Source organism: Malus domestica, chromosome 11, assembly GCF_042453785.1.
Source record: "Malus domestica chromosome 11, GDT2T_hap1".
In the NCBI taxonomy this organism is placed as follows: domain Eukaryota; kingdom Viridiplantae; phylum Streptophyta; class Magnoliopsida; order Rosales; family Rosaceae; genus Malus; species Malus domestica.
The window spans coordinates 39906053-39968004 of NC_091671.1; the positions used below are offsets into that span (position 1 = coordinate 39906053).

General features: G+C 36.2%; 6 protein-coding genes and 2 non-coding genes across 15 annotated transcripts; 3 read left to right on the forward strand and 5 right to left on the reverse strand.

Annotated features, from left to right (window-relative positions):
• Positions 1-2360: 2360 nt before the first annotated feature.
• On the forward strand, positions 2361-11850 carry LOC103449130 (cysteine-tryptophan domain-containing zinc finger protein 3). Of its 2 annotated transcripts, none has more exons than XM_070808185.1 (14): positions 2361-2886; positions 3791-3863; positions 3966-4096; positions 4220-4618; positions 4711-5945; positions 6135-6592; positions 6673-8444; positions 8525-8676; positions 9239-9399; positions 9519-9679; positions 9892-10632; positions 10739-10895; positions 10987-11113; positions 11651-11850. In XM_070808185.1, exons 1-11 carry the CDS (start codon positions 2725-2727, stop codon positions 10084-10086), a joined length of 4899 nt encoding a protein of 1632 aa, XP_070664286.1. In that variant the 5' UTR covers positions 2361-2724; the 3' UTR covers positions 10087-10632; positions 10739-10895; positions 10987-11113; positions 11651-11850. The 2 variants fall into 2 exon arrangements, with proteins under 2 accessions (XP_070664286.1, XP_070664287.1); XM_070808186.1 differs by having other exon boundaries at positions 6685-8444.
• Positions 11851-12616: 766 nt separating this feature from the next.
• Positions 12617-19946, reverse strand: LOC103449129 (cullin-1-like). Of its 6 annotated transcripts, none has more exons than XM_070808190.1 (20): positions 19834-19946; positions 18864-19030; positions 18659-18758; positions 18341-18526; positions 18166-18213; positions 17875-18078; positions 17719-17796; positions 16844-16933; positions 16676-16756; positions 16530-16589; positions 15680-15709; positions 15513-15599; positions 15282-15431; positions 15102-15157; positions 14657-14777; positions 13962-14123; positions 13703-13846; positions 13378-13596; positions 13124-13291; positions 12617-12975 (listed from the first exon to the last, which is right to left on the reverse strand). In XM_070808190.1, exons 2-20 carry the CDS (start codon positions 18992-18994, stop codon positions 12874-12876), a joined length of 2217 nt encoding a protein of 738 aa, XP_070664291.1. In that variant the 5' UTR covers positions 18995-19030; positions 19834-19946; the 3' UTR covers positions 12617-12873. The 6 variants fall into 6 exon arrangements, with proteins under 6 accessions (XP_070664291.1, XP_008386636.1, XP_008386635.1 ...); XM_008388414.4 differs by having other exon boundaries at positions 19710-19911; XM_008388413.4 differs by having other exon boundaries at positions 19688-19863.
• Positions 19947-23878: 3932 nt separating this feature from the next.
• On the forward strand, positions 23879-30857 carry LOC103449131 (homeobox protein LUMINIDEPENDENS-like). 2 transcript variants are annotated; one of them, XM_008388418.4, is made up of 13 exons: positions 23879-24229; positions 24355-24382; positions 24580-24710; positions 24953-25302; positions 25387-25480; positions 25572-25665; positions 26035-26167; positions 26250-26301; positions 26388-26431; positions 26511-26599; positions 26851-27291; positions 28580-29151; positions 29792-30857. In XM_008388418.4, the coding sequence occupies exons 1-13, from the start codon at positions 24065-24067 to the stop codon at positions 30536-30538; spliced, it is 2940 nt and encodes a 979-aa protein (XP_008386640.1). In that variant the 5' UTR covers positions 23879-24064; the 3' UTR covers positions 30539-30857. The 2 variants fall into 2 exon arrangements, with proteins under 2 accessions (XP_008386640.1, XP_008386639.1); XM_008388417.4 differs by having other exon boundaries at positions 23908-24229; positions 24565-24710.
• Positions 30858-32746: 1889 nt separating this feature from the next.
• LOC114819891 (small nucleolar RNA Z155) lies at positions 32747-32821 on the reverse strand. Its single transcript, XR_003767189.1, has one exon. It is a non-coding gene; the product is annotated as a small nucleolar RNA Z155 (small nucleolar RNA).
• An 84-nt stretch (positions 32822-32905) lies between these two features.
• On the reverse strand, positions 32906-33002 carry LOC114819888 (small nucleolar RNA R41). Its single transcript, XR_003767186.1, has one exon. It is a non-coding gene; the product is annotated as a small nucleolar RNA R41 (small nucleolar RNA).
• Positions 33003-33795: 793 nt separating this feature from the next.
• On the reverse strand, positions 33796-37215 carry LOC103449254 (zinc finger protein GAI-ASSOCIATED FACTOR 1-like). The gene is made up of 3 exons (XM_070808547.1): positions 37002-37215; positions 36118-36514; positions 33796-35219 (listed from the first exon to the last, which is right to left on the reverse strand). The coding sequence occupies exons 1-3, from the start codon at positions 37213-37215 to the stop codon at positions 34019-34021; spliced, it is 1812 nt and encodes a 603-aa protein (XP_070664648.1). The 3' UTR covers positions 33796-34018.
• An 8988-nt stretch (positions 37216-46203) lies between these two features.
• LOC103423117 (nuclear transcription factor Y subunit B-4-like) lies at positions 46204-47076 on the forward strand. The gene has a single exon (XM_008361186.4). The coding sequence runs from the start codon at positions 46264-46266 to the stop codon at positions 46759-46761; it is 498 nt and encodes a 165-aa protein (XP_008359408.2). The 5' UTR covers positions 46204-46263; the 3' UTR covers positions 46762-47076.
• A 3910-nt stretch (positions 47077-50986) lies between these two features.
• LOC103449255 (potassium transporter 5-like) lies at positions 50987-58545 on the reverse strand. Its single transcript, XM_070808191.1, has 8 exons — positions 58116-58545; positions 56954-57179; positions 55654-55902; positions 54185-54235; positions 53617-53877; positions 52906-53073; positions 52459-52713; positions 50987-52262 (listed from the first exon to the last, which is right to left on the reverse strand). Exons 1-8 carry the CDS (start codon positions 58308-58310, stop codon positions 51271-51273), a joined length of 2397 nt encoding a protein of 798 aa, XP_070664292.1. The 5' UTR covers positions 58311-58545; the 3' UTR covers positions 50987-51270.
• Between the last annotated feature and the right edge of the window lie 3407 nt (positions 58546-61952).

A 61952-nucleotide genomic window follows, 5' to 3' on the forward strand; every position in this document is an offset into this window, starting at 1 on the left:
ACAACCCGTACTCTAATATCATTTGACAACTAGCCATTCATGCCACCAACCAGGTGATGAAATATAACCCGTACTCTAATATCATTTGGTAACTAGCCATTCATGCCACCAACTAGGTGATGAAATGTACAACTCGTACTCTCATTCATGCCACCAACTAGGTGATCAAAAGTACGCCCAGTACTCCAAATTATACATGAGCATTACTCATGTCATACATACATAAACATTCATGAACATCACTCATGACAATCATACATAAACATTCATGACCATCATTCATGTCAACATTCATGAGCATATCATGATAACATTCATGAGCATCACTCATGTCAATCAGCTTCAAAAGCTTCATTTACAGAGCTTTAGCTTCAAAAACTTCATTTACAAAAGCTCTAGCTTTAAAAGCTTCATTTACAGAGCTCCAGCTTCAAAGCTTCACTTGCAAAACTTCAACTACAAAGCTTCAGTGCAGGGTATACAAATACCGCCTCCGAACAACTGCCACTTCGGCCCATACATGGATTCAATTTGAAGTCTCCAGCCAACAAACTCTATTGACTGAAGACTTGGGAGACTACATTATGTACCATATATTGGGCCTCAACTAGGCCTCATGAAAATACTTGGAGGACTTAGCTCATTATCTATGTACTGAGGAGTGAGCCCTTATTCTATAAAATAGACTCTCTCACTTTCATTAGAGAGCACTCATGAAAAATACTTGGGGGACTTAACCCATTATCTATGTATTGAGGAGCGAGCCATTATTCTATAAAAATGACTCCCTCACTTTCATTAGAGAGCACTCATGAAAAATACTTGGGGGACTTAGCCCATCACTTATGTATTGAGGAGTGAGCCCTTATTTTATAAAAGGGACTCCCTCACCTTCGTTAGAGAGCATTGCCGCCAGCTGAGCAACTGTCTCGCCACGAGCATCACTCATAACCCATTATTCATGTACTGAGGAGCGAGCCCTTATTTTATAAAAGGGACTTCCTCACCTTCGTTAGAGAGCATCGCCGCCAGCTGAGCAACCGCCTCGCCGCGAGCATCACTCATAAGCCATCATTTATGTATTAAGGAACGAGCCCTTATTCTATAAATAGGACTCCCTTACCATCATTAAAGAGCATCAACTATAGCCCATCATTCATGTATTGAGAAGTAAGCCCTTATTCTATAAAAGAGACTCCCTCACCTTCAAACGCCACAAAGCTGAGCCAACCAAGGCAACATAAGCCACGAGCCAAGCAGCCTCGCAGTGTGTGCTACTTCTAGTTGAGCATCATCTCAGATTGAGCACTGCTTCATATCGAGCATCAGTTCAAGACAACATCTAGTTACTTCGGCCCACAAATGGACTGAATTTCAAGTCTCCAGCCAAAAGACTCTCTTGACTGAAGACTTGGGGGACTACTGTTTATACCATATTTAGGGCCTCGTATTTAGATCTTGTACAAATACTCGGGGACTTAAATGTAATTATGTGATAAAGAAAGGGCAAATATGTAATAAGTGAGGAGTTCTTATTCTATAAAAGGACCCTTCACCCTCACAATTAGGGGAGGCCAATTCTGGAGCCTTCTCACCCCTCTCACATCCCCTCTCATATTCAGATGTTCTCTCCCTCACCTCTCAGATAAATACATAATCAGTGTGGACATAGCCCAAACCTTGAGGTGAACCACGATACATCTTGTGTTATTTACATTACTTGCAGATTCACGGTCAGATTTATGTTGTTCCAAGACCCCTCCGGTTTTGTGCATCAACATAATCTATAATAAATAACCATCGTTACAAATTCAACCACCATTGTTGACTTATATAAAACATATTTCATAACGATATTTTTCGTGTACGTTTTAACCAATTAACAAACTTGTATAATATATTGTACAACATTCTTGCTATCACACTACTACAAGAATCACCTATACTTTACAATTTAGCATACAAGTTTTATTTGGTGAATTATTTATTTGTAACAAATTAATAATCTCTTGTATTTATGTTAGAACATATCACCTATAGAAACTACATTTTTGGTGAATTATTTATTTCTCAAAGGGCCAAAAAATGAAGAAGCAACCACGCGCATTCTTGCGTCTCAAACTATAAATTCTCAGTCTTTCACGACAGAGCCATTACATAAAAAAGAGGAAATATAGGGGCCAAAACGAAAATAAAAGGAAATATGCAAACGGTGTATGCTGGTTAGATCCTGGTTCTTTCCTAATTCTACGTGGACACATAAATTACATAAATTAATATTATTGCCAGAAAAATATGATTAATTAATTAATTTTTGCTTCGAGCGAAAGAAAATAAAAATAATTAGAAAAAGAAAAATCAGAAATTAAGAAACCGGCTGCTGTAAACACCAAAACCCAGAGAGAGAGAGAGAGAGAGAGAGAGAGAGAGAGAGAGGAGAGAGAGAGTCCTGCTGAATCAAATTTTCAGCTCAAAAGAATTTACACGCAGAAACTGTTGGCGAAATCGGAGCTTTTAGAAACCCAATTGGGTTTGTTTAATTTTAAAAATTCGTTTTTTAATTTGGGAAATTTTGGAAGATTTGAATTTTGGGATTTAGGGTTATTGATTTTTGAGGGTGTTTGTGTGATCGGGTGGGAATTTGATTGATGGGGATTTGGGGTTTTGTTGAATGGGTCGTGGTTTGATTAGTAGTTGAAGAATTTGAGAGAGAGAGATTTGTGGATGATTTCTGTAGGGACTAGGGATGCAAGGAAGGGGATGGAATTAGGGTTTGCTGGTAGGATAGAGATGGAGGATACTGAGCTTGAAGAAGGCGAAGCTTGCTCTTCCCACATCAATGAATACGATTCCAACATCGATGTCGATGTTGCTCTCTCTTACATCGTAAGCATATAGAAACACATATATGTATTTATACATGTAGATTTGGATATACATGTGTTTATGCTGCTTAAAAGTTTGATCCTTACATGAATATCGGTTTTGAATTGCTCGATTTTTTTTTGGGTTGACTTGTATGGTGGGTAGATCCAAGCTAATGGAGTTTGATTGAAATTGAATTTTACTTTGATTATGTTAAGAATTTAAGGGCACTTAATGGAACGTGAACTTTTTATTGAATTAAATTTGAGTAGAAATCTCTTACTTGAGCTTAAGAAGCTTAAAGACTTGATATTTGCTTTCAGGGAGCGGAGCTGTAGTTTAGGACTTTGTTACTTAGCTTATGATTGTTGTAATGTACTTACAGTGTTAACATATCTTATTCATCCACTTTGTAATGTAAGGATGTATCCGTCTTTGACTTATGGTCTGGCATGAAAATGCTGTTTTGAGGGGTTGAATCATGCGAGTAATTGGTTTTCGCGCTGAACTTACTGGTTATTATAACGGTTTAACGTGCCATATAATGTGCCTTGAAAACGATTCAGTTTTGGAATCCATAATGACTTACTGTGTAGTTATGAGTTATGTGGGATTGTAAAATCTGAATGTTAGAATCAAGTTTTGTAGAATTTATCTACGTTAGCTTCAAATGCGATGGGTGACCTTTTGGAATTTGAAACTGGGGTTTTGAGATTCTGATACTTGTTTAAGTGTTGTTGTAAGGTCATGAAGTGTGATTGCTTTAGGTAGTTAATATTTGGTAGCTCGACAATGTAAAATCTTAAATCATAAAGATGCCTAATCTTACGAAAAGCGTTATTGAAGTATAACTGTCTTGTTTACTTTGCGTCTCTTTAGACAAGCTTTGCATTTTAATGACACATACTGCTCTCTCTGGTATTAGGATGATAAAATTCAGGATGTTTTGGGACACTTCCAGAAAGAATTTGAAGGTGGAGTTTCTGCGGAGAATTTGGGTAAGTCAATAGAAGGGAATTACATTATCTCTTGTGCTTGAGAGATTCATTAATTTTAAGTTCTCTTTAAGTAACGAGTTGGCAATCAATACATTGCAACAGGGGCAAAGTGGGGTGGGTATGGCTCATTTTTACCTTCTTATCAGCGGTCTCCAGTGTCGTCTCATCCAAAGACTCCGCAAAAAGTTCAGAACTGCAGCTTACTCAAATCTCCCAACAATTTGAAACTTGAGGTATCAACTCTCAGTATGTCATTTCCTACTTATATCTAGTTCTGTAGACAAACCTTTGTCTCGTAGTGGTTTATTTGACAATTATCAGTGTACTTGAGCATCCCTCATTATTTTTCTACACAGGCTGGTCAACGTAACAATGCAGTTTGTTATAATACACCTCAGTCAGTGGGAGTTGGACCTGCTTCTACGGGTTCCACCTCGCTTGTTGCACCAAAGGCACCTTCAGCAAATGATCCAGTCAAACAAGAAGGAAGTGTGTCATTAATTCAAGCTGACCAGTACGCTCCTCGGCATGAATCTGCAAACAAGAAAGATATTAATTCATTGGACCAGAAAACACTGAAGGTGCGACTTAAAGTGGGATCGGATAACTTGTCGACACGAAAAAATGCTATCTACAGTGGGCTTGGTCTTGATGCCACATCATCTTCCTCAGTAGATGATAGCCCTTCAGAGAGTGAAGGGATATCTCATGAGCCTCAAGATGCCCCATTTGAATCTCCCACCTGTATTCTTCAGGTGAATCATCTCCCTGTAATATTCAGATGTTTTCTGTTTCTGAAATAGTGTGCTTAATCTAAAACATTTCTTTTGGTGGTGCTCTGGAGCAGATTATGACATCCTTTCCCGTGCATGAGGATATGATGTCACCTCTTCATGACGACCTCATTTACTTAATTGAAAAGGAAAAGCTCCTAAAAGAGGGTAGAGTGAATGGAAATCATACCATGGAGGGAGGTGGGAAAGTGTCAGGATCGAGGAAAACAAAATTGGTCGAAAGAAATGATTTGTCAGCTGAATCAAAGAGTGGGAAAAATAAGGATGGAACTGGGCTTCTGTCAAAGAAGGAACATGACATTGACATGTTTGCTTGTGAGGAGCTTGTTTCTAAAACCTTGAAGCTCCCACTTCTATCTAGTTCATTTTCTACTGTCAACGATGTGATAAAGAGCAAAGAAATGGATAAGAAAACTTTAGTGAGGGATAAGGTCTTCCCTGGTCAAGCAGAAGATGAACCAATGGAGCCAATTTCCACCCAAGAGGATGGCTGGGTTGAAAAGCGAAAAGCCAATTTGGCTGGAAAGGTTCAGGAAGATAGAAAAGTGAATGTGAGTGAGGACGTTTTGGTTCACCCAAAGAAAGAGGGCCATTGCAGGGTAGAGAAAACTTATGAATTGGTAAAAGGTGACTTAAATGTTTCCAAAGGGAGGAAATCTCTAAATACTGAAGTCATGGACCATTCAAAGCAGAAAGTCAATCAGAAGGCTACATCACATGAGGTAGATGATACAAGACTAATTTCTGGGAAGGAGTATCCAGTACCTGGGGAGAAAAACAAACCGAAGGAAAGTCACAGGACCACGGTTGCTGAGTTTCCAAAAGAAAGCTCAAGGGTTGGTTCTTCTTCAGCGCCCAAAATGAAGGGCACTCATGCAAATAGTTCTAATATTGATCAAAGCAGGGATACATATAGAGATTTGTTTGGGGATATAGATGAAAAGAACCAAATGAATTTATCTGAACTGCCAGTTGAAGATAAGCTTAAGGACTCTGATGCTGTTGCAAAAAGCACATCTGCAGTTAACAGTGCATCAAGGGAGAGACAAAGTGGCAATAAATTTGAAAAACCATCAATTACAGACTCATATCCTATGACGGCTTCAAATATAGCCCCACACTCTGGAAATGGGCCTGTGTCTGCTGTGCCTCCTGCTACGGGGGCTCCTGCACCGATAGCAGATAATTGGGTGTGTTGTGACAAGTGTCTGAAATGGCGGCTTCTTCCATATGGCACAAACCTGGAGAGCCTACCTGAGAAGTGGCTGTGTAGCATGCTTAATTGGCTGTAAGTTCCTTTGTCGTAGGCATTTTCTAACCTATCTATCACTACGTTCATTACGGTACATTGTATATCGCTGTATCTACAAAACCTGTAGTGGTATACTGATGTATGCCATTTTATAATTTGTGACTGTTCATTCCAATCTCTCTTGCTTTCTATCTCTCTAAAGCTCATCTCTTGATTCAAATGTAGGCCTGGAATGAATCGGTGTAATGTAAACGAGGAGGAAACAACAGAAAAGACGAAAGCTCTCATTGCACAGTACCAAGTTCCTGCCCCTGAGAGTCAAAATAATCTGCCCAGAAATCCTGGTTTACTGGAAGGAGTGGCATTGCCTAAGCCTCGAAACCCTGACCAAAACCTTGAAAATTTTGGTTTGCCTGCCATGCCTAGTGGTGGAAAGAAAAAAATTGGAGCAAAAGAATTGCCAAATGCAACTAATAAAGATGGTTCCATTCAGTTTCCAAACTCTATGAAGAAAACCATGCAGGCATCGGTGAAGAGTAGAAGCTTGAATGATGTGAATCAGTCTCCACTGCCAAGTGAACCTGATTTGCAGCAGCTAAGCAAATCCAGTGACATGGCAGTGGAGAAACGAAAACACAAGTACAGGGAGAAGCATAGAGATTTAGAGCGCTCTACTGGGGGAGGTACTGTATGAAACAGCATTTTTTTTTGTGCTTTTAAAACTTCCTTAACTAATGTGAATGCTATGTACGTACTAATACAGCATGTCAAACAGGTGACATCAAGAATTTAAAGATAAAGAATAGAAGAGACTCTGATCCAGATTCTTCTAGAGCTTCCAAGAAAATCAAGACTGAAGTTAAACATATCAATGATGAAGAATGGGCATCAGACTACAGTGGGGCAGTTGGGGAGGTAGGTATTAGCTCAAGTGGTGGTTTTCTGACTGCTGCTGCAGGGAAAGATCAAATCAAGAACAGGTCACACGCTGCTTCTATTACAAAAGCAAAAGATGAAGCTTTCTTAAATAGTCGATCCTTAGATGTGGGAAACATTGATTCTAAAGGTAGATCAAAAAAGAGAAAACTGAAGGAATCCTCCGATTCTCAAATTCACATGGGTTCCATTCCAGCTACAGGGCATTATGTTGAGGATCATTCAATCGCCGTGAAGGAGGAGTTTAGTGAGAACTACCGCAGGAAAGAAAAGAAGGCAAGGACTTCTAAATCCGAGGGGAAAGAGTCTAGTGCAAGCAAAGGAAGTGGTAGAACAGACAAAAAAATCAGCCATACAAAGAACCAACAACATAGAAAAGATATCAGTAGCAGCTTAACTCACCGGAGTAGGAATGATGTGGATTCCTTGAAAAAAGATTTGGGATCTGTACAGGTTCCTATGGCTGCAACTTCAAGCTCCTCCAAAATCTCTGGCTCCCAGAAAACGAAATCCAGCTTTCAGGAAGTTAAAGGTTCACCTGTAGAATCTGTCTCATCTTCACCTATGAGAATATTGAATCCTGATAAGCTTACATCAGTACGCAGGGACCTCATGGGAAAGGATGAATCACAAAATGCTGGTCATTTTGCCATAGGTAGCCCAAGAAGGTGCTCAGATGGCGAAGATGATGGTGGGAGTGATCGATCTGCAACAGCGAGGAAGGACAAAGTCTCCACTGTGGCTTATCATGGGGCCCGTGAGTCTTCTGTGCTTGATTTCCAGGACAGAGAGAATGGAAAGCATTATCACTCTAATGGGTCGCACCCAAGAAAGTCAGGGAAGGGATACTCTTCTTCACTGTCAAAGGACAAGAAAAGGAGCTTTGAATCTGATTTGGACATTGGTGAGGCCAAGAATTCTAATGTTCTCAGTGAACAGAAAGATCATTCACCCTCTCATGGAATAAAACCCGAGGATGGTAAAAACAAGTTGCAGGAGAAATTTGGGTCTAAATCTGGTGAAACTGAGAACAAATATGTCAGCAAGAAAGATGTTACCGGAAAATCTTCCATTGAGAGCAGTAAAAGGGAAGGTCAGTCGAATTTTGGGGGGCATGATGGCCCAGATGTTAAGCCAGAAACCATTTGCAAAAAAGATGCAATTTCTACTCCCAAGCAGAATTCACTGCAAGATTGTGATGGTGAAAAGTCATCAAAGATTCCTTCTGAAAAAACTGAACGAGTGGATGCAGGCTCAGTTAGGGGGAAGTCACTACCCTTGCCACCCTCTGGTGGATTTCAAAATGAGATTACGGGTCGTTGTCCCCGACCAGCTGTGGGTTCTCAAAAGGGTAATGGAGCAGATAGCTCACAAGTTGATGCCTCTGAAGGTAATGATGCTCTGAAGCAAATGCAAACCAGAAGGGTTGATAATCAGAATGGAGCTAAGCATATCAGTTCAAGGCATCTTGCACAGAATGGGCACAGGGCCAGGGATATTGATGCCCCTAGTCCAGTTAGAAGGGACTCCGGCAGCCAGGCTGGTACTAATGCTCTGAAAGAAGCTAAAGATCTAAAACATCTTGCTGATCGCGTCAAGGTTTTAACCATCATATTTTCATGATTAGATGTTGCTGTTCTCCTTTCTGTAATAATCATTTGTAATACTAATCCTTGCAGAACGCCGGGTCTTCCGAAAGTACGGGGCTTTACTTCCAAGCGGCTGTCAAATTTATTCATGCTGCATCTTTGTTGGAGAACACTGATAGTGCCAAGCATATTGACATGACTCAGTGCATGCAAATGTATAGTAGCACCGCGAAACTATGCGAGTAAGTCAAATTTGAGCCGTATTAATACTTCTTTTCTCGTGGCACATGCACTGGTTTTGGGTCTTAGTGATCATATCGACTTGTGCAACCTTGCTGTGAGTCCTGCTCTACCCTTTGTGGAACCCTGCATGTGCATTGGGACCCATAATATGGTTGTCTGCAATTTTAGGTGGTACTTTCAACTATATTTTTGTGGTTTTTACCATCGTGTATTTGGACTTGCATCGAAAGCCCTTTTGGATTGGTTGGGAGGGGTGACAGAGAAAGTGTACTTTTGGGGTACACATAGCATTAGCTCTTAAGATGTAGGGAGTGATCTTCTCATACTGTTGAAGCTGTCATCTGTCTTTTGCATGTGGGATGTGCTTTTGGGCCGTACTAGGTATTGATTGTGTCGTCTTTGGTCATTAGAATAGTTATTGTCATATACTGTAGTGGCACGTATAGTAGCCATTCCTATTGTTTTTTTAAGTATGTTCTTTGCAGGCTTTTATATTCTAATGGGTTCTGGAGCTTTCATGCCTTTTATGCTTTTCCTTGTTAATTAAAAATTATCTTATAGGTTTTGTGCACATGAATACGAGAAAGCCAAGGATATGGCTGCTGCGGCTTTGGCCTACAAATGCATGGAAGTGGCTTATATGAGGGTGATATACTCCTCACATGCCAGTGCAAGCAGAGATCGTCTTGAGTTGCAAACAGCTTTACAATTGGTTCCTCCTGGTAAATTGACCAGCATCCTAAGTGAGCTGTTAGTTGGTTCTAGAGGAGCTGCAAGGCTCTTAATAGCCTTGTTCTGAGTTGCTGCTAATTTGATAATTGTCTTGTTGCTTTTCTATCAGGTGAATCTCCTTCTTCCTCTGCCTCTGATGTTGATAACCTAAACAACCCCTCAACGTTAGACAAGGTTGCCTTACCCAAGGGCGTTAGCTCTCCCCAAGTTGCTGGAAACCATGTTATTGCTGCCCGAAACCGTCCCAATTTTCTCCGGATGCTCAATTTTGTAAGTTTATATAGATCCTATTCTGAAACTTCCCTCGTACTGTTGCACATTTTCATCAGAATTATTTTTCTAGATTTTTAGTACGTATAACGTGGTCAGAGAAGGGCATGAACAAGAATTGACTATCAATTTATTTAAGAATGGGTATTCTCTTTTCACAGTAGAGAAGTGTGGATGATGACCGAACATTTTGTAAATATGATTTCTTGCAGGCTCAGGATGTAAATTTTGCAATGGAAGCGTCGAGGAAATCGTGGCTTGCATTTGCAGCTGCTAATACAAACACGGGAGATGCTAAGCGTGCAGAAGGTATATCTGCCATTAAAAGGGCTCTTGACTTTCACTTCCAAGACGTAGAGGGATTACTACGTTTGGTACGGCTCGCGATGGAGGCTATCAGCCGTTAAAAAAGGCAAGTAGTTGTGTTATGATTCAACCCTAGCAAAAGGTCAATTGGTGAATCCTTGGGCTCATGCCTTAAGGAAGGAGGAAAACGAGTCTGGTCTTGATACTTCTGCTGAACTGCTTGGAACATCTGTTGAGCGACTGATTGTTTATCTTCATGTTTCAAATACAGCAAACTCCTAGTCATTTTATTTTATGTGGTCTCGAATCTGCTTTCTAGCACTGACAAATCATCGTCAAGTACGGCTCTAATGAAAAGATTCTGGAGCTGCTTCTGAAAGTGGATTTACTTCATCAAGAATGTGAGGGGAGATATAATAGTTGTATATAAGGACGAGAGAACGAGTTCTAAAATCAATAGGGGGTTTGTTTTGAGTTCAAAAACCAGAACTTACAGCTTTGGAGATTCTTAATTGTTCAGACTGTTAACTTATCTTGATAATTCGTTATGTTGAACTTTGTGGAGAAGACTGGCAGCTGCCACCTTGATTCAACAGTTGAGACCACACCGACGCTGTAGAAAAGGGTGGAAAAGATGGAAATCGTAGGTATGCTGTTTTTCTAATAGATAATCTGTATTTCCCCGTCAAACCTTTCAGTTACCATTTGCACTTTTTTGTCTGAATTTGATTTTGATATGTGTTACATGTGCAGGTTGTCTTCACTTTTGTTGTAGTTAGGATATCTTCTTTGCGTTAATAGAGACGAAATCAGATGAAAAAAAAAAAAATTACATTATCAGCGAATTATTATCACTGTTATGCATGTTAGCTCGAACCTGCTGCGCTTGCCTGAGTTTCTTTCCTCAAAGGTTTGTTAGCTGTAACTGTTGGTGAAAGTTTGATGCTTCATTCTGAGTGCATTCATCTCTAACTCTGTCTATTTTCACTTTATCTTGCCAGTGGCGACAATGTATATATCATATACTAATCATTGAATCGGGATCATTGAAGAATCTGCGCGTGTTTCCGTCTGTAAAGAGGAGGGGATCGGTTGTATATTATTAACTCGGTCCTTCAGATCTAACAGGTAAGGTTCTAATGATTTAGCAACGTCAATATTTTTTGTCGACTTCAGATAATTAAAGATATATTTGCATACATTAGAGGAGGGCAGGATTGAGCCGAATTACTCTTCTTCTGTACCCTTCCCTTTCGTCTTTACTCTTGATTCTCCTTTGATTTAAAGGAAAACTAATGAAAAGGGTTTGAAAACTTTGAGTTTTAATACTAAGGACAAAATAAAGGGTAAAGTGAATAGTACCAGTATTGATTTTTTAGTGTAAAAATGTGGTTTTTCATTAAAGTGAATAGTACCGGGAGCTTTTCGTTAAAGTTCCCTTGATTTAATTCAATCCAAGGGCTAGAGAAAGAGAGAGGAGTGTCAGGAAGTAGAAAATCACTTTCCCGTTTATGTGGCATGTATGAGAGATGTTCTAGGGTTTTAAGTAAAGAAAGCAACAAATCCAGAGACTTCTGACTGATCGATATTGTTACTGCAAGTCTTGTAGATTGAATTCGAGGAGCGTATAATGTTTTGCTAACCAAACAGGGTCTCTGCGTGCAGGTTGAGCAGCGGGGGTAGTTGCGATTTCTGCAGCTCTAGCGAGTAGACGTATGAATTCGGTGTGATATTCTCGTTTTGAATTTTGCCGGATGTGATGTGGATAGTATAGTTTCCGAACAGCTAGTGATTTAACGATTGTTTAGCGATGGAAATAACATTTGTTTAGGTTTACACAATAATGTTTAAAATGAGTTCAGCTAGCGATAGTTGTTATCCGGGTTTTAGAATTATTCATTGAAAAAAGCCGGAAATGTCAACGGGAGGTTTTGAGCGCTAGTACTACGATTTGGTGGTATTCTTTTTAGAAAAATACGTTTTGTAGATTTTTTAGGCCGCATCATCTCTAATTTCTTCCATGAATTTTATGGTGAAAAATTGTGACTATAACTCGTAATGTTTGGCTACCTGGTAAGCTAGTACCATTGTCTGGTGGTACTCTTCTTCACTACAAGTGAGAAGTTTTATGTTCAATTTTTTTAAGAGACAATTTTGAATCATATTATTGTTAGATCTCTTTCAATGTAGATAATATCGTTTGTTATAAAAAAAAAAAAAAAAACTCGTAATTTTGTGAAAATGGAAATTGTTGAGTTATTTTGTGTTTTTAATTACATGCTCACTTGGAGACGGCCGAATGCTTTTAAATTTTTAAAGTTTCAAACCCAACTGTTGAATTTGATATCATACAAAGAATGAACGAATGAGTTTTTAATGTTTTGAACCCAACTCTTAATATGACATCAAATCAATCTGTGAGTGATCATATATTCTTTAGTCGCTAGAAAAACATCAATTATGTGTTTCTTCCAAAAAGCAGTTTAAGTACTTTTCTAGAATTTACTTGCAATTTTATTGAGGATCGATTCTAAAAACATTTTCATCAAAAGCACTTTCAACATTTTAAAAACACTTTCAAACGAGCCCTTAGCCTTCTAAACGTCGTTAAGCAACAACGAAAACACTAAATAGCAGTACAAAAATCTTAATATTATTGCCAATAATAATATTTCCCCCTAAGTTAGAAAAACATATAGATAACGGGTCAGTTGCACAAAAATCTTCCACTCCTTTGAAAAATCCTAGCATTTCTAAAAGAGCTGCACACAATATACAGCAGATCTCTCGGGTCTCAAATCCGAAGACGAAGAAGAAGAAGAAACTGTGGCTCGAGCTTTTTCTGATTAGGGTTTTCAACCAGTGCCTCCTGTACCCAAGCAATCGAATCAGGCAAGATACTTGAACATGTTGGGGTTTTCCTTGTCCCTCTCCAGGTAGTCGCGAGTGATGAGGTCTTCAATTCGCTTCTTAATTGCTTTGATGTCGGGCTGCACATTTCAAGTCCGCCCATAACCGTTGTCAGAACGGATTAAATGGGAACAAAAGAGCACAGAATGTATAGATACAGATATGAGAGGCAAAATATCTATACGCGAACACCGAAAATTGCATCCAATGACAAACATAGTGTAGTACCTTGAACATTTTTCCCAGTTGCTCAACGCACTCCATGACTAATTGTTGATGACCCAAAACTTTCCGACTCTTCATAATCCTAACAATTGCAGCATCAATAGCATATCTCCGGTCTTTGTCAACATCTTCAATCACTTTCTTCCTTTCATCGACGGGTGGGAGAGGAATCTAAGGATAACAAAACAGCCATAGTTTATGAATTTTCAACTCTCAGAACAAGAATGAAGTGGAAAAAAAGTACAGGGATCTCAGACCTTGATTCTTCTCATTTTATCCGTGAACTTGTAGTTGAATTCAAAGCTGTCATTCGTTGAGATGGTCTTTGAATTTGGCTCCTTGATGAGAATCTTGTACTTGGCACACGAGAGCGAATGAAGCAATCTAACCAAGTCGTCATGAGTAAGGTTCAACTGAGTCAATATTTCTGAATAGCTCAATTTATCAGCGCTGTTGAAGAGGAGCAAGAGAGCAGCCTGTGAAAAATACAACACAACTTATAGTCCCCGTACTCGAATACTCTTGAAAAAGTGACATTCTGCCAATGGCCAAAATAAATTAAGCAAAATATTGTGGAATAACCTGATAGGTTGACACGATCAATTCAATGGGTCTGGTGTCAAACTTGCCAGTAACATTGCACGTGCCCAATGAGTAAATCCATGTAAGTTTCCGGTGTTTCGTTTTTGTTTCATAGAATCCCTTGAAAACTTCAACACATTTCACCTGAAATAGATATATACGCCAAATATCTAGGCATCAGGAATACCATATTTAGGAACGTGTATTTCCAAGCACAATCTATATTTGCAGTGGAAATCTTCCACAAACTTAATATTACCATCTCTTCAGGAAGGTTAAGATCAAACGATTTATAACTTGGCCAGTAACCAGTTGTAAGCACAGTGACTGTCAAGTCCATCCCAGGATTCACAGCAGGGTTATCGTGAAGATACTCCTCAAACCCTTTCTGGTGGTCCCGAGCTATTGTCAAATCAGTGACCTGAAAGATAATTGAAGAAATTCAATATAGGTCAAAAAAATAAGTTCATGAAACAATTTTCTACTTCATCTTAGGTCAATAACAATAATTTTCCTATCCACCTTAAGTCAATACCACTAGTTAAAATTTCTCTCAATTGACCCAATCCTAGTATTAAAAATACTTGGTGACGACAAAGACAAATTTCTGCAAAGGGATGAAGATATTGAAAGTACTTTGCAGGATGTGCATCAGATGGCTAGACGGTCGGAGTATATCTTTTTTTTTTACGCTTCACATAATTGTAATGGTGTGACCCGGTAGCTTACTTTGTAGACACTGGAAAGGGTGGTAGTCCAAGTTGGGGTTTGTTGTTCCCAATTGGGTTTTTAACTCTCTTGCTCGAGATGTAAACATTTCTATACGAGCTTGATAAATTGACCATCGTTTGACAGAAAAAAAAAAAGAAAAAAAAAAGAAAAAAAAGGAAAATATCTCTATTAACAGCGAAGTAACAGTCAGAGAGACGCTCAGGGAAAAACAGGTTGACTCACCATTCCCTCCATTTTTGACGTAAACTGTCCACCACATTGCTGCTTAAGCTTCGTCAGAATACTTCTTTCGTGGTCTTCGTTGGCACTCCGATCAAAAAGTAACCGACGGGCTAGTTTTTTCCTGTGCATAGAAAACAATTACTTAATTGTCTACTGAGCTGCACATGCACACAAACACGCACATATATATGTTGGGAGTACAAAGACACTGTTAGCTGTTAATGATCATTTACCATGTCATAAGCCGTTGGATGAAAACCCAATGGTTAATAGGACTCGTATCACTTATTTGACCCAAGACTTTGTACTATTAACCGTTGGATTTTCACATAGTAACTGGTAAGAGCCTTGTTAAAACACTAACCACCAAGTATCTGACAGGAACTTAACTGGTAAGTGACACGAAACCACATACGCTACACATTGATAGAAAAAAAGGATTTACCTGTAGAATTCTGCATAAAGGTCTTTGTCACTGATATAAGCAAGCAACTTAACAACCTGAAAACAGTTAGATGACAATCTTAAAATTAATCCAAAAGACCAAGTTCAACAAGAATTACCAAACACATCACCAACAATAAATGAAAATTCATGATAAGAAAAACCCTCAATAAAATAATACCTTCTCAAGCGTTTCTTCTATGGCCTCATCGCTCAACCTATCACTCCCACCCTTCTTGAGGATATTATCACAGAATCCCGCAAGTAATTCCGCACTTGAACTCCCAGAAACGGATTTATTGCAAAATACCTCAAAAGCCTCTTTCAATGCCTATTAAACACCCAACGGAAAAGGGCCTCTTAGAGAAAGTAAGAAGACAAGTGTAAATGACAAGAATTCTGTAACACTAACCTTGTGAAAGAGTGTGTGGTTCTGAAAGCTATCATCAACATATTTCATATACTTGTCATGCAGCTCAATTATGTTTTTGATAAGGACCTGAAAACCACAAAGATACGTCAACTACGGATCTCCAATCACTGCCAAAATTATCAAATAATAAGGATTAACGTAGTTACCTGTTCCTGTGTGCCAGCTCCACCTCGAGCCTGCAGAAGCAATTTTGATACAAATTAACACCATAACATAAAAAGCAAGATGCACACATATTTAGTTCACTCCTGAACGAATAGGATTCACCAGGCACACACAATACAAAATCAAATAATACTACTGATAAAGAACCCTTGGCACAACTTAGTCAACAAGCGTTCAAGGAAGGACAGCTTACTATCAGGCCATTATATTTCTAGCCAAAAAATGATAAAAGTCGACTTAAAACAATCACCTCATTCCTGAATCACTTTTTTCTCTTCTTTCTCAGTAGATTAGCACATATAATGCCATGATCCTTTTGAATTTAACAAGCATTCGAGTCAAAACTCCAGATTGAGTAATTAAATGTGCATCAAGCAACCGTGCAATAACCTCAACTCGGGCATCACTTACACAGATTGTAAGTTATAATTATATAATGAAAAACATGATAGTACAAAAGCATGTTTCATATATATAATTCATGTACACACCATGCAAACACCTAGTTAATATTCATAAATCATGCTTGCACCTAACTTTTTGAAGTAGCCAGAACATGGGACCAATGACTTCAAAGACATCCACAAGATACATCAAATAGAGAGGCAACACCCAGGAATTTTAGTGATTAGCAACTACACTCCAGCATGCATACATAGAATGATAAGCAGAATAAATTTAAATAGATCCGTAACAGAATACAAAACATATGCAGCAATTACACCTATACTTGAGTTCATATATAACTTTCAGGATAAATATATGGCAGCAATTACACCAAGACACTTGTTAATATGTCACTTTCAGCATAAACAGAACAAGGTACTGAACCTGGCTACTTGCAGCATCTTCAGCCTGTTGAACCAAGGCCGTACCTTCAGCAGTAATATGCTGCAAATCATTACATATTTTAGTACTGTTGCAATAAAGGAGCATCTGAAAGAGGTTGGAAGAACACGAACAAAAAACAAACAAACCTGTTTAAATACAAGACTAACAGGATCCAAGCCTTTAGGTATTTTGTTGTAAAGTCTAAATATCCTAGAAAGATCATCCACCTAGACACAAACAAGCAGGCATAGTCTTAGAAATACAATAGAAGACTGATTACAAACAGGATAATAAACTGCAAGGCAATAAGATACCTTGTCCAATCTCAGCATAGCACGACATCCAGAACCCTCCTTCTCAAGCAGTTGAGTTGAATAAACGATCAACAACTCATGTTGCACTTTCTACAGGCCAAGAATGCAAGTATAATTCAGATGAACTTGAAAGCAAATAATATCATGATACAATATAAATGAGATTAAAAATAATACAACAAAATCAAACCAGAACTGTTTACACCGCCTTTTCAATTATAGAAGCAGGGTCACAACATTAAGCAAATTACACCGTGTTCAATGTAACAGGTTGTTTTTAAACCTGTTATGCATGCCTAATGGATCAGTATGTTCCGTACCACATTCTATGTTGCACGATATTGATGGATTTTCTAGAATGGTACATCCCATAGATTCCTAAAACATTAACACACCTCTAAATGCTTCAAATATCAACAATTGGCCCACGGTTTTCATAAGATTCCTCTCAACAATTAATTTATTGCTAATATTCACGCAAGATCCTACTATAATATACACGAGCACCAACAACCCCACTAGTACAAAAATTATGAAACAAACTACAGACATATATTTATGTACATAACAGTCTATATATATTTGATGGAAAAACTTTATCAAATTACAGATACCACACAGCCACTAATAAATATACGTATACTATCCACCATCTGGATTCTTAAAATATATATTATACACAAGCACCAACGATCCCACTAGCACATAAGTTATGAAACATACTACAGACTCCCTGTCATACATTTAGTACATATGTAAATACACATATTATATCCAAACACTTTCTCAAATTACAGCTACCACACAACTACTGATATACAAACACATACTTTACTATCTGAATTCTCAAAATATAATGTTACACATTAACTAACCTCCACAAGCTTCTGTTCACTGCTTGAATGAAGGTAGTTGTTAACTCTCTCTTTCTCCCTTTTCAAGCATTCCTCTGCCTGTATAATTCCACAAGAGGTGTTAGACAAAAACAACACTGAAAAGCCACACACACTCTTAAGCACATGAAAACTTGCCTTCGACATGTACTCCGGACAAGTATCTGTCAAAATCCAATTTGCTGCTTTACGAGAATAGTATTCACCACTATCTACTAGCAAGTCTGCTTCAAAGTCCTGTTCATAAGACTCCATTTGACCCATTCCAATTTCAACAAATATATCTACCACATTCTTCAACAGTGCTCTATCAATCTGCTCTCCCTCGCGTTCTTTATTAATCTGGAGAAAAAGTATTGGTACAACATTCATCATGGCCAGGATACTTGTGCATAAAACATAGACTTGATCACTAAGCAATAAACTTACAAGATCAATAACAGCAATTCTGGCATTCGCATTGACCTCCCGATAAACCTGAGGTTGTATATTCAATACATTTGAGATCACTAAAGCCCCTTTCGACAAACAACAAAGCATATAAAAGGGAGTGGGTATTTTTGCATAAAGTACGTAGAAGATATAAAAGAGTCCAATAACTAACCAAATCACGAAAGCAGGTTAGTCCAACTTCATTCAGTGCAGGAAGTGACCTTCTTGCAATGAAGTAGCGATCAAGATAGTGAAAAAAGCGTGATAGCCATCTAACCATAAGTTTATGATTTGCCCATCTTTTTACAAGCTCCCTCAGCATAAACTCGTCATGCTTCTCTCTAAGTGCGGGCAGCACCTAATACATAAACAGCCAAATACAACTATGATTCTATGCAACTTCAGAAAATGATGAAAGAATGTCACTTTAGTAAATGATCAAAACAAAGAAACCATAAGCAAATATTTCAGAATGTTCCTCGATCCTCACTGTTGAAGTAATGTATTCCTCAAATGCTTCCCGGTATTTGTCATATAGCTGTTGAGAGTAATCATTGGGGGGCTTTTGAGTACACATGTTATAGATGGTTCTGTACTTAAAGTTAAGGAGAGGTTCACCTCGGAGAATGCACCAATAAGGAGAAAATAAAAGAAACACAGTATTTAAAAAGTACATATAAAACAACCAAGGATACGTGTAAAGCATCATATATTCTTCTGAGCTGAACTGAGGCTCCGGTAACCCCTCTAGGATCCTCTTCAGCTTCGTGATCCCCTTCTGCATATAGTCCCATCCTTGATCCAACTCAATAACTTTGCGCTCCATTTGTAACAAAAGATTTGCTACCCTCCCACTATAACTCTATCAACATAGAAAAAAACAAACAAAATGTTAACCATATTGCCTACTTGTATATTCGAGCACACATACTGTTGTGTGCAAGTATAGTCGTGTAATAATTTGGAAACAATTATAGATTAGCACTCAATAGTCAGACCAAATGCGTGGCAAATATATAACAATCATATATTCCATAACACCAACAGAAAAATATACGGCCATGCTCCACGTCACCCCACGTGTTAGGCTTGAAAATTCCATCACGTGTGAGGGGGTGTGTTGAGAGTAATCTCACATTGATGAGAGGAGGGACGTTGCATGTGCTTATAAGTAGTTGGGCTACTTGGTGGAACCCAACTTTCTTCGGAACAAACCATGGTAATCAAATAAGTAATAGCAATGCCATTAAAATCATGGATAAAAACCTAGATTAATCAAGAACAAACACCCTTAAATAGATGATGAACAAATGATGACATGGGAAATATTCCAAAATAAAAGCCTAAAAAATGGGGAAAACCCTAGATAGATCATAGACAAACAAAAATTGAAAATCATATATTCTGCATAGAACACATAAACATTGCTAACAAAAAAAACCTAACACACAGATCGCTGAATAAACAAAACCCATAATCTTCCATAACAGAGAAAAAAAAAACACGAAAGCAATATTACACAGCGAAGAACAAGGAAAAACCCTAATTGCAGAGAGGGGGGTCGATCGTGTGGAAAATCGATAGAGTTAGGGAAAATCCCCAAATTCCAATCCCTGGAAATCGCGGAGAGGAAAATAGTGGAGGACGAAAGAGTGAGAGACTAACTAGGGGTCAGGTTTTTCTCCTTTTTTATATAGAAAATAGCCAGGACGAAAATATTTAACAAAATATTAAGTCAGCATTACTCTGCGGAAAATAGTAGGAATTTTATTATTATAAGATTGTTAATTATAACATGATGCCTTCTTTTAATTTTGTAATGGACCTTTTTTTTTACCCTCATGTTTTATGGTTTTCAATATTTAGTACATCAAGTTTTTTTCGTCTCAGATTCATACCTAAAATGTAAATTTTGGGACAGTCTCATACATCCATTAGTAAAACTGTTACGTCTCTCGTTAACTGTTACGTGGCGCACTAACTGGGCACCATGTGTCATCCACTTTTTTTTTTCTTTTTTCTTTCTTTTCTTTTCTTATTCCTTCTTCTTCTTCTTCTTCATCAGACACCGCAAATTTTTTTTTTCTTCCTCCGTCTCCTTCTTCCTTCCCCATCTTCCTTTTTCTTCCTTCTCCTTCTTCTTCTTCCTCTGAAATCTGGGGAAGTTTGTTTTTTTTTTTTTCTTTTTTCTTCCTCCTTCTTCCTTCCCCTTCCTTCTCCTTCTTCTTCTTCTTCCTCCAAAATCTGGGGAAGTTTGTTTTTTTTTTGTTTTTTTTTCTTTCTTCTTCTTCCTCCTTCTTCCTTCTTCTTCTTCTTCTTCTTCTTCCTCCGACTGCAACTTTTTTTTTTCTTCCTCTTCCTCCGAAATCTGGGGAAGTTTGTTTTTTTTTCTTTCTTCTTCTTCCTCCTTCTTCCTTCCCCTTCTTCATTCTTCTTCCTTCTCCTTCTTCTTCTTCTTCTTCCTCCGAAATCTGGGAAAGTTTGTTTTTGTTTTTTTTTTTTTCTTTCTTCTTCTTCCTCCTTCTTCCTTCTTCTTCTTCTTCTTCCTCCGACTGCAACTTTTTTTTTTCTTCCTCATTCTTCTTCTTCTTCCTCCTCCTTCCTTCCTCCTTCTTCTTCTTCTTCTTCCTAAAAAAAAAATTTCATCTTCCCCTAGATTCGGAGGAAGAAGAAGAAGAACGAAGAAGGGGAAGGAAGAAGGAGAAGAAGGGGAAGGAAGAAGGAGGAAGAAAAAAAAACTGAATCTGGGCAAATTCGGAGGAAGAAGAAGAAGAAGAAGAAGGAAGAAGAAGAAGAAAGAAGAAAAAAAAAAGAAAAAATTGAATCTGGGTAGATTCAGAGGAAGAAGAAGAAGAAGAAAGAAGGAGGAAAGAGAAGGAAGAAGAAGAAAGAAGGAGGAAAGAGAAGGAAGAAGAAGAAGAAGAAGAAAGAATGAGGAAAGAGAAGGAAGAAGAAGAAAAAGAAAAAAAAAATAAAAAAGCTTCCCCAGATTCGGAAGAAGAAGAAGGAAGAAGGGGAAGAAAGGGAAGGAAGGAGGAAGGGAGGAAGAGAGAAGGAAGAAAAAAAAAAAGTTGCAGTCGGAGGAAGAATAAGAAGAAGAAGAAGGAAGAAGAAAAGAAAAAAAAAAAAAAAAAAAAGTGGATGACACGTGGCGCCCAGTTAGTGCGCCACGTCACAGTTAACGGAAAACTTAACAGTTTGACTAACGGATGTATGAGACTGTCCTAAAATTTACACTTTAGGTATGAATCTGAGACGAAAAAAACTTGATGTACTAAATGTTGAAAACCACGAAACATGAGAGTAGTAAACAGTATTTTACCCTTTTTTTATATACAAACGATAGGGTTAATAGATGAAATATTTTTTTTAGGGTATAAGACTGTTTACTACTCTCATGTTTCATGATTTTCAACATTTAGTACATCAAGTTTTTTTCGTCTCAGATTCATACCTAAAGTGTAAATTTTGGGACAATTTCATACATCCGTTAGTCAAACTGTTAAATCTGTCGTTAATTGTGACGTGGCGCCTAGTCATTGTCCACATGAACGCCACGTCACAATTAACGACAGATTTAACAGTTTGACTAACGGATGTATGAGACTGTCCCAAAATTTACACTTTAGGTATGAATCTGAGACGAAAAAAACTTGATATACTAAATGTTGAAAACCACGAAACATGAGAGTAGTAAATAGTCTTTTACCCTTTTTTTTATAAACAATAATGTAAAGGTGGTTCAAATTTGTTTTTCGTGATAATCGAACCTAAAACTTCTAACATACGAATGAAGAAGAATACTGCTAGACAATAGTACTAAGTAACTAATAGGTGAAATTGATGTTATTCACTTTTAAGTGAGAGATTTTAGGTTTGATTATCGTCAAAGTTGAATTTGAATCGTATTATTGCTAGCTCATTATGAGGCTAAGCTCATCCATTCCCATCTAATATCTTTGTTAAAAAAAACATTAATAGATGCTTGTGAAGAAAAACACTTCAAGTGTTTTTTTCTAGATTTACTTGTGTTTCTATTAAGAATTGATCCAATATTATCTTCACCAAAAACGGTTTAAGTCATTTTAAAAGCATTTCGAAACAAGTCAGATGTCCAAAATGATTGTGGGAAAAATAATATTTTGGTATTTCATTAAGTTAAATTGATATTTATATTTATTTTGCTGAAAGGTTATTTTATTGTTAAAATTTGAGAGTCGTGCTATGAATAAAATTAAGTTTTTTTCAACTCAAAGAAATATATTTATATCTAAATTTAAATTACCCATTAATAAAACTTTATTTGTCAATAAAAAATGTTGAAAAAACTATTTAGTCTTCTATCATAAAAAAATAAAAACTACGTAAGTTTTCAAAATTAAAAAATAAAAAGAATTGTCATGTATTGTAGGACTCTCGTAACCCAACAACACATTAAGGCCGAAAAATATAGGTCGTTGAATAAGCCCTATGGACCAATATAAGCCCAGAAGCTTTAGGACATAGAGCCCATGAATTACAAGAGCAGGCCACCATGGGGATCACCCTGACGCATGGTCACCATTGGTTGGTCCGCCCACACACTCACTTTTGAGATGACCGACTGATCATCACCTGAGAAATTAGATCGCACGAGAAGGAGAGATACTCTTATACAACTAAACACACCACATGGTAAACATCAATCAGTCAATTGGTTTACTTTTAGAACTCGTGATAAGCAATCATTGAATCAATGACACCATTGTAATTGTGCATTGGGTGCAATAGAGACCTCTTCACGTAAAATATATGATATATGGATGAATCTATTATCTAAACGTGTTGAGTTCGGATTAACCTGGATAGAATACACGCGTTGATGACAAACCTTAACCTAGACAAGATTACTAAACCTATCATATTTTCTCATCATGAACATACACATGGAAATTATAACGATTAACCCATTTAATAATATGATTATTTTTCATGTGTTTGATCCTAGGATCCACCCTAATTTTATGTGAGAAAACCAAATATAATACAAATCCAAGTTGCAAGGCACGTGCATACCACACGAACGTGTCAAATTCAACTTCATATTTTATGGGTCAGATGTGGGTTAGACGAGTTTTGCTTACATAAGCAATTAAGAATGAGATTCACTCCGATCTATGTGTCCAAAACTTGCAGACCATTCAAGATAGAGAAAAAGATTTGGGTTGTTCAAGCTTTTGGGTTTTTAGAAGTGGGCAAGTGGTACGGATTGACAGTGGCCATAGGATTGAAAGTCAGTTGTTTGAATTTCTTAATTAGCAAGCTTCACACACAGAAATTCAAAATGAATCTTAATTCAAATAATTAGATGTGTTCAAGAGTTCAACTTGATAATGGACACTAACACCATTATGACAAACCAAAACCCATTTATGTCATGTCCCAAATTAGCACGTGTAACTTTTTACAATTTATTATTTATTTTTGAGTACATCTATATTTTTATACTAAGGTGAGGGAGAGTTCGGCAAAACCATATAATGGGCAGCCTAATTTGGTATCAAATTCGCCATTTACAAGATTCGAATATAAAACTTCTCACTTTCAAATAAAGAAAATACCATTAGACCGTAATATTGAGTAGAGCATAACAATGCGACCGAAAAGCAAACCGAATCGGGAGAGAGCCCAAACCCACGAACCGGATCCGAAAGACACACGCGCCAATTGTTTTGGGTTTTACTTTCCTGCTCTGCTTCCACCCTGTTTCTCTCTCTCTCTCTCTCTCTTTCTCTCTCCTCTTCTCTTGTCGAAGCCTAACCCTAATTCTATCCCAAACTTCCCAGTGATTAAGAGCTGAATTCGAATTCTTCATGGGCTGCATTTAGCTTCAGAAACTCGAGCTTGGAGGTCGGCAATGGAGGATCCGTCGGCGGAGATGGAGATTGGGACCTCCCCGGAGTCGTTCGGGAAGTTCTTGGACTCGCAGAGGGAGCTTTTCCACAGCCAGATCGATCAGCTCCAGAGAATCGTCGGCACCCAATGCAAACTCACCGGTGTCAATCCTCTCTCCCAAGAGATGGTGCGTTGTCTTCGTATTCGAATTTGCATTCTGCGTGTTTGGTTTCCCGAGAAATTGGAGGAAAATTTAAAGAAAATTACAATACCTAATTCTAATGATGTTGTCTTTCGTTTTGTGATATGCAGGCAGCTGGTGCTCTTTCAATTAAGATTGGTAAGTATTGGAAGTGGGATTATTATTGCTAATTGTGGGGTTAATCTTGTTTAATTTGCTTATTCAGCTTAATTATGTGAGATGCTATATACCCATCTGGATGCTATAGTTTACTGTTTACAAATATTTATACTTTTCTTGTGTTTGTTCATTGTGGCCATCATCTGTTATATATTAACTAGATGGTCCAATTGCAGGAAAAAGACCTAGGGATTTGTTAAATCCAAAGGCTATAAAGTATATGCAATCTGTTTTTTCGATTAAAGATTCGATTAGTAAGAAGGAATCTCGGGAGCTCAATGCTCTATTCGGCATTACAGTCACACAGGTTACCTTTCATTCAGCTTTCCTTCTCAAATACTTGTTCCTTTAGATGTTTTTGTAATGCATTTAGTTTATGCCGTCATATGACCCCTACCATGTGCGCCAATGTGGTTTAAACTGATAGTGATATACCGCCTTACACTTTACAACAGGCTATTTTTTGGTTGATCCACGTTTTCTCCCCAGTGTGGTCCTTTTATGGTGATTTTTTTAATTGTTTCTTACATATGTTCCATTAATTGACAGGTTCGTGATTTCTTTAACAGTCAACGGTCGAGAGTTAGAAAACTAGTACAGTTGTCAAGGGAAAAGGCCTTGAAATCTGGTGAACATAAAGATTTGCAGGATGGGGTCTCAACAAGCCCTGATTCTTTGACACCAAGTGATCCAGTTCCCTTGAACTCTGTTGGTCCAGCAAATGTTGAAGATGCACCATCATGCTCAACGCAGGATGATGCTCCTTCTGGATTAGACGATTTAGATAAATGTTTTGTTGAAGACATTTTCAACCTGATGCGGAAAGAAGAAACATTTTCTGGGCAAGTGAAACTGATGGAGTGGATACTGCGGATACAAAATTCTTCAGTATTATGTTGGTAATACAAATCACTTTATAGGTTTCATAGTACAACACTATTTGTCTCTTTTCATGTTCCAAACATCCACTTGTATACGTGCAGGTTCTTAACTAAAGGAGGTGTAATGATTTTAGTAACGTGGTTGAGTCAAGCTGCTGTCGAAGAACAAACAAATGTTTTACTAGTTATCTTAAAGGTACTTATTGAACTGGAATCCATCTTGTCAATGATCTATCTTCCGCATTTAATGATTGTTGTTTAAAATTCTAACATTACCTGCTGCACAGGTTCTTTGTCATTTGCCTCTACATAAAGCACTTCCTTTGCATATGTCAGCCGTATTGCAAAGTGTTAATCGACTGCGGTTTTACAGGACAGCAGGTGTGTATTTGTTACAGATAGTTCTTTGGTGCTTTATCACCTCTCTACCGTACCCCGTCTCTCTCAAGTTCTTTCATGCTCATATCTGTGTGGTTAAACTTGTTCTTGACTCAACAAAACAAGGTTCTCAATATGCATAGATGGTTATATTGCTTTGATATCTCTAAACTATGGTTAGTACAAGTAAGCAACTCTATATGTTCTCCGGCCGTACTTTACCATACACAATAGCATTTTTCTTCTCATTCATCTTAGTTTTATTTCTAGGGCAAAATTCTTTTGTATAATAAGCGATCTATATATGCTGTATCTGTCATTTTTTATAAACCATGAAATTATTTAATCTCATTTATCTGATTTGAAGATCAGACATATCAAACAGGGCAAGAGTTTTGCTATCAAGGTGGAGCAAGTTATTAGCAAAAAACCAAGCTTTGGAGAAACCAAATGGCATTAAAACATCTAGTGATTCAGGACAAGAGTTAGTAATTCTGAAGCAGAGGCAAGTACATTTCTCAATTCTCACTGCCAATGCACTGAAAAATTGGGTAATCAGTTTTTACTAATCTAAAATTTTCTTGCAGTATCGATGAAGTTATGGGTGATGAATCGTGGAAGTCAAATATGGATATTTCTGTAAGTGCTTCGTAGATTTAATTAAAAATTCGTTCAAATTGATTTAAGGTGCGTAGTTTTTACAGATTTTATTTTATGTTTTACAGGAAGACTTCCTTGGAACACCATTTGAAAGTGCAGAGAATTTCAGGTAAGAATGTTTATTTCTTCTGACATACATGTTCATAAGACAGCGTTTGTGGTGTTATTCTTGAATGCATTTTTTTCAGGAAAGTAAATGCTTCAGAACCCTTGAAGTTATTGACAGCATCATCAGATGAGTCAAATAAGAAGAACATCCTCGGTGTATCTTCATCTCGTATCCTTAATATAGGTTTTTACAATTTTCTCCCAAGTGGTATATAGAACTTTTGAGTAACATTTACTTATTTGAACAAAATTATATCATTAGTTAAGAAAAGTAGGCTTTTTGTCGATGAAGGGTTTTATTTCTACGTTGTTATGTTTCTACGTGGATGGCCTAAAAAAATGTTATATGAATATAGTGTGTAAAACTTGATTTTTTAAACATATGAGAGTGAAGGAGCCTCTTTCCTTAGCTAGTGGCAGAATTTCGAGAGCGCAGAAAAGTTCAGTTGGTGGAACAACCTGGCCAAAAATCAGCTGGGAGAAGTGTTCAGGCCACAAGGACAACACCTGTGAGTCAGGCTCGTCCAATGTCTGCTGATGATATCCAAAAAGCAAAAATGCGAGCACAATTTATGCAGAGCAAGTATGGGAAATCTGGTTCATCCCATGAAAATAAAGAATTGAAGACTGAAGGTGTGAAAAAACTTAAAACTTCTCAAGCAAGCATTTTGCCTGTGGTACCCAAAGTTCCAATTCGGTCTAACATTGAGGAACCCAATATACCTGCGACATATCCTTTGAAAGAGAGGGAAACTCCTAATAGGCCCGAAACTACTATTGCCCCAAAGCGGAGTATGGATTTGAAGGAGCCCATATTAGAGAAGTGCAGGAGAATCCAGATCCCATGGAAGATGCCTCCAGGTACATATGCTTTTAGTGGCTCTTTTCTCGTTCCTTTGACTCTTTGTTCGTAATGTTAAGTATGAAAGCAGTAGGCGTAATAGAAAGGGAAAAGGGAAAAGAAAAATAAGAGATCTACCTTAGTTGTTTAGAGTTTGTTGGGAGAGTGCCTTCAGTACTTCCAACGTATATCATAGAGAGACAGTTAATTTTTTGAGTTAATAGCTTCTCATTGACCAATAATTTCCTTGCTCAACTTTTTTTTTTTTAATATCTTTTTTGTTCACTTATAAGAGTTGAACTCAAGAACTCCCGCTTACTAAATTGGTGCTCTAACTCAACCTTATAGCAGTTGCGTGTACCTCTTAAAATCCTTTGGACACTCAGACTTGGTCCTGTTACTATTTATGTTTTGCATTTTGGTAGGGAATGTTACAGTCCAGGCATCACAATTATGTGGTAGATTATACCTGCCGCATAGAGAAAACGAATGGAGGATGTCATTTCTTCCATGTGACAGTAGCTGGGTGTACTGGTGCCCATGTGGGTGTTCCTTGCCGGATAAAAGTGGGCTCGCTCAGTTTAGGTTTCTGAGTATATTAATGTCAATGCTTGTTTTGTTGACAGAAATGACTCGTCCTTTCCTTACTTTCTCCTCTATTGTTGTGGACTGTGATAATTCTGAGGGCCGTTTTGCCACACGTTACATAAATAATGTGCTACAAGATTTATTTGACGACATTTTGTTTCTTGTAAGAAATTTTAATAAAGTTTAGTTTTGTCATGATTATTTTATGGGTTCCTATGTGAATTCTACAAAGCAGGCTGAGTGAATGGAAATATCATCAATTTTGAATTCATTAGCTTGAAAAGATAAACATAATTGAATAACTGATTACGAACCAAACCCATATGGCCAGCACCCGGTAATTCACAGTTCCGGGAGCTCGCATTGAAACTCTGGTAGCATGCTTCATTATGAAATGCATCTTGAGAAGGACAAGAGGGACTTACCTGGCACGGGGATATACCCGTCTTCTACCTATCACGTGCGGAATGAGATAGGCATGAGACGCGTTTTATCCCATGATACCGGGCAAAATAACTGATGAACTTGGCCGTGAAGGCATTAACGGATAAATGGACGTTGATCGCTTAGAGGAAGCAAAAACAGAGATTCTGGACACTGTTATATTCGCCCATTATTTTTTTACTTAGTTTTTGGTTGGTTGATGGCTTCTGTAAGTGCTGAAAGTAACATTTTCTGCAGTTGGATACTTTTTCATGCCGTTTCCTTTCCTTTCTGCAGAAATAAAACTCGATCCTTCGTGGAGTGTTGGTGGTGGTGAGAATGGCAAAGAAAATGAAGTCCAGAGAAACAGAAACCGCCGCGAGAAGGAAATTATTTACCGGACAGTCCAGGAGACACCATCTAACCCGAAGGAACCATGGGACATTGAAATGGACTACGATGATTCTTTAACACCAGAAATACCAATAGAACAGCCGCCTGATGTTGCCGATTCCACTGAAACACAAGCTTTCCCTAGAGAATATAATCCAGAAACAATGGTCGTTCCTTCTCAAGGAGCAAACAGCGTCGCTTCCTTGCCACCGGCCTTATCTCAAATTAACAAAGCAAGCGCAGCTGAACCGGATCTAGAACTGCTTGCAGTACTGCTAAAAAATCCAGAACTGGTGTTTGCTTTGACTTCCGGCCAGGCTGCTAACTTGTCGAGCGAGGATACAGTAAAACTGCTGGATATGATTAAGTCCGGTGGGGCTGGTGTTGCCGGTAGTGTAAATGGTTTAGGTAGAAAAATGGAGGAGAGGGTCGAGGTTTCTCTTCCATCTCCGACACCTTCGAGCAACCCTGGAACGGTGCGTTACTCGGGCTCATTTTGCAACTTCTGCCGGACATTGTATTCACTCTTGCAGTTTTTGACTACTAGTAGAAAAAATTTACCATGCACTGCACTCTAGCCCCTCCCGCTCTAGAATCCTGAAAGCCAAGCAAATAGAAGCACAATTGATAATTTTGGTAAAAGTTGAACCTCCATTGGTGGTGTTGAACTGTAGGGTCTTGTTATCTCGATTCTGGTTAGGAGTCACCATCGATGAAACAAGTGGCAAGTAGTGAATGGTGGTTGATATTCCCGTGGACGGAGATAAACTTACCTACACTTCGGGATGTCATTGTCAGCGGTATTCCAAGCCAACGACAGGCTAAACGCTTTATGGCTTTCCCACATGGCAATGCATTATTGGTTTGACATATCATCACAGTGACATCCCCGTTCACCTTTAGATAGATGGGATGGGAATTCTCTGCATGGGCCATAGATGGTGGCCAGGCTATAAACCTTATTAGGGCCACATATTGTGTAATATTACAGAAAAAGGAAAATTTGAGAAAATTCTGTGAATTTAACCATTGAAACTTTAATTTCTTGATGTAATCATACATGTTCAGTATAATTATCTGCAAGTTAAACTGATTGTTTTTCTGCGGTTTTCGCAGAGTGGATGGAAGGGAGATGCTGGAAGGAATGCATTTCCCCAACAGATGCCACAGGTTTCATCTGCTCATCGCAGTATTCCGCCCGAACGGCTCTCAACTCCGCAGCCAGCGGTACCTTCATACTCACCGGATTATTATCCTATGCAAACACCCGCCTCGGAGATGACTTCTATTACGAAGAACACACACTTTCACAACTTATCGAACATGACTGTGCCATCAGTTTGGGGTGAGAGCACGAGCAATGTCGAACGAGCCCCTCTGTCTACCTCATATAATCTAGCAGAAATGCAGCAGCCCTTGTTTTCGAATATGGCAAGGCAACAAAGACAACCGCAGCCGTTACAACAACAACAACAACGTTTTTCTACACCTACGTACTCGCCTAATCCGCCGATGGGAAAAGCCGTCCCTCCGTCCGAGTCGTGGAGAGCCAGGCAGGATTTGACTTCAAATTACCATTACTTAGAGAACCAAAACCAGTATAACGCATCGCATGGGGGACATTTGCAGCCTCACTTGTCAGGTCCTTGGGAAGGATATGAACGTGTTGGCAGCAACCAAGATTTCCATTCGTGGAGTCCGGATGATGATGATAGTCCGAGTAGAAATCCCGGCTACATGTACGGAAGAGAACCCAGAACAAATCCGGGACGGGATTACACGTCAAGGGGAAGGAATCCTGCCGGATACCGCGGTCATACTCGGCAGCGGGGGAACAGATGGCCTAACCGCGGCGGAGACTGAGTTCCTATAATCCAGACTGGATATGTTACGAACGGACTTGTTCTCTCTTGCCCCTTCGTGGATTAAGCATTGGGACGGATGAATGACGTGACACGAAAGTCCTTACTCTCTCGAGTCTCAGTTTTGGAAACGAGTGAGAGCTTGTAAAAGCCATTGTGACTGTGACTGTAGATTTGAGATGCTCATAAGAACACTCTACTGATCATTAATTTCAATTTTATTAGGGTGAAAAAATATTCTAAATTTTGGGCAAACATTTTTCTTTGTAATTTTCACTTTCTAAAAACAAATATCAAAATTCTAAAGCCTAATTCTTTAATTTGACGATTGGATTTGTTACCTATCTGAACTGAATTGTGCTTTTGGGCCCAAGACTTCGGCTTTCTGGTCCAAAGAAATATAAACTGTAAATCTTGAATTCTTTTCAATAGTTTGTTTTGGTGTGATAATGGTCTTTCTCTATGGACTCTTTCGTCTCTCATTCACAACGGCATTAAGCTTGTGAAGAGATTTTTCATTGTCTCAGAACCCAGACGAAAACACAGGTTATTACAAAATTAGAAGAATATTTTTTTTGTTCTACGTTTCAGGCACACTAAAAAGTTTCTTCTGCTTGTGTATATGTGTTTGCTCCCTAAATTCGCCATGGGCCTCGCTGGCAGGCCGGGAATTTACCTCCCGGTGCAGTTGCCGAAGCACGCTGGGACGGCGCGCTTTGCCCACCTGGGAATAATTCCTGCTCAGATCTCAATCCTAGACCTTTTCTCTTACTATATGTCATTAGTAGACGAGATCTGAATGATTGAGGTTGCGCCTGAGTTTGACTTCAAACCAAGAGATTGTGTCATTGAGTGAGAGTGGCTCAAATCAAGGTTCTTTGTTTGCCTTTACTTATATGGAGAGATGAAACAATATGTAAATGGCATGGTTGCTAGAAATGTAAATGATAGAGAAAAGTGAATGACTAATATTATAGATTAATTGTAAATTAAATGACTGGAAATGAGTTGTACATGAACTACAAATGAGATCGATACTACTAGTGAGCAGTAGAGCTAATAAACAAGGAAAACAATGAATGCTTGGCTAAAACTAAATGTCTACAAGGAAGTTGATGAGCTAATTTGAGTAGAGTTGATAGATTGGTTGTTTGAGTGTTCATAATCCTTCTGCCGTTGTTTATTTATATAGAGATCTAAAAGAGCTCCTTTGCTGAGAACAATGAACTTGCTCGAAAGAAGCTTGGCCAAGCATGCATTTGTCCTGATTAAACAAATCTCTTGGTAAGCCTCCACCATCCAAATAAAAGGTAAAATCAATATTATAATGTCAAACTACCCCACTTGCAGTCAAATATCTTTCCAAGTTAGCCTTCTTGCACATTAATCCTCCAAATGCCATATTTTATCCAAATAAGTGAAATGATGCACATTTTAGTGCAAACAATATGTATCTCACAAATATAATCGTTACAAATCCATTTAACTTGACATTAAAATTTGTGTATGTATATCACAAATGTGTTGTTAAATTATATTAGTGATTTAGCAGGTCCTAATTTTATTTTTTACAATTTGTTTTGTGACAGTTTACTTTGAATATTTTTCAACCAATGTACGAAATGCACCGGTCTTTGAATTACAGACTATCAAAATCTAGCCTTACAAATTCAACCGTTCAATTTGTTCGAAAAAAATTCAACCGTTCAATGCACAAACGCATTCATTACACTGGCACATTAAAAATTTTAATTATTTTGATGCTCCATTAATATTTGTTATTTGGCTAAAATTGATTCTATGGTCTTGAATTTATCCACGATTTAAATTTCTGTCCAACAAATAAAGGAAAATGATCTTCGCCGGTGGGAATCCGGAGGATCAAGCAATAACGACCGTTCATCGTATATTGTACGATTAATTTTCTTTAAATAATATTTATATTTAATTTTAAATTTTAAATTTATAATAATTTCTGACTGTACAATATACAATGAACTGTGATAGCTTGATCCTCGAATCCCCACAAAGAGGATCCGGCAAGGATGCTTTTCCAATTACAAGAACTGAATTTTGTCATAAATTCAAGACAATTAAACAATTAGGCCAAAGAAAATTGGTTTTTTGAATTTTTTTTTTCTGGGTTAAGGTTGAAAATTAGGAAAAATAATTATATACCAAAAAAAAAATTGAACAGAAAAGTGAGAACCGTTGATCAGATAATTGTAGTCTGTAATTTAGTCGACACGGTGGAGATTCCGAGAAACATATCATCACATCAACGGTTCTTAATTAAACAGAGAAAATAAAAACAAAATAAAATTGAAAAAAAAAGAAGAAGAATAAAATTAACGAAGAAGAAGAGAGTTGGGAGGCTCAGAAGGATCCATTGGTAATTTTTGTAATCACACTTGGGAATTTAATCCCTCAGAAAATAGGTAGATTTTCATCATCACTGCCTCAAGCAAATCGCACAAAGCAAAACCCTAATTCTAGAGAGAGAAAGAGAGAGCAAAACCCTAATTCTAGAGAGAGAAAGAGAGAGACGGCGAGAAGACAGAGATTGCTGTGACGAGGTAGGCTCTGAGCTCTGAATATATAGAAGCGCGATTCCGATTAGGGTTCAAGTGTTTAGCCGTCTTATGGGCCGAGCAACTTTACTGAATTACGAAATTACCCCCAATACCTTTAGCCCAATAACGCCCATTTAGCAATGGACGTTAAAGATCTAAAAGTGGAAATGGGCTTCTATTCATTTATTTCCAAGTCCAATTGTAGTTAAGAGGCCTACACAATGATTGATGATTGACAAACCAATTCCACTCATATTCCAGTTGGACAATGCAATTTGTTCGTACTCTTGAACCATTCATATTATAACACGTTATTCATATTATACTCTAAAAAATAAACTTGACGTTCATTCATATTATAACATTGATATAATGCGTGATGGTTTTTAACTACCTTTGAAATATTTCCTCCCTTTTATTGGTTCAAGGCATTGATGTAAACATTGAACATTCATTCCAAAGGGAAAGCAAAGTCACATTCAAGTTTTTTATTGATTTATGAAAGGAAAAATACCCATGGGATTTTCTGAATTGATGAGCAAGGATGGTACTATTTTCACATTTCTATTTTCCACACACTTTTGCTAATTTTTTGTCATTGATCTTCTTCAACTCATCCGGTCTGACGGTCGAAAAGTGAGAAGAGTATGTGAAAAGTAAAAATAAGTATGTGGATAACAGTATCTTTTGGCAAATATACCCAGAGCTTCTATCATCTCATTGGGTCAGTATATAAAAAGTGACTTGGGCAGAAAGAAAAAAGTCCCAAATTAGCTCAAATCTCAAACGTGTCAGCGAAACAAAACAAACCCTAGTTTGTTTCTTCTCGCTTCCTCTTCTTCTCCTTCTTCCGCAAGTAATGGATACATCGTACATGTAGATATTACAAGGAACATGAATATCTTTTCTCAAACATCCCAAATCTGTTTTTCCATAGCCGAATCTCCATGCGAGCGTTGTTGCTGTTGCTGAAAAGGGTTCATCATTGCCGGCAATCTGTGCTGACTCATTGCCTCCAAGTCCAGCCTTTGTTGCTGGTTGTGGTGGTGGTGGTGCTGCTCATGCAAGTTTGGCGGCCTCGACCCTCCGATACCCAGCAGATCGAGCGTCGTTGAAGGCCCCAGCGCGCTGTTCATTCGATGCGTCGAAATACTACTACTGGAATTGTTGGTAGGGCTATTAATGTTCTGATGGTCTTGTTCGAAATTCTTCAACAATGCCTGGTGGCTCTGATGGTGCTGGTGGGGATCGCCATCGATCCCCATGAAGACTTGGCTGAAGAGTCCCATGTCTGTCATTGCCGAGCTAGCGGCTGAGTTGTTGGAGTGATGATCAAACAGCTGTGACATTTCTTGTGGGCCCTTTTGCATGAGCTGGTTAGTGAACCCTCCCATCATGTTGTGTGAATTATATGATAGAGGATCAGACGCTTGAGGTTGTTGTTGGAAGTGGTGAGGTTGATGATCATACGATGGTGGGGGTCGAATATTATTGTTGAGAAGGGAATTCGGGCTAGAGAGGTGTCCGTGATCAGGACCTGCCATGCTGCTAACAAAGCTCTTCTGCATCATCGGCGAGTTGATCGTAGAGTTGCTTGCGGAGGCTCCCATTTGGGCGGCTTTTTGAAGCAAGGCGGTGGCTGACATTTGAGCAGCCCCAGTAATACTACTTAGGCTGCTGCCTCCGTTTTTGATTTCTTGGTTGTGAAGGTAATTGAACCCTGATGAGCTGTTGTTGTTGTTGTTGGAACTTAGCTGAAGGCTGGAGGCCGAGGTGGAAGACACGCTTCTTGGCCCGCCAAAGAGCGAACCGGCGGTGCTTGAGAACATGCCTGGTCCTCCACCACCACCTGGAATGTTCATGTTCATGTTCATGGATTTGAATGGCATTGGGACCAGATCTTCAGGAAGCTTGTTTTTGTTGGGGTTAATATCGTAATTGAGGAATTCGGAGACTCCTCCTCCTCCCATGGTGGAGGTGCTGGTGTTCATGGCCGTTGATGATATGAGCTGATCATGTGGCATAGACATTTGGTTTACTTTGTTGTTTTCTTCTGCCAATGCGTCACAAAAAGCTCTGTGGGTGATGAAGCTATCCCTCCTGCACGTTTACATGCAAAAGTACAAAATTTGTACTTGATATTGTTGATTACATAAAATTCTGTGGAAGAATGTGCATGTAGTTATCTTATTTAAATTGCAATAAACTATTTGGACATACAAAATAGACATAAGCTAATATAAATGGGCTCTATTATTGCGTGCACTCCACTTATATTAAAAATCGTGTCAACAAGTATGTCATTGTTATTGTGTCTAAACAATGTTGGAAGGGAGAGATCATTTTGTGGAGAAATTTTTAGTTGTGACCGGAAAATGGATGGTACATTACGTATTTTTATGTAAGTGGTAGAAAATTTTAATTTTTAAATTATTAACCTTTTAACACACATATCCTACCATTTATATAAGGACACGTGATGTACCGTCTCGTGTGACGGTCACACTGAAAAATCTCTCCATTTTGTGACATAAAATAGAAAGGTTCCAAAAAGAGTTTGACAAATGTAACTATTATTTCAATTGGTCGGCCATTTCTTTCCTAAACGTATATTTTTGCGTTTGGAGGGCTCAAGCACAACAATTATGGTACATTAAAAGTCATTTTACATATAATTTTGTGACAATTAATGCTTGTAAGAAAAATGTTGCAGAAATTATAACTAGCTTGTAGAAGAATAATAATGTAGTTAGTTGGTTAGAGCAATGTACTTCATACTCTACGCTCAAGTCTGAATTCTACTCGCAATATAGATTAATTTAGTGAAGATTATTGCTTGGTAAGTTAGTATAAAAATACACATATGGGGACTAATTCTTAACAGATTAAACAACCATCTATACATGAAGTAGTTTTTGGTGATCCCAATCTTGATTATATGTTCATGCACATGCAATATTCAATTAACAAAATTAAACTATTCATGATCATGAGTTAATTAACGAACCTGGAAAAGATGGTTCCACAGTCACATTTATACTCCCTTGTGCCGCAGGTCTTTTGATGCGCCTTCCAATCCGACTGCACTGCATATTTCTTGCTGCACTTGTCACATTTCCATTTTTTCTCCCCATGTTTCCGGCTGAAGTGCTTCTTAATGCCGGTGAGATCTCCTAGCGCCCGAGCTGGGTTATGGTGAACACACGTCGGCTCGGGACATATGTAGACCCTTTTCCTAACCTCAGTTGTGGTTCTCTGCCGGAGCTTCCATGGAAGGTTATGGCCTCGACGATGCAACTGAAGGTTTTGATCCCTTTGAAACCCTTTGTTGCAGATCTCACACACAAATCGGTTCGTTGCCATTAGGGTTGTTGGTGATAGTGCAATAACTTCTGCGCTAGGATCTGATCACACAAATACAAAACTTTTAGAACATAATTAATTAAGTAGCATAAATATTAATTAGTATAATTAGCAACACTGGTTAATTATGTCAACATATACACTTGTGGCCAACAAAAAAAGTGAAATCAAGCAAACAGTTGTATATTATTGTCAACAATTCTTGATAAAGTTTATATTCTTTCGCAAGATAACTAAAATCAGAACTCTTTGTTTTTTTTTTTATTTATTTTTTATTTATTTAAAGAAAAAGCAATATATGTCGTTGAAATGAAATATTACAAGACTCAGGCATGTCGCCAAATATTGGTAAATATTCTCGAGTGAATCAATCTCAACATAAGCTGACATGATCCGGAAAGAAGCCCTTTTGTTTTGTTCTTCTGAAATGAATCAAATCCCCGCGCCTTGTGTCGTATGTTATATACATATAGTGAAACATGCCAATCAAATCAAGAAACTACTTGATATTAATTCAAGATTATTTGCCTGGAGTTCCTGGAAGATTTCTTTTCTTCTTAAGTGGCGGCTGCTGGTGAGTGACAGAGCCATTACTGTTGCTTTGGGCACCGGAAGCACCGCCAGAGCTGGAGCGATGCAAGTGGTTTTCTTGCTGCTTTTGGTCTTGACGAACTTCTAATTCTCCAGTATTATTCCCTGAGGAGAAGCTTCCTTCTTCAACATCACCTGTAATATTTGACATTTTTGACAGACAATAAGGGTTGAGATAATTATACAGTTATAATTAGCCTGTTCTTTTTCTACGCTCAGCTCAGATTTTCTATGTTGCCAGAAGGACTAGAGTACTAGAGACTTGTTTTTGCCGAACAGAAATTCAGGAGTTTGCTTTTGGTAGAGGAAGACAAAAGCAGGGAACTCAGCTCCTCCTTTTCTGGTGACACTGGTCAGAGGAGGAGAAGCAACTTTTGCAATTAGACTTAATCTTGGAACCTGGTCTTCTTTGGCCTTACATAATTATATATAGTGCTCACAAGAAACAATATTGAAATACTTAATTTAATTACCAAATACCCTTGACTTGTTGGGTAAATACAACCCTAACCTTGCTAGCTATATACCTTGTATTCCTTTTGTTTTTCTTTTTATGGTTCACATGTGAATTATGCTCAGTTTAGTCAAATTAGTTAGAGCATAGTGCTTTCACATTTGCACTTAATTTCGAATTCCTTTTTTTATATAATTTAGATGAATTAGTGTAAATAATCGTTCGTAAAAGAAAAAAACCATTAAAGAAAACGTTTCCCTAACTATATATATTTATGTATATATACACAAACACATTCTCATCACTTTCTTGTTTAGTTATCGAGGTATGCTCACTTCTAGAACAAATTTATAAACAAATTAAAGTCGCTTAAAGTCAAGAAAAAAAAAAATCAACGTAGGACCTAAATTTATAAACAAAATATTTTTTAAGAGAGAAATAATAATTGGATTTTGTTGGTGAACAGAAGTGTAGAATCTTACTTAAACTTGACACATAAAGGGTTACAGGTATCAGGAACACTTGTCACGAGATATATCATTTTGTGTTGTGTTAATAAAATAAATACATGTGTCATAATTTGAGTAGAACAATAATACCACGTAATAGTGTTTCAGATACAAAAAAATCTCTCCAAAGTATGTAGCTTTGAGTAATCATATTAATTGCTTATGTTAAGTATATTAAAGATATGATTATCATTCACTGAATTTAATTAGGATTTGATATGTATTTTCTTTTCACTAATGATCTAGGCAATGTCCTAATCAAACTTACTTAATTACCTAAGGGCCATTCTCTGTAGCTTTAGGTTCTACATATATAGTATAGTTTAGATAGGAAGAAATATGGCTATTGAAAGCATGGTTTCATTTCTTAAGTTTTTCTTAAGTTCAAAGTAAAAATGCATACTTTTCCAAGCTATATAATTCAACTTTTATATCTCTATCTATCGTTCTTCCATAACAAACCTTCCTGACTAGATGCCCTTGTATTTTACCATGCATCCTGTTGAAACCAATTAGTTTAATTCAAACCTACGTAAGTAATTATAAACCCTAAAGTAGTTTAAACAAAAATTTCACAAATAATTTAAGCTTAGTCACATTAACTAGTTGAGAGCTGCCGAACCCGATTTGTCCTTGTTACTTCCAAACGATCGAAGAGAACCAAACAAGTCCATATTTGTTGTATTTAAAGGATTTATTGACAAATTAATTAATGATATATATAATAGATGTTGCTGCTTTGTTTTCTAGGTCAAGTTCAAAGTGAATGAGTAACGACATTAGCTTAAGAGCTTAAGATAATTAGTCACGAAGAAGAGCACTAGGCACAATTATATTCATTCCATTCTATTATGTCCAGCCAAATTAATCTACATCAAAGCTAATTTAATATGACCTAAATGTGTACGTAGAGGTCACGTCTGACTTTTAATTTTCGAGCTTGTTTGGAAGTACTTTAAAATGATCGAAAGAGCTTTTTGAGAAAATATTTTTGGAACCAATCATTTGTAAAAATACAAGTAAAATTTTAATTTATTGGTTTTAATTTCCTACCAATAAATTATTAATCTCAGCAATCTTGATGTGGTTATTGTTGGGTAGCAAATATTATTGATTGTAATATATATATATATATATATATATATATATATATATATTATGTATATGTGTGTGTATATATATATCTGAAAGTTTTATAGTGCATAATAGAGAACTTCTAGTGTTAGTTGTTTACTCGTTACCACATCAAATCAGTGATTCTGAACGATTCGTGCATGCGAACAATTGATTTTACTATAGCTTGGTTTATGTAAATATCCCCATTACCCATAACTTACAGGAGAATCAATACTAATTAATCTGTGTCTTCACTATATATGTAACATCCCACATCGTCCAGGGGAGTGGATCCTGTAAGTATATTCCTATCTCTATCTAGCACGATGCATTTTGGGAGCTCACTGGTTTTGGGTTTCATCGGAACTCCGAAGTTAAGCGAGTTCGCATGAGAGCATTCCTAGGATGAGTGACCTACTAAGAAGTTCTTATTTGTCTGTTGAAAAGGAATAAATTAAAATAAAGTCTTAATTTGTTACCCAAATTATAATATAAGACTTGTTTGGAAGTGCTTTTAAAAATGACAATGCTTTTAGAGAAAATGTTTTTTGGTCAAAAGCACTTGAAGTGCTTCATGAAAGAAGCATCCCTTGTGTTTTTACCAAGAATTAATTCTAAAAATATTACAATTTTAAAGCATTTCCAAACGAGCCCATATAAGTGCACATAAATTAAATAAATGTGGGCATGCAGTTTATCCTTAAGCTTTTCAGAAGCTTAATGGGAAAAAACAAGCATGTAGGCTATCAAATGGAAAACAACAAGGAGACAAAAGCTAGAATATCAAACATGGTTCAAATTAACATCTAAATACTTAGTCAATAATTTCAAAACTCTTAAGAGTCCAGATTCCATTTCTTTGATCACAAATCACTAATCATTCCAAATGGTAACAAAGGATTGCTTAGTAATCATCGAGGAAGGTCGATGCAATTGAGGAAGCTAACATCAACACAACAACGTAAGGACAACGGGATCCAAACATCACCACGCATTCCTCCGAATTTTCGACGACCCAAGCAGCATTAGGGTGCTAATTAAATTTCATAAATATATAAGATTAGTGACTCATGAGTTGCTAATTGACATGAGCAAAGGAGCGCCATGGATAAAACCAACACAAAAGACGGTCAAGGCATAATATATATATGTGGGTGTGTATTATATTTTGTGTAACGAAAACGATGTTTAAATAAACAAAAACAAATTAGGGTTTATCTTATTAGGGTTTTGATTTGGACATCGAAAATTTTAAACAACTGGAAAGAAATTTAAGGAGATGAGGAGGAGGATATTTTAGAGTTGTAGTCAGCCATCAAACTTCAACTTCGTCAATTGGATTTGCAATCAGGGTTTGTCTGGTATATATTAGTTTTGTTAATTACAAATTTGCAGGGTTTTTTAACAACACAAACAAACTTATTGTAATGTTACTTTTGAACAGATGATCTGCCCTACAAACGCAAGGTCCAAAAGCGATTTCTTGGACCGAAAATCTTTAAAATGTTCTACATGAATTTAAGAAGCTTAGGTTGAGGCGACATTAATACGGAAATTAATATGTTTTATGATGGTCGAAAATAGTTTTTGGACCGAAAATCTTTAAAATGTTTTACGTGAATGTTAAGCTTAGGTTGAGGTGACAATAACACGGAAATATGTTTCATGATAGCTTTTGCAGAAACTTCTAAAACTAACTAAAAATCGTGGGTTATAAGCTCACAATTTTTTTTCAGTAATGCGACTGTTGAGTTTTTATAAGATTTGTTGTGTGGGCATTAAGATAAATTACTAGCTAAGACATGTTCAAGAGACGAAAATTATCAAGTGTCTTGCATGAATCTTAAGAAGCTTATGGTTAGGCAGAAAAGACGGAATACACAGTCCCATTCTCCTAAACTCAATTTTACATTAAATTTATCAAACGGTGAAGATGAAGGGTCACACTACATTATACACAGTTTCATTCTCCTAAATTTTATTGTCCACAAAAATTATGGTCACCACTGTTCGATTTTAATCCAATGATGGTAAAGTATGATAATAAAAATTGAATGACCACCTAGTATTGGATTAAGATCTTACGGTAAGTGACCACTATTTTATTAGACAATATGGGGTCTAGGAAAATGGGACTCACATTATACAAGTGTTGTATTCAGCCCGAGCGACGTGGCAGATTTTCTTGTGGACTCGGCCAGATGGCGGAGCACATCTTGATTAAACAAAATAGAAATGCTGTCCACCCGGCCCATCTTAATCTGTGTTTTAGGCCCAAGTAAAAATTGGTAGGCCCATCAGATGCCGGTCCAGCCCACGAAGTTGTTTTACTTCCTTTCTTTATGGGGGATGTATTTGTATATTCTCTGTGTAGCAATATATGCCGTTGCACCATTTTTTACACAAACCTTTAATATGAGTTTGTTGGGGCTTACTCGTAATATATTTTAACGATCCAAATCGTTTATTTTTTAGAATATTATTCATAGATCTTCATTGCAAAAAATTAGACAAATCCAAAACTATTAAAACATTCATTTGTAGTGGAGAAAATGAACGAGTACGGTTTTACAAGGAAAACTTAAACTCTTAATCCAATAGCCATATGATTTCAGATTTGGGTGAGACATGATCTTTAAGGGAAAACCTAAAAGATGGACATTTCAGATCATTGAAATACATTACAAAATGAGTCTCACAAAAACTTGTGTAAAAAAAAAAATGCTGTCACAAATTCATACTCTTTATATATATATATATATATTTATATATATATATATATATTATGTTCGTAATTCAAGAATATATTATGCTGGTTAATTATGTGGTTTGCTTGTCACCTACATGTGTGACAATAATTGATAAAAGTTGGCTAGTGATTTAACACTAATCTGCATTCCTTTTGTCAGTGTATGAAATAGTACAATATATAGTTTGAAGTAATAAATAATTAAAAGAGAAGTGTTAAAATTGCTATCACAAATTTTTAGTGTGATGTCGTTTGTTTCTTCATATTGATTTTCCTAAATTCTTGTGATTAATTAGTTAAGCTTTGTTTAAGGTACTTAAAGAGAGAAAAATCATATACATGAAATTGTGAAACAAGAAATAATACATGGCAACCTACATCTGCATGTCCCTCATCTGTCTTCCATCGATCCCATCTCCGTTTCGATCTGCAGTTACTATTGACTACGGTCTGTTGCGGTCCACCAACGGGAAGGTGTGTAGAATTTTGGTGTTCAAACTAGTTCGGGTGGCCACACCATCACATTCTCTCTGTCTACCTTTTCTAGCAGTGTTGCTTGTGGTAATCCTATAGACTTCTTTAGTTTTTCTCACTTGGTGGTTGCAATCTACGAGATACTATCTGATGGAGGACGGAGTCTGTTTTCTTTCCATCTATGAGGTGTTTTTTATTGGGTTCCTAGTAATTGTTGGTGGTGGTAGTTCAAGCTCGTTGTGGAGTGCCGTTGTGGCGCTTTAGGCGACGGCGGTGGGAGGAAGCAACTAGGGTTTTCTTCGGTGTGTTTTATATTTTGGGTTCTTCGGTTACTATGTAGTGGTTATTGTATTTGGACCTCTTATGTAATTATGTTGTGTTTTGGTAACAAAGTAACTTTTGACCAAAGAAGAAAGAAGTAATAATGAGAGTGTATAATTGCATACAAGCTTTGGACCAAAAGGCAGTATACGTACCAAAACCCTAATTTAAAAAAAGTAAAAAAATCCAAAATCGGATCAGCTAAGATGCCCACTAGAGCAAGCAAATTGGAGAATCGCAACGAAAGTAAGAAAGTGTGGCCCCAAACTATATATAAAAATACAATGTGTATTTTTTAGAGGTTCACTTAGCTTTTAGCTTCAAATTGACTCTAAAAATTCAGGACCGACCTTGATGATCTCACACAACGAGTTGATTGAAAGAAACGTATATTCTATCCCCACCAAGTTCCCAAAATGATGACGCAACGATGATGATTGTGCCGGAAAAGTAAGAAATATTAGAATTAGGGTTGTCAAGCTTAATTAGTTTGAAGATACGAGAGCCATGAGTGTGTCTTTATCCTTGTACTTTTATTGCATGATCTGCCTGCTGATCGACCAGATTTGAGAGTTGGTAAATATGTTCATTGAACAAGGACCACAAATGTTCATGTTCTCTAAACAATGGTTTCACGCTGCAAAATAGTACGGCAAGAAGCAGAAACATTGGTTTAAGTTTGAAACTCTAAAAGCAGCACTTTTTTGCCACTAGCGGTAACCATGGTACGAACATGTATTACAAATATGTGGTGGTAATATGATATTGGCCTGGAATGGGAATGGGATATATTCTTTTGACATTGTTAAATTTTAATTTTCAAAAAGAATTTATGTACGAATATGCATCCTTATTAAAGGGTTGCAGCCTTATTAAATTTTATCTTTTGTTATCACCATCCGATATCTTCTATATCCTAAAAGAATTGATATAAGTTGTAAATTAAAGAAGAAGTACATGCAACTGTGAGGTTCGAAATCTTTATAAGGAACTGAACTACTTTCCATGTATCAGAGATAAATTAGTGATATAAGTGAATCCTTTATAAAGAGCTAAAACTTTTAAAATGGTTGAAATGAACTAAACTTTAATAAAAATACAAGTGAACCAACCTTTATAAAGAGTTGAGCTACAATTCCCACATATTACAGATAAATTAACAATATTAATTGGAGTAGGATTCTCTCGTCTCTTTTTTCCCCTCCCCTTCCCTCCCCTCGTATTTGAACGGTCACGATTAAGTCACGTCAACATCTTATATTAATTTTTTATAGCAAGAGAAAGACAAAATAAGAGAATGTGAGAGGAGAGGATGGAAGGGGATGAAAAAATGAGGCGAGAGAATCCTAGTCCATATTAATTTGTAGGGTACATTGGAAGCTAAGACTTGCACGATATATATAAACCCTTTCACAGATAAATGTCATTTCTTAGTTTTTTTATGTCTGAACCTTCTTTATGTCTGGCTCTAATATATGTATAAAATGCCCAATTTGGCAAGTTTATTGTTTTCATCTTCAGACAGGCATCAGCTCATCTATAAATTTATTACTGTAATCCCCTTTAAGAAGTGTGACTGCATAGATTAAGAGTATAAATGCCTATGACTTTTATTAGACTACATAACAACCAAACCAATATAAATTTTTCCTGCATAGATCAACGGGTTTGTGTTGTCCTTGACTGCACATGTTTTTCCATTCATAGGCTACTTAAATTTAATTAATTGAGCATTATAACTTGATGTTGATCTTCAACATATTCATATGAGTACTGGTGTCATACATGTTTCTTCCTGATGATTTGCTGAGGATCATTTAAAAACACTAATACATATATGCTAGAAAGAAATTAAATTCATATGATTACAAACAACTTGCTCAATATTATTATTTAATGTTTATTATAATTTAACAAAACGAATCAAATTTCATTGCAAATAACTGTAGCGTCGAATAAACTTCACAACTCTCTTTTAAGTTGTCTCCTTTTTTGTTCTTTCTAAACGAGTCTTTGATTTTTGTGACGTATAAGCATCTATACTTATCGCTTAGTTGCATACTTAAAAGAAACTTAGTTATAAAATGAAAATCTAATTAGCTAATTGAACCTTTGCGAATAAATTATATATGTCATTTCACAAGGGTGGGAGTGGGGAGATTTCATCATTAAGCATAATAATCAAGATTAGGACATGTGAATTAATTTGCACCAAGTGAAATTGTATCCACCCTAAACCCTAGCTAGATCAAACTGCCACGTGCCAATCCCTACATAACCTACCAATAATAGTGCTCTTATTTGGCAAACGATTCATCATTGCATTTCGCCAATCAATCCAGGATTCCTGGACCTGGCTGTCACCTTGAAAAGTTGATTAGAGTACTATGCTGTTGTTAGAGTGACTTAATCTCATGTAAGAACCTTAGATTTAGCGGTAGGTAATCAAACACTAGGGTTTATAATATATAATTCCATCATAAAACTAATTAGTAATATGAGAAATAGCTCAACTTACTCATAAATTCATGTAAAGTCCAACTTCTCATCAATGCGAGATTCATTCTCAACACACTTCCTCATGTGTAGCGAATTTTCAAGCCTAGCATGTGGACAACGCAAATTATGTGACGTTGAGCACTTGTGGCCGTTGCTCTGATATTGTGAAGAAAGTTGAAGTTCAAACATAAAACGAATTGGCAATCTGGAGACCAATCTAATTTACTTGTAAGTTCATGTAAGGTCTCTCATTTTATCAATGTGTGATTCAGTCTCAATACATTCCTTTTAGGTTTTAATTGGTTTGAACCTGCAGTGCAACAAGTACACGTGCATGCCTTTTGTCCACAAATTCAAATTCAGTTCATTATTTGAGATTAATTAGTTATTAATCTTATTGAGCTTTAATCAAAACAGATAGTCGAAAGACCAGGGGGGACAATTTTCTCCATAGTTATATGTTTGAGTCTTTCTCCTTTCCAAAGCTTTTACGTAGGAGTACTTAGCTTCCACAAAAAAAAAATAACCTCTGCACACAGTAATCCAAGGAGAGATTTTTGATGGACCGGAACACAATCACTTGGTGTTATTATTTTACTTAAATGATGACACGTATATATATTTTTATTATTGTTAGTGTACTCTAAAAGTTTGATAAAAAATGTACTATAAAATTATGATATATATCAACTATATCGCTCACTTATATTATAACACGAGAAATAATACCATATAACAAGTGTTCGTAGTACAAATAAACATTTCTACTTGAGAGGGGGAGAGAGAGAGAGAGAGAGAGAGAGAGAGAGAGAGAGAGAGAGAGAGAGAGAGAGAGAGAGAATAAACAATTAAGAAGCCAATTATACCAACATAGAGAATTGCCCGTTGTGCTGACCAGTATTTGTCAGGCATGCCACGTCATCATATCATATGATATGGTGCATATGTACATAAGTATGCATGTATGGACATCTAAGGTTCTATATAAAGCAGCTTAATTAAGTAATTAGCAAGTGAGAGAAGAGCTAGGTCGCGACGTGTCTGTGTTTGAGAGGATCAAAATTTCATAATATAGAGATGGTTGATAATATAGGAAACAATAATTCATCGGATAGAGAAGGGTTTAAGTACAATTTCACAGGTGGTGGTAGTGTCTCTAGTGATTATCACCACCATCTTCATCATCAAGAGGGGGTCATCAAGGAGCCAGATCGGTTGCTTCCAATTGCTAATGTTGGGCGAATCATGAAGCAGAATTTGCCCCCGAATGCGAAAATCTCGAAAGAAGCCAAAGAAACCATGCAAGAATGTGTTTCTGAGTTCATAAGTTTCGTGACTGGAGAAGCATCTGACAAGTGCCACAAAGAGAAGCGCAAGACGGTGAATGGGGATGACATTTGCTGGGCTCTGGCAACCCTTGGATTCGATGATTACGCTGAGCCACTGAAGAGGTACTTGCATAGGTACAGAGAATTGGAAGGAGAGAAGGCTGCTAACCAAGGTAAGGCTAATAGTAATGAAGAACAAACTGCCACCAAGGACAAGATTTCCTACAGCAGCAGCAAATACCTCTAATCCTCCATCGAAGTACAACATGATGGAAAGGGGAAATAGCTCGCTCTCCCGGCAATTTTGAGTACTGATCATATGAATTAAGCGAGGTAATTAATATACCTTTCAAATAGTTAGTACTACTAGATCTTAATTAAATTGCATGTGTTGAAGGTACATGACTATATATAATTAAGTGGGGAGTTAGGTTTTTGGTTTTGGTTTTTGTTTTCATGTGTGCTCTCATAATTAAGTCCTGGGGATCCTTCTTTGGTTGACTGTAATTAGCTCAAGAATTATGAGATTGGAGTTAATCCATTGACTTTTTTTGTCTTTTAATTCAAATATGAAGTTTACTGCAGGTGATTGTATGAGATATGCATGTTGAGCTGCGTTCCTAGTTAGCTTAGTTTTCTAAATCGCGATCAGTAACTTGTGAAATCTTGTAAACAGGTTATCTTGCTAATCTTCGCTTTCAATTTTGTCCTCAACCTAAATTCAAGCGGAGGGTTAGTGATGGGATCTGGATATACTTTTCCCCTAATTTATGTCATATTAAGGGCGGTGGAAACCCTAACATCACATTTGTGCTAACTCACAACAAAAAGAGGAAACACCAACCATATATGCATCTGATTAGTTAAGCATCAGATTTTTCTTAGTGCAAGCTACCATTAGGTTCTTTGCCCTTTAATTATGGAACTCACAAACACCAATTGTGCATAATCTCGTTTCAATTTTGATGCTAACTAAGTCATGTTCCGACCACATTTATTCTGGTGTGATCGAGTTGCATCTGATCGATATGATCAATTACTGGAGAAATTGGATAGGCTTAGGGTTTTATACATGGATCTATCTTAACTCTGGGGAAAACAATTTGTTTGTAGGTTTGTTATCTGACTGATATTAGAATCTTATAAAAGACTTGGAGATCATATCATGCATTATCTCTTGAGAACTGATTTGCATTTGAGTACTCTCTGATCGTTAAGATTACAACAATCTCCTTGCCGTTTGGCTTCCTTTGAAAATATATAGGAAAATAATGATTAAAAGAATCTCTCTGAAGGTGCTTTGTCCGGCCAAATTTTGGAATTCGTCAAAACAAACTTTTATGCTTTGTTGTTAATTTTACTCTCGAACGGTAAGATGCAAGTCGAACTGAGAATTATATCCTGATGTGCAATTCGGCTCACTTAATCTCTCCTATAGCTTGAAGCATCGTAGTTTTACCTAAGTCGTAATCTCATTTCATCAATATATTATTAAAAAAGAAACTCTCTGGGTTAAATTTTTATATGTTTGTGTACATATATGCCATGTAGGGTTTTTCCTTGTAAAAATGAAATTTGCTAACAAGAAATCAATTGTGCGAAGTCTTTTTCCATTGTCTGATGCTAATTAAACCATGTTTTGATCATATAACACTGACGTGACTAAAATGTACATGAGAAATTGAATGCATAATTAAGCTTAATCAAATCAAATACTATTCGTGCAACTCTTCGGTACTTATACTGCAGTCTGGTTTTACATGTCTTGAGCACTAGACATCTTGGACTCTTAACTGTTAAATCTCTCTCTCTCTCTTCTTGTCATATAATTAACTTACCAAGTATAGATACTCCTGCATGCTGCTTTAGACAGTTAACTTACCAAGTATAGTGACACCCACATCAGCCATCCCTTCTGGAGGTCATTAGGCTAATTATGTTAGTCAATGGGTAGCTAGGGTTTTCTTTGATAACCGTAGGGCATAATTTTTCACCGGGGACCACAGTAAATTTAGTAGCCCCATTAAGTCTCGATCATGCCGAAAGGTTTTACATATTCAAATGGGGCTTGGATCATCTTCCCACAAGTGAGGATGACTAAGCTTCAATATGTCAAGTTGTTAGGAAGTTTTTGTGAGGATTTCTTGGCAAATGGAGACAAACTAAGAGAGAAGTGCGAGGCTGAATTAATTATTAGGCTTTCTAGGGTTTTTCTTCATGTTTTCTTGGTTACTCCAAAAGAAAATATGATCGATATGATACAAGATCTGAGACAAGCAACACAATGGATGGAAACTTGAGGCATGACGTTCAATGATGTACCTACTTAATTAATTTGTGCTTTACTAAAAAACTTAATGAATTTGTGACTTACTTGTTTAATCAAACCCTATCAATTTTACTTTATTAACGGATGAAGGATCGAGAGTGAGAATAGTTAAGAGCAAATATAGCGGAACTAAGCGGCTCAACACATCATTTTAACCACTAACCTTGCGAAGCCATTGTTGCAGAAAACTAGGGTTCTTCTTCTCCCAACATGGTTTGTATGCAGTGTCAATCAATGGGGCTTGATCAGTCTGTCTGCGTGTGTTGTGCGAGAGTAGGGACTCTTTATTTATAATGTAAACAATGGTCTTTGATAATTAAGGATACTTCCTATCATGTAATCCCTATCATAGTCATCAAGTTTGATAACCCTTATCACTAATAACCAAAGCATCCATATCAATATGGATAATACCATTTGCACCGGGACTTCTTAGGCTATATTTTAACACATTCCTTAATAACCTACAAGTATTGTCAATCCTAAACTCTTATGTTCTCAATCCCTCATGCATGTGCAAAACAAGTGTGCAGCTCTAATTAAGCTTACAAGTAGTACCAATTAAACTTTCTTACTCATAAGCAACTAGAGAGTTTAGTGGTGAGAATCAGTAGAATGAAGTATACTACGTCCAATGTTTGAAATTTTTTTTCTTCTTTTTTTTTTTTGTTGACAAGGGTCATAAAGCCCGAGAAAAATATAGAAATATTTCAATATAACATAAACAAAAATAAAATTTTCTTTCTCATGGAAATCGCTTTATTGGTTTTGTGAGCCTTCCATACTTTTAACTTTTTTTTCCCAACTATCATTTAGTTTTACAGTCTGATGGTATTTATTTTCACAGTCTTAGGTTCAATTATCGTCAAAGACGAATTTGAACTAAATTTGTATAACTAACTAATTGTATGGTTTAGCCTACTATCCCATCGTTAATGTAGTAATATGAAATGTATTTAAAAAAAAAAAAATCCCCCGACACTCTTGGCTTTGGAGATGACATATAAACTATGGGTTACACACCATTAGTCATCAATATAAATTAAAGAAATTGCCTATTCATTATTTATTATCATAAGTGTCAATTTGTTCTACTAATATAAATAATTAAAAGACCTAACTTCTTTTTACACTATAAGTGACTCGTTAGTTGAAAAGAGGAAACCCAGAAGGAAAATTTCCTTGAAATATCTAATTTAGATTAAATAGAAAGAAAAGAAAAGTGTTACTTCACGGAATCTCCTCTCAAACGGGCCAGACCCATAAATCTGACAGAGAGGCATGTGATTCATGAGTTCTCCATGTGACACTTAGTGGAGTCCCCAACTCAACACGTGGTATAGAGTTGGCACGTTGTGCATTTTCTTTTGTATCAACTTTTGCAGAACGTACGTACTACGATTGGGATTTTTGCAACTTTTTTATTTACCATTTAATCAGTGATTAGATATTAAATCGTAGTTTATCAATGACTATGGAAATAAGTACTCATAAAATGTTGAATAAAAATCCCAGTTAACTTTAGTTGTGTTCAAATCGACAGTGGTTTAGAGAAGGGTAATTTCTACTTTATTACCATGAATTACTCTATGTGTGTTATGTTGTAAAGTTGTGCACTCGTTGTAAGGTAATGTTACAATTCTAAATTATGAAATTATGTGGCAAGTCAAACATTAACTTTTGTTGTTGTTGATAGAACTGAGTTTTTTATTGATAAAACAGAGTACAAAGAGTTTGGGGAGCAAGAGGAACCTCATTAAAAAACCTCCAAGAAAGATTTGCTCCCTAATTACAATCAATTACCATTCTCCAAATCAATTTTAAGGAATGGAAATAATCAAAGTGGTTCCTCCTCCATGTATTAAATCCTTCATTGCTAAGTCCATATTTTCCCAATTCATGAGTCACCACCTTATATTTTCTTTTTAAATCCTCCATTACTAAGTCCATCCATGTCTTTAGGTGTATATAAATAATATAAAGTATAAATATACATGTTCTCTATCAATAATATAACACATGGATTAATAATATTATTTGAACAATCACCGGGATTCTAGTATAATCAGTAAATATTGCACTAGAAAAAGAACATGTAAGAGGGTAGACCATGAAAGGAAGGAAGAAAAACTTGTACACAAAATTCACAGCATGAACAACCAATTGCTACTTTACGAAACAAATGTCATAATACATTAGCAATGGAGCATTGCATATAAGCGTATGTATCTATTACAATTGCACTCTATCTCGTGGCCGGAAGAGGTCTCAGTCACCTGATAACATTTTTAATTTGTAAGAACTCAAACCTAAATCCAGAATTCTTGATTTATTTATCTATTTGATGTAGCAAGCTAGCTAGTAATTAATCACCTTAAATAGCTTGTCTCAAGCATGTACTAAAATTTGTATCCACTTTCTTTTGCTCTAAAGTTCATAAGTCATGCCCACTTTCAACAGCCGCTTGTGAGGAATATCAAACACTTTGTCACTCTGCCTCAAATTTCTCTTCAAGAAATTGTAAGCGTAATCGATCAAAATTCTTTTCGCTATACCGGCTCCTTTGGCAGCTGTCACTTCATTTTCCCCAGTCAAATGAACAACTCCCCGCCTCCATGCTTTGTCTATTGCCTCAATCTCTCTGTCCAGCAAATTTTGTTGCTTATCATGATCATCAACTTGCTGCTTCAAATCCTCCTTTCCATTCTCTCCACCGTTCGCCAAAGTACTGTCTTCGAATTCTTCCTCGATCTCAAACGTGGTATCCCCATTAGCACTACTGTGCATATTATTTGTTTGAGATATCCAAAAACTATCCTTTATGAACTCTTTCAACTTCTCCACCAACAATCCTTCAAAGGGTTCGTTCTCATTGCGAACATCGGTGTACCCATACCTAGCAATGCATCGGAACACATTCAGATCCTTAGGCTCTACTCTCCGAAAAAGAAAGCGCTCTTCCAATGGAACCTTGCTTATAGGCAACGATTTGATTGAGACAAAAACAAGGACGGAGTGCAATGCAGGCACATTCGCAGCGTAATGATTGAAGATTGGTGGGATGCCTTGAACAAGTTCCGAATAGAACAAGGCGAGGCCAGGCATACGAGAAAAGTTTGCATCAACAGCAATTTCCTTGAGTTGTTCGGGAGAAATTTTGTGTTCAAGCTCGTAATAGTACTTTCTTCGATGCACATCATTCCACACAAACATTACAAACATCAACAATGTAGCAAACGCGAGGGGAAGATATCCGCCCTGGTCAAATTTGTAGAGCACTGAACTTAGATACAGAAGCTCTACACTTCCAATAACAAGAACATATGAGATGACGAGGAATATGTTGGTCTTCCATATCATGATCATGATTAGCACTAGGAAGGATGATGTAAGCGTCATTACAAACACCACTGCTATACCTGTACATATATATACGTATGACAATTAGACAAAGTCATTCATTATTAGTTTAATGTGCACATAAATATTTTCCTGTCAGACTAAATGTGGATCATGCATTAATTCGACTATTTTTTAATGTGAGACGGTGACTCAGATTTTGGCAACATAAGCATTTGTTTGATGATATAATTAAGTTTGTAAAGAGAACCTTACCATATGCATTGCCGATCTTTGCAGTGCTTCGAAACCCTAAAGTGACTCCAACACAAGCTAACATGAGAAGGTAGTTCACTTCCGGAATATAAACTTGTCCGGCATACTTGGTTGATGTGTGCACGATTTTCACACGAGGGAAACACCCTAATGATAGTGATTGTTGGATTATAGAGAAAGTCCCTGAAATCATAGCTTGACTAGCTATGATCGCTGCCATTACAGCCACTACAAACATAGGCCAATACAAAGGCTCTGCATGCATTCAGCACAATTAGTACACAATTAAAAAATTATGCGACCACCTAAGTTAGTTATTATTATATATGGTTGTTAATGTTGAGGTATACATATTTGATACTTAGCTCGTAAAAGATTAAACTGGTAATTTCATAGGGTTTTGGTTGACAATGAGTGTTTTATTAATTAGTAAAGATACATACTTACTTGGTATCGACTTGAAGAAGGTATCTGCAACAAGAAGATGGTGCTTGCGAAGAAAAGAGGCTTGTCCAATGTATGCTAATATGAGAGCTGGATAAGTAACTGTGCACATACTTATTTGAATGGATCGTACTGTGAAGTGTCCCACGTCAGCAAATAAAGCTTCAGTTCCTGCGATTGAAGATTGAGAAATTAAATAGTTCTGATTATGAAATTTGAATGGTAAAGATACGTTATGTATTATCTATTTTTGAAAGAAATTAACATTTAACTAATAAATAATTCAGGGGTGTAGATAGGAATTCTATAGAATTTTAAAAGAATTATAAATTCATGGAGTTTTAATGGGCTTATGCAGATTACATGTGAATTCTCTTAAAATCTAACAGGTGAGAGACTTGATTTGTTAAAAGTCTAAAATACATTATGAAAACCCTCTAAGCCCATCAAAACACCTTTTGAAATTTCTTTAAAATCAAATCATGATACTTCTATAAATTCTTTCAAAATCTTGATTCCACCAGGATTTAATCTATGAAGTATGAACTTGTAGAACCTCTTTAAAAATGCTAATTGAATAACGTTGAACTTTTATAAATTCATTTAAAATCTTGAATGAATACCATTGAATTTTTAAACTCTTTGCAAATCCTTTATATGGTCTAATTTAGAAATTAAATTTTTATGTTACTTTGCATGAAATTAATTGTAAACCTGTTATGGCTAAGACAATGCCACCAAGAGAAATCCAAGCGTCTTTTTTGTTCCTCCTGAAGTAATCTACTATGTATTGTGGATTTAGAGCCTTGACCACCGTCGGATCAAACTTGATGAAGTTGTAGATGCCAATTCCACCAATCATGGTAAACCAAATACAAATAATTGGTGCAAAACTGTAGCCTACTTTATCAGTTCCAAATCTTTGAACCATGAATAGGGCAATCAAGATGACTACTGATATCAAAACAACCCGACCTGTGCACACAGATTAAATTAAAACTATTTAACCAAAAACATTTAAATTTAAATTACTCAAATTATCTTTTCACTATCCGTTTTATAAAATGAGGATCCAAGGATCCTTTTATTTTGTCAGTTCATCATATATCGTGCAGTCAATTTTTGTTAAGTACTGTTTGTGTTCAATTTTAAATAACAAAATTTAAAATGATTTCTAACCATATAATGTACAATGAATAAATATGATTAAAAGATCTGAGAATCCGAAGAGGATCCTCATTCCGTTTTATATACCACACACAAATAATATTTGTATCAGTACCTTGTGTCATTGCAGATGTGGCTTCTTTGATTCCTCCAACAGCCGACAGAACTGCCATCAAATTGGAACAAAAACAATTTTAATATTCAAGTCAAAAGATATTAAGCACATAATCATGTGAGAGTAGGAGACGCAACTTTGATTTTGTCTTATATTGCAAAATTACTCAACTTTTTCGACTTCATTTTTGGGAAATTTTCTAGGTTCTGCTTTTTATTTTAACTTATGCTTGTGAATAAGATAACATGGACTCCATACGGAGAGGAACCACTTTTATTTTAGAGTTTGGTTCCCGGTTTTGCCCTAAATTTTATTTTTCTTTATTATTTCATGATTTTCTCTTTTTTTATTTGAGCTATAACTCAAGTAATAATACTCTATGTAGATCCCTTATTAATACAACTATAGACAAATAAATTAGATGTGCAGCAAGAGTTTTGTACAAGCGCCCATTTACTACCTTTTTGCAAAAGGCCCCTAAAATCTGAGACAAGTAAGTTACACTAATGAGCATGCAAGTTGAGAGTTTTTATTAAACTTTAGAGACAGTTTCAGAATCGATATTGTTTATGACTTAATCATTTGTTTAATAAGTTTTATATTAAAAGTCTCAATATCCCCTTCCATTTAGTCTAGATTATATCTTTTGTTTTTTAAAAAGTCTCAATATAATAAGTAGTGAAACTATTTGATACAAAAAGAATTTAACTTCATTAGATTTTCGAACTGAGACATAGTTAAAAAATTCTATATAATTAGAAATATATTCACCTTTCATCAAGCCACCATGTCAAATGAGGAGATATATAGATACACTAGCGGAGTCAACGCGGGGGCATTGGCATCCTTTGACCCCAATAACCTTGTCAAGTTATCCCTTTGAAAATTTTATGAACCCGTATAGTAGCACTGCAACAGCAGCTTTGCAGCAGCACGTTGCTTTGTAAACTTATCCCAATAACCTTTTACTTGTAAACTTATCTTTTTCTAAACTTATCCCTTAGAAAAAAATTAATACCTTTCTAATTTAACAAAGCTACGTCGTTTGCATAATGAGTTTTCTGCGTTGAAAGGGATTTGTAGCCTTGTACAAAAGTTGACGGAGACAAAGAGGGACCGACAATATCCCTTGGTGTACTTGCTAGTGAAATTAACATTGATTTTAATTGTTGCGACTGATTCAGTTGAAATAGTTTTTTCGGTGATGAAAATTATGAAGAATCCACATCTTAATAAGATGGGTTGAATGATAGTTTGGTTGTGTACATTGAGAAAGATGTTTTTGGTTCTATTGATAAAAATGTTCTTATTCTATGTTTCTAAAATATGAGAACACACCGTGGACAATTATAAATGAAAGTATGATGGAATTTTTAAAACTATTTTTTGACCCCATCGTTTTAAATTCCTGGCTCCGCCACTGTATAGATAGATACTTTTTTTTCTTCTTAATTAAAGATTTGACAAACCTGAGATGCACGGAGTGAGGACACCATCACCAATGACCATGGAAGTACCAAGCATGGTGGCGAATAGTAGAAAGATTTTGGCAAATGGGCTGTTCTCCAATGAAGATTTAAGCCTAGATGCCCTCTTTACACTTTTGGTAGGCAACTCAAGCTGAAAATTTGAAACATCACGATCCTCTGCTTGTTGACTCGGAGTCAAACCAACCTTGGCATATCGACACAGCAAAGAGTATAGTGCGAACGTCCCTCCTGCAAAAAAAAAAATAATAATAATAACATTATGTACGTGAAGTGTTGTATTTGCTATGGTGAACAATTTCTTTCTTTTGAATTTAAGTTCGCAGAATTAAGAAAGACAGTTAAGGGCATGTTTACTCTATTTACCAATATGAGGACATTGACTCTAGTGAAGCGTATTGTTAGTATGATTTAATTATGGGTTAAAATCAACTAAAATATGATTAAAAAAATCAAATAAAGTTTTCATGAATAAGAGAGGATTCAAACTTTAGTGAAAAAATAATACGCTCCCTCTATGCAATTTGACCAAACTTGTATTTGCTTAAGAGTTTTCCCCTATAAGGATCTTCTTTTAGATATTTAAAAGTATACTATAATTTAAAAAAAAAAAAAAAGACTATGATTGAATTGGCAATTTAGAAAAACCTATCACTATGCGTATTAAAAATTAATAATTTTGTTAGACTCCACTAGACAAGTTCCTCCCAGGTTCGTACCTCAAACTTGGTATCTTTTTTTTCTTTTGGTCTTTTTACGTGTCAGAAAATGACACAGCGAAACATCAAAGGTTGGGGCTTTTGGTCGGATTAAAATGACATAATTAGGACTTTTGAAGTGGAAGAAAAACTGCAATTAACAATAGATTAATGGGGACTCAATTATATATAAGGGAATTCTTCTTTCTTTTTGACAGTTTAATTATAAGAAGCAATCAAAAATTTCAAACTAACAACGTATAAGTCTAAAGTATATGCTGATGGAAAAATTTTGCAATTTGTCCAGAACACGTGGTGGTGTACCATATGTCATTATATAAATGGAGATAAGTTTTATTTTTTAAGTGTCTCTTTATTTGTATGATAACATGTGATGTACCACTTTGTGTTCCAATAACATTGAAAAATCTCTCAAGCTGATGAGACACCGAAAGCTAAAGGATGCTTTTTATATTTATTTATTTTCTATGAAAAGTTGAGAACATAATTAAATACGAAGGATTTAATAAGTGATAATATTTTGTTTGTAATTATACAGATCTAGGAGATGTATGGAATCTTACCATCGCCGTTATCGTTGGCCCGTAAGACGATTAAAACGTACTTAATCAGAGGGATTAAGGTGAGTGTGTAAAAGATCAAAGAAAGAACACCCAAAATGTCATCGCTATGGTTGATGCCTTTGGTGAAGGTGCTCGCATACACATAGAGAGGTGATGTACCAATGTCCCCATAAACTATGCCAATGCTCTGAAATGCCAAGTGCATTATCACCGACCAGTCCGCACCCTAAAAAAATTCCAAAAAAAAAATAAATTTAGAATAAGTTCAACAACAACAACAATCAAACTTTATCTCATTAAGTGGATTGGCTCTATGAATTCTATAACGTCATTGCGCTCTATTTTACGCCAAGTCTTCCATCAGTTTCAAGTACTTCATATCTTTTCTTAAAGTCTCTTTCAAAATCTTTCTATCCCTTCAACTACTGTTGTTGCCATAAACTTTTGTCTCATAATCGCATCTTCTAGTCGGAGCATTTATAGGTCTTCAATTCACGTGTCCAAACCACTTTAACTAATTTTCTCTTATTTTATTTTCAATTGCGGCCACTCTTACTTTACCTCAAATATCATCGTTCTTAATCTTATATTTTCTTGTGTGCACACACACCTCCAACAAGCGTTCTCATCTCTGCTACACTCATTTTTTGCACGTGTTGATTTTTGATCTTTCAACAATCTGTGCCATAAAGCATTGTTGGGTTTATTGTTGTCCTATAAAAATTTTCCTTGAACTTTAGTGGCATATGACATCGCACAACACACTCAAAGCACTCTTCCACTTTATCCTCCCGCTTGTATTCTATAATTGAGGTTTCTATCCAATTCTGAATAAAATCATGTTTTCTTTTTATCTTAGAAAATTATTCTGTTGTAAAAAAAATAAAAAAGCTATTTTGTCTTCTTTCTTAACTATTCAACAACTACTGTAAAAAAAAAAAAAAAAAAAAAAAAACTATTCAGCAATTGTTGGTCTTTTTTTTTTTTTTTTTTTTTGTTGAAAACAACTTGAGAATTAAATTCGAAACCTCTTCAAATGAAATGGAGGAGATTAGATGCCGCTGTATCAAATGACTTAAACAAAATATGTATATATCAATAAAATCTAATTGAAATAGTACTATACTATTAAAGAACATAAGAAAAATGGAGATCGATGGACCTTGGAGGCATGGCCATGGGGAGCTGTGAAACGGCGTGACTCGAGGTCCAAGGAGTCGTTTCTTCGCAACTTTTGCCATGAAAGTTTCTTCCCCTTGAGTTGATCCTTATGATGCTCATGATGATCAGAAACTTCCTGATGATCTTGGCTTCCCTCATCTGTAGGGTTTTCCACTACTACCTCTTCATCAGACATTTCTATTAAACCTAGGTAGCCACTTCTCACACACTCAAATTAATTTCTAGAGAGAGAGAGAGAACTGCAGGTAGGTCTTCCTCTTTGAGAGCAAAAGCAAGCTAGCTAGCTAGGTGTTTGGGAGAGAGTTAGAAATCTGGGGGTGCCAAGTTTAGGGAGGAGTTCTTCTATATGTGAGGATGGATGGTGATATTTAAAGGCAAATTAATTGAGGAGGAGGCCACAACTCATTTACTATATGCTCACATTACATACATTGATCGTATATTATACGCATAGTTTGCACACATATACTTACAAAGTTGAATAAAATGTAGGGAAACATATCTCATGGCACTAGCAAAACAAATCTCATGGCATTAAGACAAGAGCTTGACCTTGTTTGTGAGAATAATGTGAAGCTGACCTAAACGAGCTCCGTCCGAGGTTGAAGATGTTGATGGGCTCCCAATTTGAAATCTTTTTAATTGCTACATATTTATCCCTTTAGCCCTTGATCTGTCAATTCTTACAGTATCATATATATATATATATATATATATATATATACGCACACATATATATGTGTGTGTGCGCGCGCGTGCGCCCTTGTCTATTTTATATATTATTCACGAATCACATTCACAAGAAATTTTTTAGGTACTTGCAATACGAGTGACACACCATGTATCACTATACAAATAATGTGATATTTGTATTAAAAATTTCTTCACATGTATCCATAAAAAATTTCCAGTCATAATAAAAAAATTTCTCCACATTTTCATGACATTTCCATTTTTCTAAGGTGACGGCACTATCATTCATACTCCCTCTTCTATAAAATTAGGTTACCTTTTTCTTTTGGACTTGGAATATTAATGCACATTACCCAATTATAATATTTTTGTTTTAAATAAGTATTTAAATGCCCAATAATTCAACTTCTTCATAGGTCAAGTTTTATTACCAGCTGTGCATCTACCATATTTTATATTTTATAACTCATGTTCCTTTTAATATAATTTCCCTTTCTTGTATAAAAATTGTTTCTTATATATAAATATTCTTTGTAAAAAAATTGAAAACTTATAACTTCCCCATCATATTACAAAACTAATAAAAGAAAAAGAAAGACAATTTGGACATGATCTCTATAAAAATGGCAATAATGAAATTTACAATGATACAAGGATATTCTCAAAAGGTATACGTAATACGTATAAGGCAGATTTGAGGCAATAAGGTCCATAACTACAGTCAAAGACTCAAAAGTCAATCCCCCGTGCGCTTATGTTAGAGGTGACACAAAATGATAATCCTTTATTTTATGTGTAACATGTTGTTTCTATATACATGACGATGTGATATTATTATATTGTACAAACGTTATACTTAGGATTGTTTATTCTTTCTGTAGATAAGTTCATTTAATTTGAAGATTGTTTAGTTATCCTTAACTCATGTCAAATAAATCCATTGTTATGGTAACAAGTAATATCATTACAATTAACTAGCTAATGTGTGTGACAATTTGTTATTTTTCATCTTATTCTTTATTCTTTATTTATAATTTTTATTTAGTTTAGTTTGGATTTTTTTTTAAATTAAATTATTTTATGTTAGAATCTTAATTAGAAAGAAGTATTTTGGGGATATTGAAAGCTTCACCATTTGGGTGTATATATGTATGTATGTATAGCTAATTAAGCTTAATTTTCAGCAAATAAGAAACTGTATTAATACTGATCTATCACAATTAATTTGTTGCTTTGCTTAGTTATAATCGGGTAACTTAGAGCAAAAGTCACAGAGAGTTTTGCAGTGGAAGATGTCCACGTGATCGTCGTCACGTGTGACATGAGTAGGATTTAGGCTTTAAGCTTTTCGGAAGTATCAGAGGAAGGCATCAACTGTTTGACTTGGGGCATGCATGGTATGGCGCAACCAAAGCTTTTGGTCCCTGGCATTGTCAAGATTCCACTGCATACTGGTAGCTGCTTAGGGGCCAATCAGCAGGCGTTACGTACCAAATTTGGTTAATTTTTCTGGAGTAAGGAGATTAAATTTGTAGACAAAGTTTTGAAAACAAAATGACATGGAAATTGATGATTGATTTATTATTTACACGTTGATAAACGTGCTTATTCTTATTTGTGACACATCATTTAATTTGCAAATTTAGTCTCCCCTAGCATTATTCTTTTTAATGTTGTGTGGCAATTGCTACTGCTAACAACCCCCTATGGCTTTTATGCCAACTTCCAAATTTAGATCGATGTTGATTGTATTACAATATTCACCAAGAATTTGAGAGAGAGAGAGTTCATAGGATATTCCAAAGTATAGGTGGAGTTAACGGTGTCATTAGAGAAATTATGCAGTTAATTTCGAATTTAACTGTTGTGTTGGCGTTTAGTCAATTAAATTTTTTTATTGATAGGGAAGAGGTTGGAGACTCGGATATTCAAAGTAAGGATATCTTTTAATACTAAAAAGAGAAATATATTATTGAATTAAGAGTTAGATAGAATAATTTAATTAGCTATAAACTGGGTGTCTGTCATCGAACATATTATATTTTCTTGCGGCCTCATGGTAATACCCATATTTTTGTAGAATCCCAGACGCCATGTGCGTGTTGTCTCCTCCATCATCGCAATTATAAGTAATTATGTAGTTTTGCTGAAAATAATGCAGAATTAACAAGAAGCAAACAGAAATAAACTACTAACCATGCTCCCTTCTGATCACTCTGTCCATTTGATTCTGCTAATTACCTTATTTTATTATTTGTTTGTCTCTTACTTTCTAGGTTCTACAAGGCTGTTTCGAATTTGGACTTTCTCAGAAAACCTCCAATAATAATTCTTCTAATTAATTATTTTCCTTTGCACCTGTCCATTAATTTATGTTATGTATAAGTTTCTAGTTCTTACTAGGGCCAGTCCAGAGATTTTTGAGACCCGGGGCGACGTAAAAAAAAGTGCCCTATCTTCATGTAAGAAAATTATTTATTTTCACACGTAAAACATCGATAAAATTATATTTAGAAAAACACTTCAAACTCAATAATTTAGAAACACAAAAAGACTACTTTATTTTGTATTGAGAGAGGGAAACAAAAAAACTTCGGGCTTACAAGTAGATAGATGATGAGTTTTGTTTTCCATCTGAACTTTGAATGTGTTTTTGAATAAATCGTGAGGTGTTTTTTTTCTTATTTACTAACCTTGTCAATATGAGACTAAAAAAAAATGATGTTTTCGAGTCTTTAATTGATATGTATTATCAATGAATGGGTACTAAATTAAACATTTTGATAACACGTCATATAATTTGCAAATTTGGTCTACGTATTATTCTTTGTTGAAGATTAAACTTGAATTAAAACGAATATTTAAAAATAACAACCCACATAGCTACTAGATAGTAACTAAAAATAAATTAACAACCAAACAAAAATTTGTAAAAATTGAAAAGAATAAACATGCACATAGCATTTCGAACTTAGGACCTCTTGTTAATTTTAAACATCAAAAATCATTGTTTAAAATTAAACTTCTTGATCCTTTAACCAAATTTTATAAATTTATACTCTTATGAAAAGAAATTTGTAAAAAATGGAAAGTAAATAAACACACATGGTGTTTTGAACCCAAG

What these genes read in the sequence shown, in the direction of transcription:
- LOC103449129 (XM_070808190.1), bottom strand. Translation starts at nt 18,994, where the DNA reads ATGGAGCGCAAAGTTATTGAGTTGGATCAAGGATGGGACTATATGCAG. An exon ending in TTAACCTTCCTGAAGAGATG is followed by an intron (nt 13,847 to 13,961) that starts GTAATATTAAGT and finishes TATCTATTTCAG; the next exon opens with GTGAAATGTGTTGAAGTTTT. An exon ending in AACTGGGAAAAATGTTCAAG is followed by an intron (nt 12,976 to 13,123) that starts GTACTACACTAT and finishes TGAAATGTGCAG; the next exon opens with CCCGACATCAAAGCAATTAA.
- LOC103423117 (XM_008361186.4), top strand. Translation starts at nt 46,264, where the DNA reads ATGGTTGATAATATAGGAAACAATAATTCATCGGATAGAGAAGGGTTT.
- LOC103449130 (XM_070808185.1), top strand. Translation starts at nt 2,725, where the DNA reads ATGATTTCTGTAGGGACTAGGGATGCAAGGAAGGGGATGGAATTAGGG. An exon ending in ATGTTGCTCTCTCTTACATC is followed by an intron (nt 2,887 to 3,790) that starts GTAAGCATATAG and finishes CTCTGGTATTAG; the next exon opens with GATGATAAAATTCAGGATGT. An exon ending in CTCCCACCTGTATTCTTCAG is followed by an intron (nt 4,619 to 4,710) that starts GTGAATCATCTC and finishes GCTCTGGAGCAG; the next exon opens with ATTATGACATCCTTTCCCGT.
- LOC103449255 (XM_070808191.1), bottom strand. Translation starts at nt 58,310, where the DNA reads ATGTCTGATGAAGAGGTAGTAGTGGAAAACCCTACAGATGAGGGAAGC. An exon ending in CCCATGGCCATGCCTCCAAG is followed by an intron (nt 57,180 to 58,115) that starts GTCCATCGATCT and finishes GAATTTTTTTAG; the next exon opens with GGTGCGGACTGGTCGGTGAT. An exon ending in CTTCTTCAAGTCGATACCAA is followed by an intron (nt 52,714 to 52,905) that starts GTAAGTATGTAT and finishes GAATGCATGCAG; the next exon opens with AGCCTTTGTATTGGCCTATG.
- LOC103449131 (XM_008388417.4), top strand. Translation starts at nt 24,065, where the DNA reads ATGGAGGATCCGTCGGCGGAGATGGAGATTGGGACCTCCCCGGAGTCG. An exon ending in TTTTACTAGTTATCTTAAAG is followed by an intron (nt 25,481 to 25,571) that starts GTACTTATTGAA and finishes CCTGCTGCACAG; the next exon opens with GTTCTTTGTCATTTGCCTCT. An exon ending in TTAGTAATTCTGAAGCAGAG is followed by an intron (nt 26,168 to 26,249) that starts GCAAGTACATTT and finishes ATTTTCTTGCAG; the next exon opens with TATCGATGAAGTTATGGGTG.
- LOC103449254 (XM_070808547.1), bottom strand. Translation starts at nt 37,215, where the DNA reads ATGTCAAATATTACAGGTGATGTTGAAGAAGGAAGCTTCTCCTCAGGG. An exon ending in AAATCTTCCAGGAACTCCAG is followed by an intron (nt 36,515 to 37,001) that starts GCAAATAATCTT and finishes TTGTGTGATCAG; the next exon opens with ATCCTAGCGCAGAAGTTATT. An exon ending in TGTGGAACCATCTTTTCCAG is followed by an intron (nt 35,220 to 36,117) that starts GTTCGTTAATTA and finishes CTTTTGCATGTA; the next exon opens with AACGTGCAGGAGGGATAGCT.